Source organism: Corylus avellana, chromosome 1 (assembly GCF_965113065.1).
Source record: "Corylus avellana chromosome 1, dhCorAvel1.hap1.2, whole genome shotgun sequence".
In the NCBI taxonomy this organism is placed as follows: Eukaryota; Viridiplantae; Streptophyta; class Magnoliopsida; order Fagales; family Betulaceae; genus Corylus; species Corylus avellana.
The window spans coordinates 17,821,681-17,893,769 of NC_142490.1; the positions used below are offsets into that span (position 1 = coordinate 17,821,681).

Consider the following 72,089-nt stretch of genomic DNA (forward strand, 5'->3'; position numbering starts at 1 on the left):
ATGTGTCCAATGCATTCTTGCATGGGTACATGAAAGAAGAGGTATTTATGGAACAACCTAAGGGTTTTGAAGATTGTGCTCATCCTGACTATGTTTGTAAGCTTCATAAGTCTTTGTATGGTTTAAAGCAAGCTCCTCGGGCTTGGTTTCTTCGTCTCTCTCAAGCCTTGTTGGAGTTGGGTGTTTTAGGATCTAGTGTGGATACTTCTCTATTTTTCTTTCACAGAGACTCAATTAGTCTTTTTGTATTGGTATACGTCAATGATATCATTATTACCAGTAATAATTTTGCTGTCATCTCAGGATTGATCACTCGCATGCAAGCTGAATTTGCTTTGAATGATTTAGGTGATCTCTCATTTTTCTTGGGCATTCATGCTCACCGTGATTCCCAGGGACTACATCTTCACCAAGGTAAATATGTGACAAACTTTCTTCATAGGGTTAAGATGGTTGGAGCCAAGCCATCTTCCACTACTTGTGTCACGCCCCCGATTAAGGTGAATAGGGGAAACGCGAACTTAAAAGAAAATCACAACAAATAAGGAACAATTATCAGAAATCATTACAATAATACTAAGTAGCAAGTAAAGATAGGAAGTCAAAAAGTTATATAAAATTAGTGTTTTACTATGAACATTTACAAAATCTCGTTTTACACATGAGTTGGGAATCCAAACAAACATTTCAAGCCCTGTCAGGAGGCATAATCAAAAGTGACCACTATAGGGGGTTATAGCCTCCCCATACGTCAAGTGTTCTCCTATATATACATAACAAAAATTGTGCAGTCTACAAAAAAAACAAAAGTCTCCACAACAATGGCTTGATCTTTGCAACCCATTGGAATCCCAAGCTCTCACACTCCTACGGTTTCGCAAAGCAGTAGATCCAGGTATCCCAAGCATAGGGCCATATAATAGGGTCCTCAAGAATGAGAACCCCTACGGGCAGCCCCATCCGCAAAACTATTATATACAACGGCAACTGAAAAAAATATAAAAGGGAAAATGGGTGAGTTCGACAACTCAGTAAGTAGCCACAACACCAAGATGCTATAAAACATGCTATGCAGAATTTATGCTATAATCTCAATTATGCACAATAATAAAATAATTGACAATTAATACAAGAATGGCAAGTAACTTCTGAGATATGCAAGCACTTCCTTTTACTTTCTTTCAAAACTACTGTTTTACCCTTTTGACCCGACGCCACAATTTTTACCATGAGCAGCGCATGTTGGCTTGTCCCGAAGGACCTGTATGCTCATCCTGTCGTCACAGGGGGGAGCTACCAGGTTGGGAACTTCCCTAGGTGAAGGCCACCTAGCCGGTAGCACACACCTTTTCATAACCATCCCTTGGTGTGTTTGCCATGCTACCCTATGCGGTACTGATCGTCACTATAATCGTGTCTCGGGTTAAACATTTAAAACCATGAATGCACATATAACATTTCAATGATCTGTAAACTCATCTGTATGCACATATAACATTTTATATAATCTGTAAATTCATCTGTGCCATGAATTTTGAGAGCAATTTTCATTCATAATTGCAGTTATGCATAAATCATGAAATATGGTAACTGTAACATGAAAATTCTTAAACAATGACATATGAATAAATAAAACTTGTCATTAAAATATGGAAGGAAATGCAATTGAAAATCATGTGAATGATTTATAAAATCCCCAACATTTTTCTAAAAGATTTATAATAAAATCTGTTGGGGTTTTTGGTGTTGTGTCCCCTTACTTAGATTTGACGCTGGGTTGGGTCGAGACGTCATTTCACCTAAATAAATTGTAAAGATGAACTTAGAAGAGTATTTAAAGTTTTAGTCAAAGTTTAATTAAAATATTCATATATATATATATGTGTGTGTGTGTGTGTGTGGGTGTACGGTCCCCCATGTGTAATTGCACGTACAGGTATGTATATATATATACATATAATTATCATGATATCCAATTTTTCCTCCCAATTATGCTGTACACGTGTGTGTGTGTGTGTATATATATATATATACACAAAAATCACAAATGAAACAACGCATTTAGAAACACGCACAGAACAATACTGCAATGGGAGTTTCTCAAGGTAGTATATACAACTACCAACTAAAAGCAAAGAAAATAATGAATACTTGCACGGAAACATGCCATAACAAACAGCCATGCTAAGTTTTCAAGAGTCATAAAAGCAACAGTTTGATTCATACTCCTTAAAACATTCCTATAATAATATGCAAGCAAACAAATGGTCAGACTAAACAACGAAATATTCAAAGTCAAGTTTTCCATCATTTCCTAGACTATCAACAACCAAACAGGTAATAGAAACTCGACATGAAAATGGAAAGTATACGGTCATACTGAAAGAAACATAACGAATGTATTCAAAGTAGTGTTCCATTTCCTGTCCTATTAGAGCATCCAAACAATGGGTCAACTTTCCATAGTTTCCTAACTATCTCGTCAACCAAACCAGAACCGGAAACTCAGCAACGAATCAAAAGTCACAGGAACTACTCTACTTACAGAATTTAAAAGAGAGAAAGGATTACCGTAGTTGAGGGGAGAGAAGGCTTGAGGCAGTTCTAATTGGCTTAGAAGAGGATGTGAGAAAATGAGGAGAGGTTGGAGTTTATTTATACTGGTACTCGGTACTAGCATGTGGCTTCAAGGACACGTTGGTTTATAGGAAAAAGGGTGCGTGGCTTTCATTGGTTTACAGGAACATTGCATGGATTACATGTGCCAAAATGAAGGACATGTTGTTTTATAGGAAAAAGAGTACGTGGCTTTCATTGGTTTACAGGAAAATTGCATGGAGTACATGTGCCAAAATAAAGGACACGTTGTTTTATAGGAAAAAGGGTACGTGGCATTCATTGGTTTACAGGAAAATTGCATGGAGTACATGTGCCAAAATAAAGGACACGTTGAAGGACAGGTTTTCTTTTTTTTTTTTTCTTTTTTTTTTAAAGAAAAATAAAATAAATGAAGTTTAAATATTTTTGGATAAAACCCACAGCAGCTAAAAAAAAACATCTCTTCCTATATTTTAGGAGATCTACTAGTTATCTAATTTGAATAAAATCTTACCTAAAATTGTGGTGGATAGATATGAATATATGTACCTCAATAAATAATTAATATTAATATATATAAAGATGCATTATAACTCTATTTTAAATTTATAAAATCTACAGGGTGTCACAACTTGTGTCTCTGGTGGGAAGTTATCTAAGTTTGATGGTGAGCCTCTTTCAAATCCTATTGAATACCATCATATTGTTGGAGCCCTTCAATATTGCACATTGACACGTCCCGATATTTCTTATAGTGTTAAGCAACTATGCCAATTTCTTCACTCCCCTACATCTGTTCATATGACGGCTGCAAAAAGGGTTCTTCAATATATGAAAGGTACTTTATCCTCTGGGCTCCACTACACTTCAGGTTCTTTGAAATTAAATGGTTATTGTGATTCTGATTGGGCTGGTAGTCCTGGTGATAGGAAATCTACCACAGGTTATGCCATTCATTTAGGACCTTTTCTCATTTCTTGGGCGGCCAAGAAGCAACCTATAGTTGCTAGGTCGAGTACTGAAGCGGAGTATCGTTCCATGGCTCTCACTCTGGCTGAGTTGTATTGGATTCGCATGTTATAAAAAGATATTCACATCACTATTTTCACAGCCCCTTGTCTATGGGTTGATAATATTGGGGCTCTTTCTCTCTCATCTAATCCGGTGTTTCATGCTCGAACCAAGCACATTGAGATCAATTACCATTTTATTCGCAAGAAAGTGTTTAACAAGGATTTGGTTGCCCATTACATTTCTACTTCTAATCAACCATCTGATATCTTCACAAAAGGCCTCACATCTGCTAGATTTCTGTTATTACGGGACAAGCTTATGGTTTGTTCCCTCCCCATTCGCTTGAAGGGGGATGTTAACCAAGATATTGAAGATCATGCCTTGATGCAGCAAAATCATACAAAGGTTTTGCCATGACAGCTTGCACGTGATTTGTGTGGACAGCAAGAATTCTATATTTAAGGAATTCTATATTAAGGAAGCTTTATGTTTGCTTTATAATTATTGACAACAAAATCATCAAGCAAGAATGGAAAGCGTCCATCATGCACAACAAGTCTGGAGAACGTTTCCATATATTGAAGATTTATTTCCATTTGTTAATAGTTGAATAGCTGTAGAGTTTTACCTTGTACTCTCATAACTTTCCTTTCTTTTCTTTATATTCAATAACTGTAAATCATAGGATATAGTTTACCATTTATGTCACTCTGTACAACATTATAAAATGTGAATAAACTCTCTGTTTTGGAATTAAGCCTTCCAAAACAATTCTCAACTCTTGTACTTTTTCTCATACTGCTACAAAAAGACTTCTTGGGATTACTTTTCAGAATTTGGGATAGCATCCCAAAGCTAATTACACCAAAGCTCTACAGTTGATCGGTGTGCTGAAGTCGAACTCTTTTAGATATGATAAAGACTATGCTACTCTTCCTATGCATTTGTTTGTACGTTATGTTATAGAAACAACAACAACATACATACTCAATAATGTTCCTTCTTAATCTTAATCCCAATATTCCCTAAAGGACTGTGGGCAAGGGAAAAACCTTGTATGAGATACGTCCACAATTATGGTGATCATCTACATTTATGCTTAATGGGAAGAATGATAAGGAGTTTAACATTAAGATATGATTGTTTGTTGGGCACAAAAATGTGGAGTAAGGATTAGTTGTTCAAAGCTTCCTGGGAAAAGGAATAAGTGAACATCTATAAGTTCAAGAGTAGATTTGTTGCAAGGTAAAATGACAAGTCCTATAAACCTGACATTTATAAAAACATAAGGATCGTGTTCTACCCACAATACAACAATTACAGCAAATAAGTAAGCTTTGAAAGCAGAAATTAAGACAATCATATCACAAATGTAAGAAAATAATTTTGTTACGAAGTGAAAAACTCAAAGAAACACGAGTCTGAGGCAGCTAACTCCAAAAAAAAAAAAAAAAAAAAAAAAAAAAAAAAAGGGCCACTCTGAGGCAATGTACAACCTAATGTATGAACTAGAGTAAAATTGACCCTCTCATTGATGATGCTCGAGGGGCGTTGAACTATCTAAATAAATGGCATGTCTGTCATGTGAGGGGTACTTATTGGCAATAAAGTAGCCCATCGATTAGCGAAGGAAGCGATTTCTCTTGGTGATGATCATGTTCTCTTGGAGGAGGCTTTCCAATACATCTTTGATATTGCTTCTTTCGAGCGCCCTACTTAAAGAGTTTTATATGTATATAATTCAATGCCTTAAAAAAGAAAAAAAAGAAAAGAAAAGACCCGATCCATATCAGAATCTCATTGGGCCAACCAAGTTTGCCCAACCCATCTTCATCAGCGGAGTAGTTTCGAAATTGCCACCCTTTAAGCAACTTTAATACATTACATATCTGGAGTTTTCTTTTTCTTTTTGTTTTGTTTGATTCCACGGCTTCTTGTAGTGAAGCGTCCTCCTACTTCAGTCAATAAAGTGACAGTTAGTGTGTGTGGTCTATATTTACTTCTCCACTTCATTCATATCAAGGTGCAAAACTTAGAAACAAAAAAAAAAAAAAAAAAAAAAACAGTCTTTATGGTAAACTACTCGGTTAGAGGAAAAGTTTATGAAAACGTAAGAAAAAATAGCTTGTGTGTGAAAAACAAAGCTAATAAGTGTGTACTATGTTCAAGTGTACACGGTAATCATGCAATGTTGAAATTATTGAAGGATGATGGGTGAGCTGAAATGGGTATGTTTTATCATCTGGGATTGTTTCAGAAAGAGTTGGGCAGATTAGAAACAATCTTAAAAGTATCAACACTGTCTTTTTTTTTTTTTTTTTAATTAGTTTGTGGTCTTCCGGTGTGTAATTTTTGCACGGTTATGTCGACCGGACACAAATCATGTTTGCTGCAATGTTCAACTGTTTTTCCTTTTGCACGGAGCCTGAGATTATTACTGATTTAATCTTCACATTTCAAGGATATGTGTTCGGAAATTATCATGTTCAGTTTAATTTATACCCAACTTTATGCTACCCAAATACTATTTTAAGGATTCTCTTAATTTGTGACTGATAATATGAATATCCATAATCATCCCAATTTGTTAAGGTCCGGAACAACTCCTAATAAATTTTAATCAAGAAGATATTTTCTCTCTTAAATATGCGTGTGTGTTGCTAATGTATATCCAAATTGTTCTTTCAATATTTTGCCCAATTATGTCCGTAATTTGCTGTTACCTTGGCCTGGGCATTCATCCATTTCTAATTTTTTTTTTTCGGAGTTTGTCACCATGTCCACCATTCCTTGGAAAATGACAGATGAATTGAAGCCAAAATACTTTTCATGATATTTAGAATCTGTTTGGGTTTGTGATTGAAAATATAATGTGCTTGCAATTTGAAAAAGTGATTTTCAAAAACGCAGTTACGCGTTTGACAACAATTGCAATTTGGCCTTTAAAATCGCATTTTAACCTTTAAAATTTTGTGTCCAGCACCTCCTTGCCTGCTGTTTGAAAATGCAGATTTTTTGCATTTTCAAATTGCAATTTTTTAAAAACACAATTCCAAATAATTCATTTTTTATGATTTGGTTTAAAATCACACTTTTTATCTACGAAATCGCAATCTCAAACACATCGTTAATGAGAATGAGAAACGTACTGATGTTTATATCTGGATTCTACATCTTTATCACTAAACTAAAGTTTACTGCATCATTATAGTTGTTGAGCTTGATTTTTTCCATTCCGCGTCTTCAAATTCGTGATTGGTTTAACTTGCATGGCTCAATCAATTAACACTGCAGGGCTCTTCATCCCCATTTGGTAGAAAATTTTCGTACAAATCCTTGGTTCCTGTCCTCTTCACTTCCTAAACCGTTTCTTCAACTTAGTGACAGACCACAGTAGTTTGTTTTCCGAAAAAGCTTAGCTTCTCTCTCTTCAAGAACAAAAAGCAGATCCATATCAGCAGAAGCTGCTAAGCAGAGTTGGGACTTCAGCAGATTTTTGAAAACTTTATATTTTTTCATTGGACCCCCATCTCCTGCTAAGGTTAGACATGGTGTCTATTATAAATGTGATAGCATCTAACATGGAAAGCTTATCTTGCCCTCACTAACAAGAATTAAATATTTTGGAATTGTGAAGTTCTTTGAATTTCTGATTGAGAAACTATCCAGTCCATCACCTAGTAAACCAGAAAAGGCCATGGATACTTCCGGTATTATCCTGGTAGCTATAGCTGGAGCTACTGGTGGTGTGGGTAGAAGAGTAGTTGACATCTTACGGAAGAAAGTATTTCAGTCCGAGTATTGGTATATTTCTGCTTTTACCCTCCTAATGTATTTGTAATGCATGCTTACCTGAAAGAGCTGCAAGCCAGTGTAGCATTATTCAAGAAAACAATTTTCCACATTCTCTTAAAACTTTTTGTGTACAATACTGCCTATTAACTTGTTCGATGTATATACTCACTCTCATATGAAAAATTCTCAGGTCAGAAATGAAGAGAAGGCAAGAAGGATGTTGGGCGGGCCCAGATATTGATTTGGTGAGCTAGCTACCATTTAAATTCATACTTTGATGAAATTGTTGCATTAAATTTCTCTTTCCAACTGATTAATTTTATGCATTTGTCAAAATTATTGTGTTGAAATGTTATATTTGGGTGAATTCCTGAATAGAGTAATATGATCGACAACTATAGTTTTCTAGCTGCCATTTATTGATAATCAGGTCAACTCATGATGGGTCTGGAGGATGTATGTTTTCTGTGCAAGTATGGTGGGAATGGACTTCCAAATTTTGGGTTTATTTCCACTTCTCTGTTAGTAAAATTATTCATGTCCATCCATATTATGTACTTCGATGTAAAATTTCTTCTGGAGTTTTTGAATTCATATCTGGTCCCGATATACTTAGATATCTAATGGAGCTACTTTTCCTTTGACTGAAAAAAAAAATGATCTTTTTAGAATTTTGATATTTGATACTCTCAAGTATTTCAGTAGAGCTTCATAATCTAATATCTTACCAAGATGTTTCTAGTATATTGCTTAACACGAAATTGCAATGACAATTAGAACCTTTCGGCCTTATTGTATGTAATGAGCATTTTATATGAAAACTTGATTGTGTTTTCTTTCTTTACTTTGCATGCTTCCAACAGTGCCCTTTTCTGCAATATCTCAGATTGTTGGAGACATTACGAAGGAGAGCACTCTGGTCCCTGAGTATTTCAAAGGAGTGAGGAAAGTTATTAATGCCTGTCATTGTTGGGCCAAAGGAAGGAGACACTCCTGACAGGGCAAAATACAGCCAAGTATGTTTTTGAAAGCGTTTAAGATTGTGAAAACTCATAGTTTCACATATAGATGTGGAAGAGTTCAATTAGAGTGTCAACCCATTGTCATCCCATATGGTGGGCCTATTAATAATGAAAGTTGTATACATGCCATAATATTTTCCATAGGTTGTTCATTAACACGATACAAAATATTTTGGTGCAGGGAATCAAGTTCTTTGAACTGGAGGTGTGTTTTATTTTTCCTCAAATTGGAAGTTCATTTCCCCTTTACTTTGCAAATTATACAAACATGTGGCACTGGATAACTATGAGACCTTATTTAATTGATGAGAGCAGATAAAAGGTTATTCTCCTGAAATGGTGAAATACATGGGGATGAAAAATTTAATCAATGCTGTAAAAGGGAGTGTCGGACTTCGAAAGGGAAAACTACTATTTGGATTTGAAGGTACGTCACTTTTTAGGTGAAAATATGTGATCTAGAACCAAGATTTTGCATTTCACTGAGTCCTTAAGCATGCGGTTAAGAGTAAAATAAAACTGAAGAAAGGTACATTGCAAAGCAATCAAGTCCATGTGCAGTATGCCAGCAAGAAGCACAATGAGAACAAAATTTCATGAAATTATAGATGTCATAAAACGTGGATATTAAAATTTGATTTATAACATGGTCTTTTTGTGCACAACGTTTATAAATCTATCATGTTTGTTTTGTACTCTACAAGAGATCAAGAGATTTGGTATTAGTCAATAACAATTCATCCAAGATTATCGATACTCTGTTACATAAGGGGGAAAATGTGTTGACTGGGTGGGTTAGGTAGCCCAATAGACCAATTAATACAGGTCATCATTGCTTTGAAACTTAACCAAATGTTGAATGTCATTGCTCATTATCTGTTAATGATACACAAATATGTCTGTCGTTTAGATTTTTTTCCTTCTTCTATGTTGCAGATAATAATTTGAGAGAGCTTGCTTGGAGTGCTCTAGATGATGTTGTAATGGGATGAGTTAGTGAAAGCACATTTCAGATTGACTTAATGGGCAACGAAGTTGGTGGACCAACTGGGGTCTTCAAAGGTTTGTTCTTGTTAGAAACTTCCAACTTTCTGTCTGTGTTTTATTTTCTTGGAGGCAATTCCTTAAGGACAATGGCGAGTAGCTTTCAATCTCCAAATGCTTTGATTTATTCATTTCTTTAGCCATTTTTGGTGTATTTTCTCCAGGTGTTGTTTCCACTGCAAACAATGGTGGCTTTACTAGTATCAGAACAAAGGTAAAATGCAATGATTTATCTTGACTTCTTCATAAGCCTGTGTCATATACCCTTTTCTGATCCTTGTTCTGGACTCCTTTCAATGTGTATATGCTGCTAAATGGTCTTCCATGCCATCTCAAATGACCCTAATTCATATTTCTATATGAAGTGTTGGTGGCATTTGTCCAGATGATCAAGATGTGACATTTTTTGTAATTTTAACTGATTTTATTGATGCTCCTGATTCTTTAGGAAACGGAATGCAATGATTTCATCTATGGGATGTTCAAACATGTCTTCATTTGATTTATTACGTGTAACAACCTTCAATCCACCGCTGAAATGAATTTTTTTATGTTTCTCTGGACTGCTTAGTTCATATAGTTCTGTTATTCACGTGGCTCTGTGGATCTGCTTTCCTTGGAAGTATTTAAGCTTCAATTGCTTCTTCTTGTTTTATTCTTCTGTTACCCCAGCTATCTTGTATTGCAAGTCTTGTTGCTTTTGTACATAGAGGCTTGTGTCTTTCCTATGATTCATCCGTACTTAATGTCCCTTTTGTCACCATATGAAATAGAAAAGAAGTTTCTAGTCTATGCTGGCATATTTCTCTGTACTTTTAATCTTTATGCATATGAACCTTTATCGTCCGATTTGTGTGAATTTATTTAGCAACTTGCTGATTGACATCAGTTCATTGTGTACCAGTTTTAAACACCGACCCCTCCACTCCCCCCTCCCTTTTTCCTATGGCTCTGGGCCAGACTATAAGATAAACATCACTTAATTGCCAAATTTCTACTTTGAGTGAAGTCTTCATGGATGAGGGAACATTTATTATTAATAAAGGTTGCTCCTTTAGTAAACTAGAAATGAAGTTAACTATAATGTTTATTTTCCAAAACATATTTCTACTTTATTACAAGAGGACTGTTATTAGTAAGCAAAAAAGGTGACATTCAATCTTGGTGGTCTTTGATCATTTTTATTTACAGCTTAGCTGGATGTTTTTAAGGTTGATTAGAAGTCTTCATTTAGGGTACAGACAAACCAAAGTGCATTATGCAGGTCAAGCTGCATTCTAAGTTTCACCTGCATTTTTTTTTCTTCCAGAACGCTTGCAATATAATAGTTGCAGAAGCACTCTGATACTTTCTTGTTGCTTGTGAAAAAAATCTGCCCTTTTGCTTTCACTGTTGTAAGTTGGAACAAAAATATTGTTGATTTTCATTTATCAAAAAAAAATATTGTTGATTTTCAATGAAGTTTAATCTCAATATTGAAAAAAAAAAAGAAAAAAAAAAAAAAAAAGAAAACTGTGCCCAACTTTCCTGCATTTTCTACCCCATTGGATATCCTTCAATTTCTTGTTTCTCCTCTCTTTTCTTGGTTTGTGTTCTGGCCTTTGGAATGAGTTAATTTGTAAATACACTTTCTTATATGAAGGAAAGAAAACTCATGAATTTGGTTTTCAGAATTTCTCAGTCGCAGAGGATGTTTCTGCATATGAGGGCTTGGACCTTCGCCCTAAAGGTGATGGTCGCAGGTATAAACTTATCATTTGCACTAGCCGCAATTGGGACACTGTTGGTTATGCAGCAAGCTTCGACACCATAGCAGACCAATGGCAGTCGGAGAGTGACATTATAAACCCCTTGATCAAATAGTTGCATTTAATAATCACAATTCACAAGCTGATGTGCCCTTTCCCACCCAGATACGCTTGCCATTTTCTTCTTTGAGGCCTATATTTCGAGTGCGAACTGTATCAGATGCCCCACCTTTTGACCCAACCAGTGTTATATCATTGCAGGCATGTTTCTGGTTAATCACTGTTTGTCTATTTTGTGCTGCATGGTTATCTACCTTGTTTCTGACCGACATATCCAAATTACTGCAGCTCATGTTCAGCAAGTTTGAGTATGATGGGAAATTGAATCCAACTTTTGTGGAAGGTGCATTTCAGCTTCCACTATCAAGCATTCGGACGTATATAAAGGATACAATTCTTTCCATTTGGGTATCTTTTTTTTATTAAAACTGTTATTATTATATATACACACTTTAATCTAATTGGTCTGCTAGGTGCATTTTCTACCTTAGATAATTCTTTTGTTTGTCTTCTGTAGGTTTGTACATGTGAGTTCAGCAGGAGTTACACGACCTGAAAGGCCTGGACTTGATCTGAGTAAACAACCTCCTGCTGTCCGCTTAAACAAGGAATTGGGTTTTATTCTCACATTCAAGTTGAAGGTTTAAAACTAAAACCTGCAAGCTGTTTAAAAAGGATATAATTATTTGAGTTGCAGCTCACTGGATTAATGCACTTATGGAGAACCATGCTGCTGCTAAGAAATTGCCAGCAGACTTTTAAAAGTTGGATTATTGATTGAACTACCTGAAATTATGGTACATGGGCTGAAGGGTTGAGCCTTTTTATAGTTTTACCCAATTGACTTGTAGTCATACAATATAAAGAAGATAGAAATATTAATTTCTTTATTTAAGTTTAGTAAATATTCTTACTCAAATGTGCATCTACCAAAAAAAAAAAGATTGGGAATTTATCACTTTTATGAACACATTCATAGACAATCAAGACTGAATACATCACTAAAACAATGGAGGTTGACATCTGCTGCACTAATTGACAAGATTGCACTTTTAATCATTTACATGAAAGATGGTTAGGCTGATGCATGTTGAAACAGTATATGCTTTTATCAAGTGAGTGAATCAAATTTGCGATCATATAGGTCATTGACAATTAAAATTTTCTATGTCATTGACTTGTTCTTCAAAAACTGAAGTGATAGGATAAACTAGTGGATCAATGCATTGCAAGAAAGGCTTGAGACATTCATTGTCATTCTGTACTACTAGAGTTGACAATATGCTTCCTAGAAAGTGAATTGAACATGTCTAGATGGGAAAGAAAGTAATATCTAAGATAGCATTCTCAGTTATGTATAGTTTCTATGATGCAAATCAGTATAAAAATGTGTCTTAGAGAAGCACCACTATAAGTAAAATAAGAAAATTACATCTAACCAACAATAAATATACTAACTCAAACTTGGTACAAATATTGACGAATCAAACTGAAATGGAAAAGAAACACAATTTAGATATACATAGAAAGTTGTCTTAAACCACCTTATGCCAGTTCTGTGATGTTTGACTATAATTGGTTAGTTACATAAATAAATAAGTTTGTGAATAAAGAGTAAATGAAATAAATAAAATGCAAGAGAAGATGTTAAATTCAAATTAGTTTGATGTCGTGTCTTCTCCTAGTACGTACCTTAAGCTATACTTTTTCTTTCTTTACCTGTAAGCCATAGATCCAAAGTGTAAAAGCTACATGTTTGCTCTTCATTTTCTTACGTTGCCAATTCTGCAATAGGGGGAGGATGAATTACGTGAAAGTGGAATGCCATATGCAATCGTTAGGCCATGTGCTTAACAGAGGAGCCTGCAGAAGCAGAACTCATTTTTGACCAGGGAGACAATATAACAGTACGACATTTTAAATTACACCTCAGTTTTTACTAATTAATGTTAGATATATCCAACATGAGGGTTCTATAAGCTGAACTTGCTCTTGAACTGAGTTTTTGGACTGTTTGTTAGGCCTCCAAGGCTCCAATTTCTTATGACAATAATTTTTGCCTATGTAATAAATATAGGGTAAGATCTCAAGGGAAGAGGTTGCTCGTATATGTGTTGCTGCTTTGGAAAGCACATATGCTTGTGATAAGACGTTTGAGGTAATACTCCTGCTTCCCTTTTTTTGGCATATTATCAACTTTCTAGTGATAGACATCTTAGTTTGTATTGTTTGAGGTGATTCTGAATAAAGCATTAGCATGTAGCATATTGATAAAGATCAAATTTTACTAAGGATGCTTGCAGTTTTTTATGCAATCCAACTCAAAGAACCACATTTTAATACATAAATAAAATCTGAATTTTTAACTTATATGAACTTTTTGTAAAAATCTGAGCTTTTTACAAATTAATAGGAGTGCTTGTTTGTAAGCCCCTTTAGAGATAGGGGAGTGCTGCTTCTGATTCTATTTTATCAGTACTTTGCGCAACCTATATAATCGCAATTGCTGATTCCAACATTGATGTTGGAGAACAGGTTGCAAATTCTTTTACATGATATGGATTTCAAGCTCAAAGGGTCTTGTTATCCATCCTTTGATAATCTTCCTTCTGTCCTTTAATCATTTGAATGACTCGCGGCGAATTTCATCGTCCTAACATAAATGATAAAATCTTTTGGAGGGTGCACTATTGCACTCTGTTGGAAAATTGAGGAACGGTTGCCAAAAATGTTTAAAAATAGTGTGCAGATCATTTTGTCAACACAAAAAGTTGGAAATCCTTTTGCAATTAGATGATCACTTTAGATTTTTCCACTACGAGTAGATAAGGCAAGTGCTAACTATTTACCATGGAACTTCTTCCTGAGTTGATTAAAAGCTTGACTGACTATAACATGAACTGAAAGTGGGAGAATATGTAAACTTGTCATCCTTCCTTATTACTCTTTAGCTTATCAAATTTTACTGTTGAACATATAGGTGTCCAAGATATGCTTTTGGACATATCCCCTTTCTTATTGGAGTTTTGGACATTATCAAGTTATCGTGTCCTTTTGTGTCTTCTGCAGGTTAAAAGTGTGATTCCATTTAGTGAGCCTTTCACAGTAGACCCCTAAAACCCGCCTCCAGAGAAGGACTACGATGTATACTTCAAAAACTTTAAAGAGGGCATTACAGGAAAAGAAATCCTGGAACAAAGTCCTGTTCCATTCTGATGCTGAAGCAAGGTGATTATATATTTATTTATTATGTAGAGTCTCGGAACAAAATCTTAGTAAGGATTTGACAAGAAAACCTTTGTGCTTGTTCCAATGTTAATTGACCCAGTAAAGCAGATTGAGGAACTCTTTTACTAACTACGGTTGATCAATGCAGATGTATACATCCCTTGGGAGAAAGCGGAGGAGAGGTTTCTGAAGAAACATATATATAAGCATGGAAAGGAAATATAATGTTCTTGAGCTTTGCATTCAATTGATGTCTATGTATAGATGAATCAAAAAAGAGGATTGTTGAAAATAACAACTCACATAAAAAAGGTTAACGATTGTACATTTTCTTTTCATGTTTGTATACTTATGTTTATTGAGAAAAATAAATGGAAGTGAACATGTTTACAACTCATTGTTTTACTAGCAATATTAGGACACTTTCTGTAATATATATATATATATATATATATATATATATATATTAAGACATATTCTTGTAGAGCGGCAATTATTTACTTGACCTGTGAACTTGGCGTGAATTTAACATGAAATTAGCGGGTTAAAGTTCATGGGTCTAACATATTTAATTAAATAAGTCGGGTTAGATTTGTTTTATATAAGTTTATATATATGTTTCAATACGACCTAAATTTGACACGCAAGATATAGTGCTAACAATTTTTTACACGACTTTCAAATTAATGGGTTAAGATTGAGGGGTTTGACATGTTTATCTAAATGGATCAGGTTAGAGTTTACGTATGTAATTTTATTTCCATGCTTTAATATGACTTGAAGCTGGTGTGCGAAGATGAATTATCAGCCCTACATTAGTGTTATGTTCCTAGGCCTTCTGATATCCTTGGACCATGTCTGCAATTTAATTTCAGAGCCAGTTTTTGGCGTCTCTTTCTCCGGTTTAACCCTAAAAGCCAGCATGGCGACTCAGTTTCCAATGAATTAGGAACCAATCTAAAAAACCTATAAACAACTCCTAACAACACCTAGAAGGGGGTTGAATAGGTGTATGCAAATAATACACGAAATTAAAATATTAAACAATTAATCAATTATTCTAGGGGTTAAATAGGTGTATGCAAATAATACGCTAAATTAAAATATTAAACAATTAATCAATCAGTCGCCAAAATATGTAAATCAGTGACACAGATATTTTGGTTACGAAAAGGAAACCATTTAGAGAACTCTCTAAAATGTAAAACTTTTCCGGGGTAGCTAAACCCTGGAAATCACTAAATCAGTAAAAGAATAAAGATTACAAGAAGTCCACACTTACAAAAACCTTTGCAATTAACACTCTCTTGCATACAATCCTTCTATGTAACATCCCACCCCAATGACACACAATATTGTCCGCTTTTGGCTCCCCTCGAACCAGACTTCCCAGGAGGTCACCCATCCTGGTACTACTTCAGCAAAAGCACGCTTAACTAACATCCCACCCCAATGACACACAATATTGTCCGCTTTTGGCTCCCCTCGAACCAGACTTCCCAGGAGGTCACCCATCCTGGTACTACTTCAGCAGAAGCACGCTTAACTGCGGAGTTCTGATAGGATCATGACCATCACGGCTTTAAAACGCGTTGTTGTCATTAAGGGTGTAGTATACATTTAAACACATCCCCATCTCCATACCCAGGCGATGTGGGACGTCACATTCTACATGATCTCCCTTCACTGAAACTCCGATTGACTTTACTTCAACAATCACCAAGTATGATCAAACGAAAACTTTAAGAGAGAGACTAAACGCTCTATATCAAGGACTCTCCTAGCACAAAACTGCGAACTCTTGATGCAGAATTCGTGCATATACCTCTCTGTATAGTTTCATATATATAGCCTATAGACCCCTAGTCTAATTACAATACAAACTCTGTTGAGAATAGACTTAGCAGCTACAGGGCGTTCGGACGGGTAGTAAGTTTGTTCGGACAAGAACTCATTTCTACGTAAAATTTACTTAAAAACACTAGGCGTCTGGATGGCGAGAATGAGTGTCCGGATGGAGCTAGGTTAAAATCGCTAACTTTAGTTCTTTGGCACGGCACTTCTGGACGACTTGCACACGAGGTTTAGGGGTGCAAAGGCGGTTACGGTTAGCGGTTAGTGGCAATAACCGCTAACCATAACCGCCCTAGCGGTTAGTAAATTTCACTAACCGCAACCGCCTAGCGGTTAGCGGTTAGCGGTTAGTGGCCGGTTAGCAGTTAGTGAAATAGATAACCGCCCGCTAACCGCTTTTTTAAAATTGGGCTTTTTTTTTGGGCTTTTTGGGCTTTTTTTTACCCTCATTTTTTTTTCTTGTATTTTTAATATCTTCTTGGGCCCAATTGCTATAAATATTTGAATTGTCATTGGATCATATGATTAAGTGTTGATCTTATAAACTTACAAACAAACAAAAATACTTCAATTGTAGTTATAAGTAACACATTGTTTAATCCAATGTCAATTACTTAATTTGATATTATATGAATCACATTGTCATTGTCATTGTACATGAATAATTGATTAAGTATTGGAATTGTAATTGGATCATATAGTTAAATATTTATCTTATACATTTATATTATTCAATATGCATATAATATAACTATAAGCAATTATATATATATATATATATATATATATATATAAAATTCAAAATTGTTCAAAATTGTTAATTTTCTTTTTTTTTTGTTTCTTTCAAAAAATGGTTAAATTTCTTTTTCTAAAAAATGTTCAAAAAATACATTAATACTTCAATTGTGATTATAAGTAACACATTGTTGAATCTAATGTCAATTACTTAATTTGATATTATATAATCATATAGTCTCATTAAATTATATCATATGATTCATATGATTAATTATTTAAATTCTTATCATATTTACTTATAATCTTTTTTCTTTGAATTGAACTTAATATCTAATGGTAAATGGCAATGTTCAAACTCCTAAATCCTAAATTCTTAAAGTATCTAATAATGCTTTAATAAAATTGTAGACTTGTAGTTATAAGTAACATATTGTTTAATTCAATTGAATCAATTGTGATTATCATTGTACATGAATCATATGATTAACTTGTAGACTTATGACTTATGAGTTATGTCATATTATATATGTATTATTTATTATTATATAATCATATGATTTAATGATCAAGTCATCATGTGATATAATCATATCAATTATAGTGATAATATATAAATTACTAAAATTATAATGATAATACATTAGTACTTAAATTATGTTTATAAGTAACACATTGGTCATTGTTTAATCCAATGTCAATTACTTAATTTGATATTATACGAATCATATCATCATTGTACATTAATAATATGATTCACTTGAAGTCTTGAATAAAGTATTTGAATTGTCATTGAATCATATGATTAACTATTGATATTATACATTTATATTATTCATATACATATGTAGACTTATAGGTTTATAACATACATTGGAAATAAGTCTCTAGATATTTAATTGTTGTATTAGTATGAATTAGTATACTTATGAGTTATGTCATATTATATATGTATAATTTGTTATTACATAATCAAATGATTTAATAATCAATCTCATGTGATATAATCATATAAATTATAGTGATAATATATTAATACTCAAATTGTGATTTAATTATTTTTAAAAAAAATTGTGATTTAATGATCAAGTGATTATGTTATATGTATAAATATTTTTATAATTATAATTATAAAAATATATTATATAAAAAGGCGGTTACCGGTTAGCGGTTACGGTTAGTAGACCTAATAACCGCTAACCGCTAGGCAGTTAGGCGGTTAGCGGTTAATGCGGTTAGACGGTTAGGCGGTTAGGCGGTTATAGCGGTTAGCGGTTAGCGGGCGGTTAAAAACCGCCCGCCTTTGCACCCCTAACGAGGTTGCAGACAAGGCTCTTGGGTTTTTCTTGTTCAACCATCTCGTCCAGATGGTCTACAAACGGAGTTGTAGACGAAGCTCTTTGAAAATCAATTTCAACTGTTTGCTCATTCACGCACTACACACTTAAACCGAACATGTTAATCACAAGTATTTTGTTCACTCGAATCCAACCAAGACAAAAATAAAACTAACGCTATTGTTACAGTTGCATTGTCAAAGAGTTTCCTTTATGGAACAAATTGTATGGTTGTAGTTGATGTTTTTCCTTTAATATTTTTTCTCAATATAGAGAAGAAATATACGGCTTGAGTAACTCATGTTTTTGAGTAGCTCTTTGTCATTTCTAAACCATATTTGTTATTTTTCTTAGATATTATTTGCTTAACATACTGGTCTAGGTTTCTTTTTCGGCCACATAAACGTACGTTTTTTTAGCAAAAGATGTTGATGGGGCAAGTGATCAAAATTTGAAGTGTAAGTAAAACAAATTAAGAGGAAGGCAAATTGTTAAAAGTAGTCAAGCGTTTTTGAACAAGGAAGACTGTGGAAAGTAGGGGTGTCAATACGGTTACGGTTAGCGGTTAATGGTTATTGTCAAAAACCGCTAACCGTAACCGCCTTAGCGATTATTAGATTTCACTAACCGCAACTGCTAACCGCTAAGCGGTTAGCGATTAGCTACTAACCGCCGGTTAGCGGTTAGTGAAATAGGTAACCGCCCGCTAATCGCTTTTTCAAATTTGGGCCTTTTTTGGGCTTTTTTTTTTTTTTTTTTTTGGGCTTTTTGGGCTTCTTTGTGATTTTTTATTTATTTATTTTTTTTTATCACTATAGCATTTTTTACCCTCATTTGTTTTTTGTATTTTTAATGTCTTCTTGGGCCCAATTGCTATAAAAAGAGCCTATATTGAAAAATCAAAAATATTTGACCCCAAATTTACATTTACTTGTACTTAAAAAAAAATTCCTTAAATATTAAATCATAACCGGTTAACTTTAAAAAAAAAAAAAAAAAAAAAAAAAAAAAAAACTACATATAAAAAAAAAAAATTCAACACAACATATAAAAAAACTATCTTAGATCTAAGAATCTAAGATAATGTGATATATGTTTTCTAAGTATAAAATATCTAATAAATAATAATGCTTTGATTTAATTTAATTACTAATATATATATATATATATATATATATCTTGATGATTTAGCAACAGGTGATGAGATGAGCAAAAAGGAGAAAAGTAAAAATAATATCCAAGATCTCACGATCTGACCAATAAAGTGCATATAAAAGTTGGAAATATACATATATATATATATATATATATATATATATATATATATAAGGAATTAATTGAGGAAAGTGGTAGAACGACCCCGTTTTAGGGAAAATTTTTGCCGGGATCCATCGATTATATTTCGCGCTAGATATTTCGCACAAAACTTGAGTTTCTCTCGCTCACCTCCCTCATCACTCTCACTCTAGATATTTCGCACCAAACTTGTGTTTCCCTCGCTCACCTCCCTCATCACTCTGACTGTCTATCTCACTCTCACTCTTGATCTCTCTCCCTCAAAAACACCCCCCTCTCACTCGATCTCTCTCCTGCTGCTCACCTCTCTCTCACTCCGGCGCCCAGTGACCCGCACGGTTGGCCAATCCACCGGCCATCTTCTCCAGTCGAAACCGGCCGGCCATCCCCCTCTCCATCTCCCCGATCGATCGACGTATCCTCTCTCTACGGCGCCCAGATAGTGCTCTCTCTCTCCGGCCGGCGATTATTCCGCCATTACTGTTCCTGCACTAGTGAGTCTCTCTCTGTCTCTGTCTCTGTTTTTCTTTGTCTCTGCTGTCTCTTTAAGTTGTCGATTTGGGATTGTAATAGTCTGATTTTTGATGTATTATGATTTTTAGGAGAATTAGGGATTTTAAATTCAGCAAAATTCTTGATTCAGTTTTGGGGTTTGTTTGAGTTTCTGGGTTAATAAACATTAAACCCATTAAGATATTTCAGTTGCAAAGCAGTCAAGGCACTTGAAAACTTGATTTTTGAAGATTGACAAATTGGGGTTGTGTTGAGCTCTAAATTGAATCGCTCTAAATTGAATCATTATATATTTTCCTTTTAAATCCAAATGATGCCTTTGATTTTCCCCTTCATGCTTTGGTATTACCGTTTTTGTTCTTTACATTTTCAAGAGTATATCTCCCCCAATTATTAGGCTTTCTTTTAAAGATGTCATTGTTAATAACCAAAGCTTATTATGTTGCCCGACCTGACAAGCATTTGCAGATTTTAATCTTGCAACCTTTCCCATGGTAGCTTTTTAGAGCTTATATGAAACCATGGAGAAGATAATTTATGTGAAGCTGATGTCATTCTGATGATAAATTTTAGTTGTCTTTCTGCTGTGTTGTTTGATTTCTCATGGTTCCTGACTTATTTGTAAAGAGGTACTTCAGTTCTCCAGATTTTGTATTATGGCATCCCATTTTTTTTTTCTGGAATGTTTCAATTCTGTATTCTTAATCCAGTTTTGCTTAGACTTGATACACTGATATTCTGTATTTGGAATATACTTCACTTCCATCTATCTGATGTTGTCTTCACATTCTTTAATCGCAGTAGAGGAAGAGACGAAGGTATTGATTGTTGCCACAATTGCGTGGGGACTGCTCAAATGCTCTCGGGCTATAATGATGTCACTGATATTCCTCATTGCCATGAAACCTGGTTTCATCCATGCTGTATATAGTATGTTTTCTCAGCTCATTCTTAATTTTTTTTTTTTAATAAGTAATCAGTTTATATTATTCATGAAATTGAATTATAGCATAATGCCTTTTGTTTGTCAATCTTAACTGCATAAAAGTGGATTGATATGGCATGTGTTTGTGGTTGTGGCAGTTTGCTGATATGTGTTATGTTCGATCTGTTTTTCAGTGATATTCTTTCTGATATATCTTTTGAGCCACAACAGCAGCAGAAATATACATCAGTCTTTGATTCTTTTATGTGAGGCTCACTTTGCACTATTGTACATTCTTCAGATTGATTTGGTTTCTAATAGTTTGGAGCGAAAAGGCTCTTTTAGTATGGAAGTTCTATCGCAGTTAGTATGGCACTTGGGTTTTTCAAACGCATTCTTATTTGGCATAGCCAGAAGATCATGTTTATTGCTTTGTTCTATGCATCTTTATCCCCAATTAGTGCACTTGGTTTTCTGTATCTACTTGGCCTTGTCATCTGTTCAACTTTACCTAAACATTCTCGGGTCCCATCCAAATTATTCTTAGTTTACACTGGATTTCTAGTGACAGCTGAATATCTCTTTCAGATGTGGGGTGAACAGGGAGGGATGTTTCCTGGACAGAAACACTCCAATCTATCCCTTTTTTTAGGTTTCTCTGTATTTAAGCAGGGCTTTTGGGGAATAGAATCAGGCTTGAGGGGAAAAGTTCTGGTGATTGCTGCATGTACTTTTTTTGCCCCAGTTGTGTTGTAGCATCTTTCGATCTTTACTGAGACATTGAACTTCACTATGAAATATGTTGACAAGTTATACTCATTAAGTTAATTCTAGGTGTTGGGTTTCTTTTTTTATTTTATTTTATTTATTTTTTATAATAATTTTATGTCTTGTGCATTCCATCTAATGTCTGCATCATTGATGATTATGATTTGCTTTGTGAACTTTGTAAAAGCTTCTGGCAATGTGCACTCAATTGTTGGTGATTGGAGTTTCAAGAAAACCCACTGGTACTGTGATCGATTGCACTCCAAGTGCGATCGATCGCAAAATGTCGAAAACCTACTAGTATTGCGATCGATCGCACTTGGAGTGTGATCGATCGCAAAATGTCGAAAACCTACTGGTACTGCGATCGATCGCACCCCAAGTGCGATCGATTGCAGATTTTTTTTTTTTTTTTATATAATTTTTTAGGACCATTAGGGTCCACTTTGTGGACGCTAATGGTTAACTATCAGCGTCCACTTTGGTTTGGACGCTGATAGTTAATTTTTTTTTTAATTTTTTTAGGACCATTAGGGTCCACTTTGTGGACGCTAATGATTAACCATCAGCGTCCACTTTTAGTGGACGCTAATGGTTGACTATCAGCGTCAACTATGTCTTCCGTTTAAATTATCTTTAGGGTCAAAACATTGAGACTTTTAGGGTTGATAAAGTGAACGCTAAAAGTGATCATTAAGGTCGACTTTAAGTGGACGCTGATAGTTAATTTTTTTTAAAAATTTTTTAGGACCATTAGGGTCCACTTTGTAGACGCTAATGGTTAACTATCAGCGTCCACTTTGGTTTGGACGCTGATAGTTAATTTTTTTTTAAATTTTTTTTAGAACCATTAGGGTCCACTTTGTGGACGCTAATGGTTAACTATTAGCGTCCACTTTAGTGGACGCTAATGGTTGACTATCAGCGTCGATTATGGCTTCCGTTTACATCATTTTTAGGGTCAAAATATTTCGACTTTTAGGGTCGATAAAGTGGACGCTAAAACTAATCATTAGGGTCGACTTTAAGTGGACGCTGATAATCATTCATTTGATCATTAGGGTCGGACTATTAGCGTCGACACCTTTAGGGTAGAAAAGTCGACGGTGTTGTCATTAGGGTCGACTTTAGCACTTTTAGGGTCGACTAGAAGTCGCCCCTAAATAGCTAAATTCTTGTAGTGCATTCCAGGCCACTTTTGCTTTTGCAACCTCCATATCCTTCCCATTCCATAAAAACATATTAAATTTCTGCTCAATAGCCTTTATAACCTTCTTAGGCAGAATAAAAATGTTTGTCCAATAAACTTGCAAACTATATAACACAGAAGAAAGAAGCTGAAGCATTATATTTTTCCCAGAAAACATTCAACATGTACAATATATATTTGCAGCAAAAGCATATAGTATAAGTACTTTAATTAATCTCTTCGCCTTCTTCTTTGTCAGGAATTGATGGAAGGATAGTGCACGAGACTAGAGAGAATGTACGGGCAACAGGTAAAGGAAAACATAAAATAAACAGGATAGAGTTGTTTGGTTATAACCAAACAGAAAATAGAGCACAAGCGTAACGTCATAGAAACTAAAATAAACAGGATAGATTTGTTTGGTTATACAACAGTACTGCACCAAACAGCAAATACCGCACAAGTATAATACGATCATCCACGTCCAAGCGCCATTGCACGACTTAATTGGGTCCGAGTGTTATCGCGTTCATGCATCCTAGTTTTCACGCTTTCCAACAAATCCTTTAACTCTCGATTCTTTACTTCCAAAACCTCCATCAACTGCGCAGCCGTAAGCGCTGGTACATGACATACAGTGATAAAGATACGACATTAAAGTCCAACCAAATATACAACATAAAAACTAAAATAAACAATATATATATATATATATTTGTTTGGTTATAAAACAGTGCACCAAACAGCAAATACAGCACAAGTATAATTCAATCTTCCAAGCCTAATCCTCATCATCAGTGGTTCGTACCCATTGCATTTCCAGCCAATGCACGACACAAATCAACCAGTGTTAGTGAGTTCACCCATCTTAGTTTGCATGCTTTCGCACGAAGTATTTAACCTTAGCTCAATTTGTTCCAAACGCTCCCTCAACTGCTCAGGCGTAGCCGCTGGTATAGTCAATAACAAATTAATGTTAGGGTCATTTCTTTAAACTGACACCATATATATATCATAACAATTTATGAACCAGATAATGATACATGCAAACACGCACATGCACACATGGATTGCAAGTTGATTAGAATATGGCAAATAGACGATATATATATATATATATATATATATATATATATATATATATATGACATTATTTGGTGCCAGCGCGCCTTTTGGGTATTACTGCTCACTTGTCTTACCAATAGCTAACATAAGTATAATTAATTAGTCTCAATCACGAATGGCACCAGAGAATGCATGCTCAACAACCCCCAAATTAATGACATAACTTGATATATATACAATGTTTCAATTGAAGAAATTCATGAGCCTAACTCATCTCATAAAACCGGTTCAATAAGTGAGGGTTGTCCTGCCCATTCCTTATAAATATGTCTAAGATCTTGTTCACAAGCAATGTGAGATTATTCCTCAACACCCTCCCTCACGTGCAGGCCAGTATTTTTCCTGGTCCTTGTCACGGGATAAGTAGTGTGAGCCGCATTCGTCATGTGACAAGTTCTGATACAATAAAGAAATTCATGGGCTTAACTCATCTCATAAAACCGGTTCAATAAGAGAGGGTTGTCTATTCCTTATAAATATGCTCAAGATCTTGTTCACAAGCAATGTAAGATTATTCATTAACATCAATATAACAAATATATAGCTGATGATAGAAAGGAAAAAACCTATTGTATGGTGTCGATTTCTGCCCCTTGGTCGTTGGTGAAGATGCGGAGGTTCACCCATTTAAAAACTTATAAGGAAAAAACCTGAACACATTAACATAAAAGAAAAATCCAAGTATAAAAATTTAGAAAGATTATTTGAGCTAGTACTTAAGTTTAAATTGAGAAAATAAATACATGTGAAATTTTGATATACCATATTTAAAACTTATAAAGAAGTTCGATGTGAGCCTTCATTTTTTTAAAAAAATTTATTCTAATATCTAGTTTTTCTATTTTTCTTCCTAGTTTTCGTTATCGTTAATTATTAAAATTCGTGTACAATGAAAAATGTAAAAGAAAAAAATATTGTGATGTTGTGGAGAGAATTGAATTTTTTTTTTTTTTTTTTGGCATCTTCCAAATAACAAAAGAAGATGGCATACTACGTACGACCGAACTAGGTTTCAGGTGAAATACTACTGAAATATATATACAAAAATTAAGAACATATAGTAAAGTTATTTTTGCTTTTGACTATTTTCTAGTTCTCTTTATACTTTTTGGCTGTTAAAAGACAAAAATGTTTCTTTGCATTCTAGTGTTCATTTTGAGTACATATCTGCTGAGTTGATATGATCCATCCACCCTTAATTAAGAAAAAAAAAAAATAAATAAAACACTAATGGTGGATAGATATAGCATGTATATCAACTCAATAGAAATGTACGCGAAATAGACTCAGAATGCAAAGAAAAAAAATAAAATTTCTATCTAAGGATTTGATCATGTGGTAGATAAACTGTTGAAACGCTTGACCTGCATGCAGTAGATAAACTGTTGTCTATCAAACATAATCCTTGGACAAATTTCAACATGCAATTTTACTTCCAAAAAATATGTTGGCCAGGGACGTTGAATCTTCCATATCTAGTTCCCTGAATAAAATATATGACTTTAACCCAAAAATCCACATCTTTTTTTTTTTTTTTGGTTCACAATTTCCAAAAGGAATTTGATTAGCAATGCTATTTATCATAAATCAAAGCAATTTCAAGAAATTAACTCAAATTCTCATAGCTCTCCAGCAATAGTAGTTAAAATAACTATCGAAAAAGTACAAATTTTTACTTTAACTACTAGTTTTTCTTCACACATTTTAACAAAATCTCTATTTTTATTTCTTTTTTATTGTAAGGAGAGAGAGGGTGAAAGAAGGGAGAAAGAAAAGAATAAAAAAATAGTTAAAGGTGCTGCAGTAAACTTTCATTTGAAAGTTTACTGTCCAAATTTTTGAAAAATTTTTACTTTTGTTGGAGCATTATTATAGCACATAATAGCTAAATATAACATAAATTATTTATTTAAATGGTTTCTTGGAGATACTATGATATATTATAATGAGGAATACTATGTGCTCTTCTAATGTTCTCTTAATATCCACCTAGGACCAGAAGGATATGATGTGAACACTAGGAGATCACCCAACATTTTTCTATTATAATTTGTGTACTTAATGGTAATGATGGACACAATATTACGAAGACATGACAAGAGTATATATTAAGTAGACAAACAAATACCTGTATACAAAAGATAATCACTCAAGAATGGTGTGGTAAATTCCCCCTCAACAAATCAATCCAGCCTGAAGGAGTGCAATGCAGTTTATGTAAGGCCTTGAGGATATTTATAACGAAAACCTAAGACCCCATCATTATCACAAAGTCAATGGCAATGAGCTGGGTTAATTTTCTATTTCAATTTTTTTTCTTATGATGGAGACTTTAATATTCAAACTTCCGCTCATGCCAGATAATATTACTGTGATCGACAAGGGGTTTCGAGGAATTGTTGTGCCATCAGGGTGTGTCACTATGGCGTAGATGTTTGTGGACAAGGGATTTCAAAAATAAAAATATATATTTCCCCAACTTGGCCACGTGCTGTTTGTGACAACGTAGTCTCAAGGGATGCTATATGCTGAAGAAAAACAAACAAATAAATAATAAATAAGGACAAGAATACATGTTTTAAATTAATCAATATTATATATATATATATATATATATATATATATATATATATATAGAACTCTTAAGACATTTCACCAACTATATTTTATATTCTAATAATTAGTTTAAAATTAAATTATTATGATTTTATTATATGAGTGCTTATTGTTGAAGCAAAATTTTTGACAAAGGGATTTAAATGGATAAAAATATTTAAAGGCATAAAAATAATAACAATTAAGAAAAAACAATGGTATTTTGCAATTAACTGAAAACATTTAGGTAAGCCACATTTCCCAAACACAACCAAGTATTTAAAAATATTTTACATTTAAATAAATAAACCTTAAAATCAAACTGAGACAATGCATAAATATATAGTTTCTTATTTTTTTTTAATTGTTGCCGCACGGTAATCAAGCTGATCAGAGTCAAGTAATAAATGGTTAAGCTCGATTTGTTTAATTGTTTTTCAAATACTTGCCGAACTTCAGCGTATTACAGAACTAGATAATTTGTCCAAGCTCTGTTTATTTATTTTTCGAACTAACCAAGGCTTATAATTCGAGAGCTACTCAATTAATTTATTCATTCTATTTATAATGTAAATGTCGTGATTGTTTGCAAATTCATAATAATTATTAGTTATTTAATTATTGCAAAGATTTATTATTTGTGTAATTAGATAAATTAACTTAAATGTTAAATAATCTAATATCAAGTTTATATGTTTGTATTGTAGTATGTATATATACTAATTACACACACATATATATAGATATACGTAAACTCATTCATATACACACAAATAGACATATATCTATATCAAGCTTCACAATAATAATAATAATTCAAGCTATATTTATTATATTACGAAAATAATTTATTTTTATCTTTTAAATAATTAATATGTTCTCGTTACAAAGTTAAACATAATATTACAAAAATAAGAAAAATGAATTTATAAGAATTTATACGAGTCGAGTTGAGTTTATACGAGGTTAGCTCGTTTAATAAATAAGTCTAAATATTTGTTCAAACTCTATTTATTTAATAAATGAATTGATTATGAGTTGAGCTTATCTAAGTGGAGCCCTAGCTTGATTGCGAGGGGCTCATTTGTTACAGCTGTAATTGTCAAACTTTGACCGAGAGACATGGACTGATCTTGTTTTGTGGTCTATACATGGAGTCCATTAAAAAAATTAATTTGATAAAGTTTTAAAGAGTGTTTTTGAGATTTTTTTTTCTTCTTTTTTAAAAATTGGTTCGAATTTTGAAATTAATTTTTTACTTTATTTTTGAAAAATGTGTTAGTAGTGAGATTACACCTAAAATTCTGATGGGCTAATTGATATATTAGAAGAAAAAAATTTCTCATCGAGAAGTGAATAGAGTTTTACAAAATTTTATCATAAGAGATATGCTACTTAACATTTTCTAAGTGTTTCTATTAACATTCTCAACTGACATAGCATGCTCAATTTATTTTTTATTTTTTATTCTTTTAAAAAAAAAAGAAACAATCAATGATAAATTAAGCATGCCCCGTCAACTGAAATTACTAGGAGAATACTAAATAGCATATTTCTTACGAAAAATTAATTCTCTGTCCTAAAATAAAAATTTGTCAATTTTTTTCTATATTTTTGATGACAAGGAATTAATATCCTCCAATTTATTGTCCATCTGGCCTTTGAGTCAAATCAGTCCCCATTGCAAAAGTAAGAACATTTTGACAATAGAAATGCTACACACACTCTAATATTCTCATTTTCACACTCATTTGCGTAACTTTTAAAATCAACATTGGATTAAGATGTATTATTATTATTAGATTTTGATTTAATAATGATTTTAAATTTTACATTAGAGAATTTGTGAATGAGAGTGGGAGTGTGTATCTTCACGCTTTTAACAAATTTTTAATTTTTTGAACATTATAACAAAATAAATTTGCCCAAAAAAATGTCACATGTTTCTGACAACGTAATCTCAAGGGCTACTATGCTGAATGTTGGGAATTGCGCCCCCACTTTTAACCCCAGACTATAAGAAAAGGACCTAGCCCATGCGAGTCCATCAACAATCGAGAGCAATCACTTACAATCACCACTTTCAAGCCCCGAGCCCCGGCCACGATCAAGGCTAGGTGACCGTTTCCTTAACGAGGAACCCTTTTGCGATTGGGGTTGGGATCGAGTTGTTCACTCCGATCGCTTCATTCAATTTGTTTGACAGGATCCTTTCAAGATCTCGTCATCAATGGGGTAGACCTTGTAAAAGATACGCTAATGAATGTGAGCTCCTATTCGGCACTGTCAAGGTATAGAAGGAGAATCTCCAATTATCCCACTAATAGGAGGGGATCCGGATCCATTGAAACGATTAACTGATTGTTTATATTACTTGAGTAATTCTAGAAAATCTACTTGTATCTTACTAAAAATGAAGTCTATTAAAATCACTATTTGATCAATTACAAGCCCAATGGTGATTTTAATAGCCACATCATTTTTCGTAAGACACAAGTAGACCACCTAAAATTGCTCACATTACTCGGACAAAACTAAAGTCACATCAATTACTACAACTGATCAGAAGTGGTATGAGACCTCTTCACATTCAGCTTTGCCAAAGCCCCTCCCTAACTTAAAGGTCTAGATAAACCAGGGATTACCCAGCATGCATTCAATGCTCAACGACTATAGTCTATATAAAAAACTCGGAGCCTTGGTATGTAGCATCTTTTAGCAATTTGACATTTAAAACCATATACTGTTATATATTATCCATTTTTATGGTGATAACTAAGTTATTTTCGGCTCATTCCGAAAAGATCTTTATCTTATATATACCTCTTTTTTATGACTCGATGAGCAGAGGTCCACATAAACCTAGCCGAAAATTTTCTTGATATGTTTATAAAGTCAATTTTAAAGTAAAGATTTATTTCAAGTTCGCCGTTGCATTGATTTATTAGGGATATTTCATTAGCGTCTCGTGGTTAATTGAGAAATTTTTTTTGTAACATTATTTCGGTTGTTAAACTAATCTTAAAATATTAGTGCAACACATGCATTAACAAATTAAACAATTTTTGTTTCTTCAAAAAAAAAAAAATTAAACAATTTTAGAAAGAGCAAATCTAGCCCGACATGCATATGGCTTGATCATAAGTGTCCCAAGCTCACAGAAAGCATATTCCTGGCGTATTATGCAGAGGAACTTCTTGTAATCTTATTCTAGTAATATTAAATTACAACTGGGTAGAATATTATGTCAGCTGGTCAGTTTACAAAAATGAGTAGACCCAAGAGACCGGCTTCTAGTGTGAGTGCTGTCTCATTCTTTGTTGTCCATATGTAAGTAGAGGTGTAAAAGTGAAGCTGTTAACTGTATTATCAGAAATAATTGGAACTGGATGTTAAATCACCACTTGCTCTAAAAGTTTTTCATGTGTGGGTTCAAACTCTCTTATAATAGGTGAGGCCCAACATATGAAATATATAATTTAAAAGAGGATAAATGATAAAGCTTAAACTGATAGGAAGAGGTAAATTTAATCATTTAATAAACACTTTAACACCCCTCTCACGTGGGAAACGGATCCTCTCCATTTCAAGTAAAATGGAGAGTATCTATCTAGTGCAATTAGGAGGGCATACTTATTCAAAATATTTTGCCCAAAAAATAAATGGACAATATTGCCCTCTAAAATGCACTAAATAGATCATCTCCATTTCACTTGAAATTAAGAGGATCCTTTTTCTCTCACGTATGGGCTCAAACTCCCTTCTTAATAGGTGATGCCCAACATGTAAAATATTTAATTTAAATGAGGGGTGATTTGATGAAGTCAAGAATAGAACCCGTGAACTTTGACTCTGATACTATGTTAAATCACCACATATCCTAAAAGCTTAAGCTGATAAGAAGAAATAAAGTTAACCATTTAATCATTAATTGAATATTGGATAATCCCCAAATCCAATGATAAATTTAAAGGTCACATCATAGAGGAATATGATTCTTATATATATAGCATTACTCTTTTATTACTCAAATCAACTTTTAATGAGAAAGTAGTCTTCCTTGAAATAAATAGGTCCTTCAATTCATATAAACTTGAATCAACCATTCCTAATAATGAATTATGTAAATTATGATGTCTCTCATCTCTTAAACACAACAAAACACTAGCGCGCAGTTAATCATTGCCTGGTTAATGGTTTAACAGTTACCTGACGAACAAGACCAACATTTAAAAATTATTACTTTTGTCTACGTCTATTTATTATTTCTTTAGGGAATAAATGTAGAGATTCATAGTACTCATATATATAAAACTTTAAAATAACATAATTCTAAATGAGGGGAGAATTACTCCTGTTTTAAATCTCTCTTTGTCAATGTTCAAATTTTATGCTTTCTGATCCAAACTATAAAATATCAAACAAAACTATAATTGTTCTTACAACATACGACACCTTCCTCTAATGTTCTTCTAATATTAAATTACAAATGGGTACAATATGTCAGCTGGTCGATCAGTTTTGCTGTCACCTTCTTGTAATGTTCTTCTAGTATTAAATTACAAATGGGTACACTATGTCAGCTGGTCAGTTTACAAAAATGAGTAGGCCTCAGAGGGCTTCTAGTAGTACTGGACAATATAAGGATCAAGAAGTATTCACTGCCTTGAAATCATATACATATCATTAGACGAGCCTGTCCAATTAAGATGAGAATTTTATAGATGAACCTAGCTAGCTAGTTTGAAAGGTAGAGAAAAATGCATGAAATCTTATGCATTCATTTACTGGAAAGGACAATATGAATAACTAGCTAGGACAGGAGATCTAGATAACAAATTAACAAAATCTAAAAAACTTTTTCTGATGTCTATCCATTGTTTCTTTAGAGAATAAATGTAAAGATTCATACCGATCATTATTTAATGATAATATTCTTTCGACACTTTTAATGTTTAAGAGTATAATTGAAAAAGTAATAGAAGGTCACAGGTGGGAAGTGAAGTTTTCCCAAAATTAGACTATGTGATAGTTTTATTATGATTATTTTTTTATTGCTAACTTTGGAGTTTATATATATATATATATATATCACACAAAATTAAGAAACTGTTTAATTATATATATCGAGGGCACGTTAGTGCGTCTTTCTTCCTCTTCTTTTACTCCTATATATATATATTTCCCAGGATCTTTTGTTGTGTTAATTTGACTAATCTTTTAGCAGGCTCCAAGTACAACTATGAGAGACAGAGAGAGAGAGGTGAGGTAATTAAGGGGAGACAAAAGAAGCTTCTGTGCTGTACTTTGTTATAAGATGTAGAAAATTGTTTAGGCAAAAGTTGTCAGACCATGGGTGAGGGGTGACAGAATCCAAAGTGCTTGAATTGAGCTGCAAATGATTTACAATTGCATGGAAGAATGTGCCTTGAATCACTTGCCATATTTTGACATACTCATAATTCTATCATATACGTACATTACTGATTTCTCGATAAACAAAACTCGAATGCATAAACTCCTATATATATATACCGACCGCCACCGTTGTTGTAAATTTATTTGGGTTGCAGACATTATTTGGGTTGTTAAACTAATCTTAAAAGATTAGCGCATCACATGCATTAATAATACATTACTAAATTTCAGAAATAAAAGGTGCTAATGCGACATATGCATGCATGGATTGATCATATATAAGCGACTCAATTGCTCACACAAAAGTAAAATATTGCTGGCGTATTATGGAGAGCAACTTCTTGTAATGTTCTTCTAGTATTAAATTACAACTGGATACAATATGTCAGCTGGTCAGTTTACAAAAATGAGTAGACCTCAGAGGGCTTCTAGTATGTGATGATTACACTGCCTTGAAAATCATATACATATATCATAAATGGGTTTGGTTTAGGATTTATGGATTAACTTAATGTGGGTGAGTGCCCTCTAATTGTTTGCAGTACTCCACATGCAGTCACATAGACATGTGATACATGTCCATCTGCAGGCACATAGATGCTATAGCATGTCAATTTTTTTAATTTTTTTTTTTTAATTATTGCACTAAATTAATCACATTGGGACAATTTTACTCAAATCAACTTTTAATGAGAATGTAGTCTTCCTTGAAATAAATATATAGGTCCGTCATACAAACTTGATTCATTCCTAGTAATGAATTATATATATATATAAATTATGATGTCTGACATCTCTTAAACACAACAAAACACTTTTGTCTGATTAAAGGTTTAACATTTACCTGAACAAGACCAATATATAAAAATTAATACTTTTCTCTACGTCTATTTATTATTTCTTTAGGGAATAAACGTAGAGATTCAACTTAAGGACACTCATTATTTAATGATATTTTTTTGAAGTTGGTTTCCAGTAATGTTCTTATACGACAGTTTTAATTGTATAATTGGTTGAAAAAGATAACTTTGAAAAGAAATTAGATTGTTTAAAAATTTGTCCAGTGGTAAGTACTCCTTGAGGAATATTCTAATCCTTTGAATTTCTTTAAAAGTTCATAATATTAAATCTTTACTATTAATAATTTCACTTTTGAAAATTCTAAAACGACTCCAATTATCACCTACTCACACGTCTAGGAGTTTTACAGAAAATAACTAGAAAGCAGATCTAACTAAGCAGTTAAAAGGTCAACCAAATACTGATATGAAATATGCAATCAAGAACACAGAAATTTGGTTACGAAGAGGAAACCATTTAGAGAACTCTCTAAATGTAAAACCTCTCCGGGGCAGCCAAACCCAGGAAATCAATTCACTATATAGAAGAATAAGGAATACAAGAAGAATAACAAAACCTTTGACTCTTCCTTGCACACGACAAGTGACCCACTTGACTTCTACCTCAGTAGCCCTTTCCAGAACATCTGGCACGATTCTTCTAAAAGATTTCCTTTCACCGGAACTCCGATTGGCTTCACGTATTTTCTCTTCAACAATAATCTAAAACAAATTCTCTCTCTCTAAGCACCCAGATATTTGCTCAATAAAATACGTACTTGTAAATGTAGTAAAATCGTGTTTAAATAGAAAATAACCCTAATAAGTCAGCCAGGTCTGGACCCTGCAGATCTGAGGTCTGGACAGGCCTCATAAAATGCACTTTCGGGAATTGGGGTCCGGACCCGGGGAATTGAGGTCCGGACCCTGCTTGAAAAATCAAGTTTCTGGAAATGGGGTCCGGACCCGGCTTCTGGAGGTCCGGACCCGGACTGTCCAGTCTTCATCAACAACTCCGATCGATAAGCGTTTGTGGTCCGATTGAGCTGAAATTTTGCAGGGACGTTCATAACACATGAATCTACATTATGAACGGTGGAGATTGGATTCTGAGCATTCTATATCAGTGTTTGAGCCGTGAACAGTAGCATCTGCATTTTGGAACTGAATTAAGCCAACACAAGAACTAACAAACTCCCCCTTTGGCAATTCAGTGACAAAACCAAAATGTCGAGCCAATCCCATCATCTCCCCATATTTACTCCCCCTTTTTGTCACAGAATGACAAAAGGTCTTCATGTTTCCTGAAACACTTCACAAAATACATCAAGGCATATGTGGAACAAGAAGACATAAATAAAACTCATGAAAAAAAATGATGCGTGATTATAAAGAAACATCAACAAAACTCCCCCTCAATGTATGACTCAATTAACAACAGGAAACTGGAAATGCAAAGCATGTTTCTCCCCCTTTAAAAGTTAAATGAACACACATGATAACACATCAAAGACTCATGTATTGCACAATGAATATCCAAAAGCTTTCCTTTTTTTTTTTTCTTTTTTTTTTCTTTTCTTTTTCTTTTTTTTTAAAAAAAAAAACAAAACACCAAAGAAAACTTGTATAGATAAGCAATAGATCATGCATGCTCGTATGAATATCTGAACAATTCGGAGTGATCAACAAGCTACACTTACACCGTAAATGTACCATATGCATGACACAACCTTGGTCTGTGAATTCAGTCAAGTAGGCAATAATCAGAAATCTCATGTGATGGTGTAGTGTGTGAGTACTCCCATTAACTAAGATTTCATCAATGAAAGGTAAATCTAGGCAGACATTTTGTAAAGGAAGACCAACAGTCTGATTCAAACCACAGTAAAACCTTATAATGTTAGGACCTAGATTCCCTCATCCGATACACTCTCCCTGAGACTGATCATTTTCTTTTACCATGTCCTTTAGTAATCATCTATTTCCGCAATGATTTGATCACTGATTCTTTCTTTAGGGACAGACAGAAGCAAAATGAAATCATCTGAGCTTATTTTATGCCCTTTTTTTTTTTTTTTTTTTTTTTTTGTTGGAAAATGGTGGAATTTTTTTGGAGCTAGGTTCAACTAACGAGTTGGTCAAGTGGCAAGATTCTACACTGCCTATCTTCCAAACAAAATGTTTTCTCCAAATTTCCAAACATATAACAAAAATCTAAACCTAATGGGGCAAAAAGTGCACAATTTCGAACATGAGAAAAACTGACTCTTACTCCTTTAACAGTCTTCAGAAAAACAAGGTATATCAGAAACATATGGAGCAATAGATGTAAATTGCAGAAATATTGACCCCACTCATATGTAAAATATTCATTTGAGCACAAGACATGAGAAACTGAGTATCTAACAATTAAAACAATCTAAAAGAATAAAAAATAATCAAAGAAAATAAAAACAAAGCAAACAAAAATTAAGAAAAAAATGCCCTAGAACAGCTATAGACAAATATCAATATGCTCAATTTCTAGGCATGGTCTATGTGCCCACCTAATCTAGGTGAGTCCATTACCACTCCCCCTCAATGGGTGAATGGTATTAATCTTCTTGACCCAAACTTTCTTCACATCAGGGACAACTGTGTAACTCTTATCCAAGACATCTAACCGTGTTACTACGTCTCTCATCATGTTGAATAATTTCTCATAACTATTTCTAGAATGGAAATATTCTCTTTTAGGCTCATGACTGTTAAGCTGAAAACACTTAGGACGAATATGTCCAATCTTACCACAGTTATGACACGTAGGAATAAACCTTTGAGAAGGTTGGTTCCTTAACATGTGCATACTTCTCGACTTAGAACTAGACATATAGGAATCAGTTAGAGTTCCCTTACCTTTTCCATCTTTGGAAATTTGAGGAGAAATTACCTTCTTTTCAGCCAAGCTATCTTCTTTGTTCACTGGTTTCACAAAAATCATCTTTGAAGAAGAAGCAACATTAGTAGATAAAATAGCAGATTTATCAAAACCCAATCCAGTTCTATCAAACGAATGTTTCTGATTATGTAGCATTTGATTTAGCTTTTCACTAGAGAATTTTGTTAAATGATTCTTTGATTCATTCAGTTCATTCTCTAAGGATTTCACTTTGGCAATTAGCATTTGATTTTCAGACATCAAAGTATTATGAGTAGCAAGAGAATCAGTTAAGGTGACAGAAAGTTGATCATTTTCAAGATTAACCTCATTGAGTTTCTTCAATTGCTGCTTATTCAGCTTTTTCAGTTTAGTGTATTCCACAAAGAGATTATTATAAGCATTTTGCAAATCATCTTCTTCTTCCGAATCATTATCGGACACACCTTGTTTGTCTTGAGAATTACACTCACTATTCTCATGCTCACTCTCATAACTAACTCCAAATGCTAAGTAATTAACTCCTTGTTCAGCATCGTCCTTGTCTGACTCATCACTTTGAGTCACATTAAATGCCTTGCCATTTGACTTTCTCAAGTTAGCACAGTCAACACGAATGTGTCCATGTCCTCCACATTCGTGACACTTGATACCTTTAGGTGACTTTCCTTTCTCAACATTCTCATTTCTAGATTTCTCAGAAAATTGTGAATTGCTATTTCTAAGATTTCCTTTCTTGGCTCTAAAGAATTTCCTAAACTTCTTAGCAAACATAGCAATTTCTTCCTCATTTCCAGAATCCTCATCAGATGAACCACAAGAGTCAACCTTAACATTTTTTGCCTTAAGAGCAATATTTTTGGTGTTCTTGTGTTTAGGAAGAATTAGCTCAAAGGTCTGAAGGGAACCTACAAGTTCTTCTACTCTCATAGTATCTAAGTCCTTGCTCTGTTGTATAGCAGCAATTTGGGGAATAAACCTCTCAGGCAAAGATCTTAAGATTTTTTTCACCACTTTAGCATCATCCATTTTCTTTCCCAAATTAATGGTAGAGTTTCTAATGGCACTAAGCTTTGAATAGAATTCATCAAAAGTTTCATCTTCCTGCATTCTAATCTCCTCAAATTGAGAAACCAACATTTGAATTTTTGAAGTTCTAACAACCTTAGTTCCTTCATGTGTGATTTCTAAAGTTTCCCAGGCTTCCTTAGCTATTTCACATCTAGAAATTCTAGAAAATTCCTCATTTGAAACAGAGATGTAAATAGCATTTATAGCTTTGTCATTCGCAGTAGCATTATTCTTTTCCTCTGTTGTCCATTCAGCTATTGCTTTTTCTGGACGTGTCCATCCAGATTCAACAATATGCCAAACATTAATGGATTTAAAATATGCTCTCATACGAATTTTCCAAAGCGTATAATTTGTTCCGTCAAAGACGGGAAGAGAATTAGGAGCAACAGTATGAGACATTTGATATGGAGTCTCGGATCACACTCAGGAAATAAATCCTTCACAGAGTGAACCCGCTCTGATACCAATTGAAAATTCTAAAACGACTCCAATTATCACCTACTCACACGTCTAGGAGTTTTACAGAAAATAACTAGAAAGCAGATCTAACTAAGCAGTTAAAAGGTCAACCAAATACTGATATGAAATATGCAATCAAGAACACAGAAATTTGGTTACGAAGAGGAAACCATTTAGAGAACTCTCTAAATGTAAAACCTCTCCGGGGCAGTCAAACCCAGGAAATCAATTCACTATATAGAAGAATAAGGAATACAAGAAGAATAACAAAACCTTTGACTCTTCCTTGCACACGACAAGTGACCCACTTGACTTCTACCTCAGTAGCCCTTTCCAGAACATCTGGCACGATTCTTCTAAAAGATTTCCTTTCACCGGAACTACGATTGGCTTCACGTATTTTCTCTTCAACAATAATCTAAAACAAATTCTCTCTCTCTAAGCACCCAGATATTTGCTCAATAAAATACGTACTTGTAAATGTAGCAAAATCGTGTTTAAATAGAAAATAACCCTAATAAGTCAGCCAGGTCCGGACCCTGCAGATCTGAGGTCCGGACAGGCCTCATAAAATGCACTTTCGGGAACTGGGGTCCGGACCCGGGGAATTGAGGTCCGGACCCTACTTGAAAAATCAAGTTTCTAGAAATGGGGTCCGGACCCGGATTCTGGAGGTCCGGACCCGGACTGTCCAGTCTTCATCAACAACTCCGATCGATGGGCGTTTGTGGTCCGATTGAGCTGAAATTTTGCAGGGACGTTCATAACACATGAATCTACATTATGAACGGTGGAGATTGGATTCTGAGCATTCTATATCAGTATTTGAGCCGTGAACAGTAGTATCTGCATTTTGGAACTGAATTAAGCCAACACAAGAACTAACAACTTTGATTAGACATTTTGGGATCTACACGATGAATTTTTCAAGAGAGAACTCACTAGATTCTAGACAAAAGACCTTATTACACCAAAGTTTTGAATTTAAGAATGCAGAGTCATGATGATGTTACGTTATATATGGGCATTTATATTTGTTTTTGAAACATATTATATTCATATAAAACTTTAAAATAACATAATTCTAAATGTGGGAAGAACTACTGCTGTTTTAAATCTCTCTTTGTCAAAGTTCGAAGTCTATGCTTTATGATGCAAGCTACAAAATGTCAAACAGAACTATAATTGTTTTAACAGCTAGCGTATGGCACCAAACGGAAACAATGAAATCGAATTGGTTAATACTTTAAAACTGAATTGAAAAAGAACACATGCCATATGCCTTTATATAGGCTAATTTTGAGTCTTCTCCAATAAAAATACTTGGATAAAAAGCAAAAAAAATACAAAAATACAAAAATACAAAAATAGTCCCGAGACATGGGAACAAGGCAAAATACTTGTAGACAAAGCGAAAAGATGTTATTTTCAAACTAATCCTCAAAACTTAAGCCCAACTCTAGTCATGCTTGTGCTGATCTTCTCTCTCAGGAGATTCTAGCACCATCAATTCGGTATTATACCGACAACTCATATGCTAATTCTTCAGGATCAGGCTCTGTGGGTTGAAAAGAATTCGTCATCAAATTCAAATCATCTTTGCCTCAATCTTTCATATGTCCAGTCAATTTCTTCTATCATATATTTCTCAACACCAAAACAACTTTGTTGAGGTTCAATAATGCTGCTCTGCTCACTTGCACAACTCTTAGAACATGCCTTGCGGGGTGCGATTTTGAATGCCATAAAAGAATTTGGCTTCCCTCACTGAATACCAATTAGTTTTTAGATGAGATGGTCAAAAGTTAGATCCCATAAATGGTATCAGAGCAAGGGTCATGGGTTTGAATCGTGGGAGCGTTATGTTGAGGAAGGGATTGTTGAGGTTCAATAATGCCGTTCTGCTCACTTAGATGGCTCTTAAAACATGCCTTGCGGGGTGCGATTTTGAATTCCATAAAAGAGTTTGGCTTCCCTCACTGAACACCAATTGGTTTATAGATGAGATGGTTAAAGGCCCGATCTAACAAACATGATACCAGAAGAGAAACAACTTGCAACCCATCACAACATGACTCTAAATAGTAGATTTGAAGTTTGTCACACCGGTTTGAGATAAATTAGTCTTTATATGCTCTTGATTTATTGTCTTAAATTCACTATGAATAAAAATTCTCAAAAAATGAACAATTCTTTCTAGACTAGAACATAATCAAATTGTCCTCCAACCCGCCAAAACTAACTTCAAGATTTTATTTATGAAAATTTGACTACAAAAAATTCAAGCCCTATGAAATCAACGTAAATAATTTTCTCAAGAACCTAGTGAGATATTTCACTCTTTGGACTTTCATCAAACACACAGTGGACATCATTCTCTTCAACAATTTCTATGGTATTAACCAAAAAATTTACCTCCTCCAATATATTCTCTTCCTCAAGATAGATGCCGTAAATCTGTGCTAAGTTTGAATGTACTGAAGAATCTCTCTTGAAAAATCCAACTCTCCTCCATATGAGATAGAGTTGGCAGATGGGCTTGAGGCTTGATAACAATAGTCAAGGCGATGAGAGTGCTAGAAATTTCTGGATGCTCAAATCTAAAGCCTAAGTCTCCATGCTTCATCCCGACCATGGTGTTTCCAAACTAGAATATGATTGGAATACAGGTTCTTGGAACTGGAACTTGAATTATGATTGTCAATACACTACAAAAAAAAAACCATATATAGTGACTCTTGGAATATGACGTTTTAAGCTAAAAAAAATGTCATTATTGATGTAGTGACGTTTGCATAGTGACACTTACCAAAAGATTCTAAACATAGTGACTGGACTCAATAGTAGTGACATTTGTGCAGTTAAAACGAAATTAGAATGTGACATTTAGAGCCACACGTCACCTTTTGGAAGGTGATGCTTGAACAGTTCGGGTCACCCTTCAGAGGGTGACACTTATATATATATATATATATATATATATCGTATGCATGAATTTTGTACCACCAAGGGCAGGGTTAACACTGCAACTTGTGTTTGAAAGTATATGTTATATATGTAGGGGTGATCACACCATAATTAGTATGGTCATCCCCACACCTAATCATCTCTATAGAAGGTGATAATTTTCATAGAGGTATAAGAGAACAAATACAACTCTTGATGAAGAGTTGTATTAGACTACTATATAAAGAGAAAGACAGTACGTAATTATTCATTCCAAGCATTTTTATACAATATCTATTTTTCTCTCTTCTCTTCTCTTTAGTCCTCTATAGGATTTTTATCCTCACGGGACAAAATCCTTCTACGAAGATCATCATTATATTTTCCTACAATGGTATCAGAGCCCAACGAACAATGGACAACAAAGAGAAACAACAAATTGAAGAAAAATCTGTAGAAGAATCTACACAATATGAAGATTATCAAACTTTCATATGACAGATTATCCATATGACAGATTATCCAAACAATCAATAGACAAGTAGTGGGATTGGCATCGACAATAGCTTTCTACAATCTCCAACAAATGGTTGGCAATCCAAACGTGAAACTCCTTACTGTTACATTGGGGGGTTTTCAATATTCAAACAGTGTTGAAGTTTTGAAGAGACGTTATTTATTGGAGAAAAATTATTGGAATACTTATCTGGAATCTCCACCAACAAAAACTGAGAAACAATTTCTCTACAAGAGGGAAGCGACAACACCACCAGGTTTTTAGCATGTTGAAGAATCATCCCTAAAGAGCAAGGAAATTTTGCCAATTTGAGAGAAAGACAAAGAATCTGTCCTAGAAAACTCAAAAAGATCAGGTTTTTCTTCCCCTTTTTCAACTGTAATGGCATCAATTTTAGAATGTGGAAACGGAAAATTTCTTTTGTACTAATGCATGAGAAAATATTATACACTCTTAATTCTGTAAAACTAGAATTAGATGGTGTAAATGATGCAGAGGTTGTCAAAAAACAAGAAAAATGGCAAGAAGATAACCGTATGGCAAGAGCTACCCTTCTACACAACATGAAGGATAATATCATTCCTCTTTTTGAAGAACATGAAACAACAAAAGGTATGATGGAAGCTTGATGTAGACTACAATGTCTTAGAGTATATGAGGAAGACTCGAATGGATGATTGTATGAAGACGCCCCGAAAGATGGTGACACGTTCCTAGACTCGCGTGGCAACGGAGGTTGTCCCTGGAATTGCGATCGATCGCACCTTGACTGCGATCGAGCGTAGTGCACCTGATATGGAGAAGGTCGTCTCTGGAACTACGATCGATCCACCCCTACATCAGCGATCGAGCACATGATCAAGCACAGAAGTCCTTGGAAGTGCGACCGAGCGCATGGTCGAGCGCACAAGTCCCTGGTAGTGCGATCGATTGCACTATACCTGCGATCGAGCGCACTCGGGGTAATCTATGTTAATTTTTCGCTATTTTTTGCTTTTAATTGACTTTGTTTACTTGTTTTATTAGGATTAGGGTTTTGGGAGCCTTACTTCAGTCCTTTATTAGTATTAGGAGTCTTGGGGCTATAAATATATGATTATAGCCTCTTGAAAAGACAGTTTATGTTATTTGATCAGTTTTCTCTAAATAAGAATTACTCAGAGGAGTTTTCTTCATATTTTGCCTTAAAACCTTAGATAGACTCTATAGTTTTTAGAAGAATTCTCAAATCCTTGATAGACTCAAGATCTAAGAATTATTTATCTTCCCACTTAGTTAGGCTGCATCAGTTGGTATCAAAGCTCAGTCACTTTCCATAGCTCCAAACACAAGAGGAAGGAAGGGCAACCGCTTTGCAAGCTTGCACGACGTGTATGAACGTGATGATTCAATTCATGAAGAACAAGAGACACTGGGAAGACGTGAGGAAGGGCAGGTTGCGGTTATGAGGGATCAGATTGAAGACCTCACCACCCAACTGGCCGACGCACGCCTCCATGACTAGAGTCGACTGCGACCCCCACCACATGTGTTGGAGGAGGAAGACGAAGGTGACGACAGGTATGGATGTGCAAGCCCTTTTGCGGAGCGCCACACGCTGGGCCGTTGACCCCCTGCACAAGCTTATGCTAATCGGTGGGAGAGCGAATTCAAACTTGAGATTCCAGAATTCCAAGGGGGTCTTCAACCCAAGAAATTCCTGGATTGGGTGGTGGCAATTGAAGATTCTCGACTTCAAAGGGGTACTGAAAGATCGACGAGTTTCTTCGGTCGCAACCAAGATCCGAGGAAAGGCTGCGGCATGGTGGCAGCAATTGAAGCAAGCTAAGGCGAGAAAAGGCAAGAGAAAGCTCAACAATTGGGATAAATTGTTGAGGAAGATGCGACCCGCCTTTTTGCCCAACAATTATCTCCGAACCATGTATCAACGGCTGCACAATTGGAGTCAAGGTTCAAAGTCCGTGGATGAGTACACGGAAGAGTTCTACAAGTTATTGACACCAGTTGATTTGTCCGAATTGGATAAACAATTAGTGTCCCGATATATTGGGGGTTTGCGGCCACAAATCCAAGATACATTTACCCTCTTTGACTCCACCAAGGTGTCGGAGGCCCACCAAAGGGCGTTGTTAATCAAGAAGGCGTCGGCACAAAGGACTTTAAACACATTTGGGCGTGGCGGTGGTGGAAGCTACAACCGATCAAGGGTCCGTTCACAGATTGGGAAACCATTCCTCAATTGACCGGTCCAAGTAAAAATCCCACAATCGTGGGGCAACCAAGCCGACGCGGGGCTACAACTGGTCCCAAGTGTTTTTGATGTGGGGAGTCGAGTCACCGGATGGCAGATTGTCGGAAGGGGGAGAAGTATGGTAAGGGCCTATTCGTGGATTCGGGAAAAGCCTTCAATGAGCAAGGCTATGGAGAGGATCAAGAAGCAAATTTCGACAACTTCGGTGGAGTCGACGAAGAATTTACTACTAGGGATGACACTCCTCTATTGATGGTTAGGAGGATATGTTATACACCTCGAAAGGTAGTGGGGGATGACGAGCAGCGCCACAATCTTTTCCACACAATTTGCACGGTTGGAGGTAAGGGATGCAAACTTGTTATTGATGGGGGCAGCTGTGAGAATGTCATGGCTGAAGAAGCGGTTTAGAAGTTGGGCCTTGAGACGAAGAAGCACCCTACACCATATCGCTTGGAGTGGCTCAAAAAGGCCAACGAGGTAATTGTATCTAAACGTTTCCTTGTGAATTTTTCCATTGGGAAGAGGTATAAGGATAAGGTGTGGTGTGACGTGGTGGTGATGGATGCATGCCACATACTACTCGGGAGGCCATGGCAATATAATAGAAATGTGCATCATGACGGAAGGAGGAACACCTACAATTTTTTGGTGGACAATGTGAAGCTTACTCTCCTACATGGTCTAGGAGAAGGGCCCAAACCTTCAATAAGGATGAGTCAAACGCTGTTGACCAGACATGAGTTCATTGAGGAGATGCTAGAATCGGATTGTGGGTATCTACTAATGGGTAAAGAGGGCAATAAAATAGAAGAGGTTTCGGAAGAAGCCAAGGGGTTAGTAGAAGAATTTGCAGACGTATTTCCGGTGGAATTACCCTATGAGCTACCCGATTTTCGTGACATACAACACCAAATTGATTTGGTGTCGGGATCGAGTCTACCTAACCAACCACACTACCGCATGAGCCTTAAAGAGCATGAAGAGTTGAGGCGACAAGTGGAGGGGTTATTGGCCAAAGGGCATATTCGAGAGAGTTTGAGTCCATGTGCGGTACTGACTTTACTCACTCCTAAGAAGGATGGTTCATGGAGGATGTGTGTGGATAGTAGAGCCATCAACATGATCACTATGAGGTATCGGTTTTCTATTCCCCGGTTGGATGATTTGTTGGACCAATTGAGCGGGGCAGTGATATTCACCAAGCTGGATCTAAGGAGTGGATATCATCGAATTCGGGTGTGGCCAAGTGATGAGTGAAAAACAGTGTTTAACACGCGGGAGTGGCTCTTTGAATGGTTGGTGATGCCATTCGGATTATCTAATGCACCTAGCACATTCATGAGAGTGATGAACCAAGTCTTTTTGCCTTTTATTGGGAGGTTCGTAATAGCATACTTTGATGATGTACTTATGTACAGCCCCGCTAGAGAGACACATATTCAACATGTGAGGGAAGTACTTCAATTGCTCCAAAAAGAGAAGCTCTACGCATCGCCGGCCAAGTGCTCATTATGACAGATTTGGTACTTTTTCTTGGCTATGTGGTGTCTAAAGACGGGTTGGCGGTGGACGAATCGAAAGTGGCGGCCGTTCGGGATTGGCCCATTCCTACTACATTACATGAGGTGAGAAGTTTCCATGGATTGGTTTCATTTTATAGGCGTTTCATTCATGATTTTAGCACCACCATGGCGCCTATCACGAAGTGCATGAAGGCAGGAAAATTCTCTTGGAGTGAGGCGGCTACTGAAGCATTTGAGTTGATTAAACTTAAGTTGACATCGGCCTCATTGTTTGTCCTTCCGTATTTTGAATTGTCATTCGAGTTGAATTGTGACACTTCCAAAGTCGGCATTGGAGCGGTATTGAGTCAAGGGGGAAGACTGATGGCATTCTTTAGTGAAAAGTTGAGTGGCTCAAGGCTCAACTATAGCACCTATGATGTGGAGTTTTAAGCATTGGTGCAATCATTGAGGCATTGGAGCTCTTACCTAGCCTACAATGATTTTATCTTGTACTCAAATCATGAGGTGTTGAAGCACCTCAATAGTCAAGATAAACTATCCTCCCGGCATGCAAAGTGGGCTGCATATGTGCAATAATTCTCCTTCACCATCAAACACAAGTCGGGAACCTTGAACAAAGTGTCCAACACCCTTAGCTGGAAGTCGACGCTCTTGACCACCATGGAGAATAAGGTAATTGGTTTTGACATTTTAAAGGATTCTTTATCAACTGACTCTCTTTTTGGCCCTATTACTGATGATGTGTCTTCGGGAGTTTGGAGTGATTTTGGGCTACATAATGGGTTCCTCTTCAAGGGCACTCAGCTGTGCATTCCCGACAGCAGTCTCCTGTTGAGGATTATTCAAGAGCGCCATAATGAAGGGCACATGGGGCGTGACAAGACTTTCCAGCTAGTGGTGGAGAAGTTTTATTGGCCAAGCATAAGGAAGGAGGTGGAGAAATTGGTACGCTGTTGTAGGGTGTGCCAAGTATCAAAAGGAGTGGCTACAAATGCCGATTTATATATGCCGCTACCTATTCCGGAGGGCCCATGGACTAATGTGAGCATGGACTTTGTGTTGGGTTTACCTCGGACCCAAAAAGGTAATGATTCCATCTTTGTGGTAGTTGATCAATTTTCTAAGATGATTCATTTTGTTGCATGCAAAAAGACTGCCGATGCCGTGAACGTGGTACAATTGTATTATCGTGAGGTCTACCGCCTCCACGGCTTACCATTGTCCATAGTTTTAGACTGCGATACGCGATTCCTTAGCCACTTTTGGCGGTGCTTATGGCAATTATCTCACACAAGGCTTGATTTTAGTAGAGCTTACCACCCACAAGCAGACGGGCAAACGAAGGTTGATAATCAGTCAATGGGGACGTTGCTTACGAGATTGGTGAGTGAGCACCTCAAGTCATGGGACCAGCAGTTGTACCAAGCTGAGTTTGCTTGCAATTGGTCCGTCAACCGAAGCACCGGCTTTAGTTCGCTCACCATCATCTATGGGAGTAATCCGTGAGCACCACTGGATTAAGCACCTCTCCCGATTTAAAAAGGATACACACCAAGGTGGAGGATCTTATTGCTCAAATACAAGAGGGTCACAAGTTAACCATCAAGAACCTACAAGAATCAACGGCGAAGTACAAGGCGGATGCGGACAAGAAGCGGCGTGCTTTGGAATTTGACGAAGGTGAATTTGTGTGGGCAGTTCTAACTAAAGATAGATTTCCTATTGGTGAGTACAATAAGCTAGCGGCTTGCAAGATTGGTCTGGTAGAGATTATGAAGAAGATCAACCACAATGCTTATCAGTTGAAATTGCCCAGCCACATCAAGACGTCAGATGTTTTCAATGTCAAGCATCTTGTGCTGTTTATGGAAGACTCGTCGGAGGAGGATGCGAATTCGAGGGCAAATTCTGTTCAACTTGGGGAAGATGATGTAGACTACAATGCCTGGGAGTATATGAGGAAGACCCAAATGGATGATTATGTGAAGAAACCGGCCCCGAAAGATGGTGACACGTTCCCAGACTCAGGCGGCAACGGAGGTAGTCCCTGGAACTGCGATCGAGCACAGTGCACCTGATATGGAGAAGGTCGTCTCTGGAACTGTGATTGATCCACCCCTGCATCAGTGATTGAGCACATGATCAAGCGCAGAAGTCCTTGGAAGTGCAACCGAGTCTGCGACCGAGCGCACGGTCGAGCACACAAGTCCTTGGTAGGGCGATCGATCGCACTATACCTGTGATCAAGTGCACTCGGGGTAATCTATGTTAATTTTTCGCTATTATTTGCTTTAAACCGACTTTGTTTAGTTTTACTAGGATTAGGGTTTTGGGAGCCTTATTTCCGTCCTTTACTAGTATTAGAAGTCTTGGAGCTATAAATATATGATTATAGCCTCTTGAAAAGACAGTTTATGTTATTTGATTAGTTTTCTCTAAATAAGAATTACTCAGAGGAGTTTTCTTCATATTTTGCATTGAAACCTTAGATAGACTCTATAGTTTTGAGAAGAATTCTTAAATCATTGATAGACTCAAGATCTAAGAATTATTTATCCTTCTTCTTGTATTGTTTTATTCGCTTCCCACTTAGTTAGGCTGCATCAAAGCTTTAGATCAAAAGTATGGACCTAGATCTGACACACACATACAATTGTTATCAAACAAGTATAACAATGCTCATATGGAAGAAAATGATTATGTAGGTGAGTATGTTAATCAAATGGAACTTGTTGCAAATGAATTATCAAATGCAGGTCACCCAGTGTTAGACAAAATGCAAGTCACAACCATACTTAATAGTCTTCCTCTATCATGGGAATACGTGGTAACATCTTTGACACACAGTGATAAAAATATTTTAATGACATCTCTTCCAGTATTACTGGTGTTAGAAGAAGAAAGAATGAAAAGAAGACGAATAGAAGGGTCAGCTACAAATCTACTGATGGCACGTGCAACTGCACAAAATTCGCATGCACCCACATTCCATGGAAAACCGAAGAAATTCAAAAGAAGTATGACTTGGGATACTGATTATTTTTGCTAAGTCTTAACATATTCTTTTAAGCTCCTGGATCATCTCAAGTTTGATCATGAATACAGAGCTAGCAATCTTCCCATAATCAATGCAAGTGTTCTCATGCCTGTTATACATATGTTTATTTGTTGAATCAACATTTGCATCCATTATGTAAAAAATAACTCATTTGTTCTATAATTTTAGTTGCTGGAATTATACAAGAATCAACCATGGACAATGACGAGGATTTCGGCAGTTTGTTACCGAGGCACTTGGGCTTCCTTCAGGAGGTTTAGCCTCTCGGACCAAAGTTAGTTATTGTTCAAAAATTCTGTACCAAAAACATCTCATTTGCTCAATTTATATTTTGCTTTTCCTTTTGTTATTATATGATTGTTTCTTTATTGCCTGAGCGGTTTATACCTCATTGTAGCAATTGGGCTGACACTGAGCTACCTAGCTAGCGTGATGACTTGTGCAAATTATCTTAAGTTGTCGGCTTACTCTTCGAAATTAACTGTGGGATTTCTAGCTTTCATTTTCATTGGAATTCCTATGGAATACCATTCTAGAAATTTCTCGCATACATTTTCATTGGCATTGCTAAGAATAGATAAAAATTCTTTTTCCTTATTTTTTGTGCTGTATTTGTTCCTAGATTGGATGAAAGAGAAGCTCCTATATGCTATAACAAAAGGACAAGGATCATTTCACCTATCATAGCTTCTAATATCTATGACCTACTCGTTCACAAATTGTGAAATTGTAATTATTAGAGTAGGTGATGTTGCCAATTGTTGAAGATGAGCCGACTATCGTGGAACATAAGGAAGCTCATGTCTTTGCTAACCATATTTGGGGGTTGTAAATAGCCGGTAGTTACTGGTGGTTGATTTACTTCATGTTACTGAGAGGGATTTCGGATAGATGGTTTTCCACTTCCTATATTTCATGTAAAAAGCCTTATCTTTATCTTAACATAGTTCCTCTTTGACTTGTTGCAATGAAAAATAGTTTATTCAGCACGTGGAACATACGCTATGCTATTGAATAAACGTGTTTGTGTAAGAATTGAGTTTTAATGTTAAATATCACATTACATATGAAATTGAGTTTTAATGTTAAATATCATTACAAACTATATATACTATTATCGAACACGTGCCTCCCCAACAAGTTATACTTAAAAAAGCCAATGCACAACAAAACAGTAACTTCTGTTTGATAATGAAAATACACGTTAGTCCATTTTCTTTGTTCTCCATGGTTAACTCAAACAAGGTTATTTCCGTCTTTTGGATATCTTTCTTCTTAATAATATATCCCCCATGGCCTGGGTGTGGCCGCCCAGCCACCCCCATGGGGGCCCTTTTTTCTTTTTTTTTAATTAATGACAATTTTTTTTTAATTAATTTTTTAAGGGTTTTTTTTTTTTCCTTTTTTCAAGCAAAACGACGTCGTTTTGGGATGCCTTTCGTGAAATTGATTTTTTTTTTCCTAAAAGGGCATTTTAGTAACTTAACCTTGCCAAAGCGACGTCGTATTGAATTTTTCATCCTATTTGACCGTAATGACTAATGGAGTGCCAAATTGCAATTGGTTGATAGTTTGGGGTTGTCACTTTTTAAACATTAGGAGGCTAAAATGAAAATAACTGATAGTTTGGAAGACTAAATTAGATTTTTTCCCTTTTTTTAATCGTTAGTGGTGTTTTAAAACAAGGACACTAATCGGTTTTATTTATATATTTTGCATTGGTAGGGGACTGAACGTCCACATTTCCATCTAGACATTACTTGGGTTGTTATACAAATCTTAAAATATTAGTGCATCACATACATTAAGAATAAATTACAAAATTTTGGAATAAAAAAACGCCCAATTAAGCGACATGCATATACGTTACGTAATGTTCTTCTCTTCTAGTATTGATTAGAAAAGCAATATGTCTGTTTCAAAAAAAGAAAAGCAATATGTCCGTTGGTCAGTTTACATAAAAGAGTAGACCTCAGAGGGGTTCTAGAGTGGTGGACAAGATAACGATCAAGAAGGATTCACTGCCTTGAAATCATTAGACGAGTCGGTCCAATTAAGATAAGGATTTTATAGATATGAACATAATGAACATAGTGTGAGAGGTAGAGAAAAAAGTAATAAAAATTATGCATTGGTTTACGGGAAAGGACAATATGGATTACTAGCTAGGACCGGAGATCCAGATGATAAATTAACAAAATCTAAAATATCACTATTATAATATTTGCATTGCAGACAATTAAAAAGACAAAACCAAGAGCCCTAGAAGTGGGCTTCTGGTTGAAAAACTTTTGTCTATGTCTATATATCCAGACTATCCATCTTTTCTTCAGAGAATAAATGTAAATTAAGATTCATACTCATTATTTAATGACAATATTCTTTTGACAGTTTTAATTATATTGTCGGTTAAGAAGAATAATTTTGAAAAGAACGTAGATTCTTTTATAAATTTATCTAGTGGGAACTTTAGGAATAAATGCATTATCAAAGCATTCAGCGGAAATGCTAGCTATACGATTACCTTATAACATGGCACCGGAAATGCTATATATAGTTTTTTAAAAAACTTTAACTACTTTGTATAAATAATTGTACACTAGTGTGTCACGTCAATACTCTTATATTCGCAATATTTCACAACCTATCAACTATATGTCTTATATATTCCTCTAGGCTTACTATTCTTACCATGTTTACTAGTCGACTGATGAATTCACGGCTCACTAAGTAAGCAAACTAGTGCTAGTGTGTGACATTTGAACACACTACAAACAATTGACCCGTAATAAAATCTCGGCGCTTGTTTTGCGGCGTATAAAAGCACCTTTTAGTGAGGTGTCGGGATGTCTTATATATTCCTCTAGGCTTACTATTCTTACCATGTTTACTAGTCGACTGATGAATTCACGGCTCACTAAGTAAGCAAACTAGTGCTAGTGTGTGACATTTGAACACACTACAAACAATTGACCCGTAATAAAATCTCGGCGCTTGTTTTGCGGCGTATAAAAGCACCTTTTAGTGAGGTGTCGGGAAAATGTCGTTTGGGCGCAAAAGATCACAAGCGCAAGGATAGTTTTTTTTTAATGGGTGCTTATTTTCATAATTTAAGTTCAATTTTAATTATGTCTTTATATATATATATATATATATGTATATATGAAAATTTATAAAGAAAACTGCACTTATCACCCGTAATCTTTCATCACTTTTGCAATCATACTCTTAAAGTACTTTAAAATTTGTCAATTTGGAGTCACTAGTATCTTTCAATTTTTTGCATTAATGTCAACTCTCCCGTCCAAACTCACAGTTAAATCAAATGGTTGATGAGTGAAATGTTTATAAAATTACAAAAATACCTTAATTTAATAATTAAAATTTTAAGGCAAAAAAAAAAAAAATACTCAAGTCTGAGGTGTGGTATTTTTGGGATTTCACATATTCAGTTAGGATTTAACAGTGAATCTAGACGAAATAGTTGACATTGCAAAAAATTAAAAGATTGTGACTCTAAATTGATACTTTTTAAAACTTAAGGATATGATTGCAAAAATGATGAAAGATAAGTGGTGGTAAGTGAAATTTTCCAAAAGTTAAACTATGTGATAGTTTTATTATGATTGTTTTTTGGAGAAAATATATTTTACCCCCTAAAGTATTCACACATTTGCGTTTTGGCGCCTAATCTTTAAAAATTGACGAAAGACCCCCACAATGTATCTGACGGATTTTTTGGACGAATGTTATTTTTTATCAACATCAGATACGTACATTGTGGGGGTCTTTCGTCGATTTTTAAATATTGTGGATACTTTAGGAGGTCCTTATATATAGTTTAATTATATATGATCACTTGTAAAATTTCTGTGCAAAAGTAAGAAACTGTTTTATTCCGAAAAAACGAAAATGAAATGTAAAATTTGTATATAAAAGTCGATTTGGCTAAAATGATTTGTTAAGCGCTGCATTTCTATATAGACAAGAGAGACCACCAAACAAAAGGAGAAAGAATGACGCACAGAAAAGAAGAAGAAAGTTTTCATTTGTTGCATGCGCCTTAGCTATTTTATGATCTTCCTGTTTCTTTAGTATCTAAATAGTCTGATTTTTCACCTATATATATATATATATAGGAGTTCATGTCTGCTGCTTCAAAATTTCCTGGGATAAGAAGATTTTCATACAATTTTATTTGATATTTGTCTAACATTAGTGACGACTTTTAAGCAAATATTCATCAGTCACATCTAATTAACACTCTGCATTATTTTCATAAGGGTAAACATAACATTCCGATGACTCACAGAGTAGGCATAAGAATGGATTTGAACTTCAGGCTCATGGAGGCATGGTAAAAATTTGTGCTCGCAAAAGACATCAAAGATTGACATCATAGAGGGTACGTACGTACGTTATTTCGTCTTCTTCCTCTTCTTTTACTCCTAAAAGAAAATATATATATATATATATATATATATATATATATATATATATATATATTTCCCAGGATCTTTCGTTGTTTTAATTTGACTAATCTTTTAGCAGGCTACAACTATGTGAGAGAGAGAGAGGTGAGGCAATCAATGGGAGACAAAGAAGCTAAGCTTCTGTGCTGTACTTTGTTATAAGATGTAGGGAATTGTTTAGGCAAAAGTTGTCAAATGCCATGGGTGAGGGGAAACAGAATCCGAAGTGCTTGGATTGAGCTGCAAATGATTTACATTTGCATGGAAGAATGTGCCTTGAATCACTTGCCATATTTTGACATACTCATAACTCTATCATGTACATGACTGACTAATTTCTCAATAAACAAAAACTCGAATGCATGAACTCCTATATACCAACTGGCTTGCAGATATTATTTGGGTTGGTAAACTAATCTTAAAATATTATTAGTGCATCACATGCATTAATAATACATTACTAAATTTTAGAAATAACAAAATGCTAATGCGACATGCATGCATTGATTGACCATATATAAGTGACTCAAGCTCACAAAAGCATATTGCTGGCGTATTATGGAGAGCAACTTCTTCTGGGAACAAGGTAATGACCTTCTTGGGTTGATATGTTGGTATAAAAACTAGGTAATGACATGTGCGGAACGAACCATGTATGTGAGTCATCGTTATTTTAATATTGTCTTAAAGAATGATGCACATATTTTAATGGGATTTATATCCCATTAGAATTATATTTTTCATTTATATTATTTCTATTTTTGTCATATAATAGTCTATATAAACCTAAGAGTGTTCAATAAAATATATGAGAAGTTTAATATTTAACTTTAATAGTTGTTTTGGGAGGTTTATGGTTGCTCGAACTATCCTAAAATTAGGAGGCTTGGGGTTCTTCAAATTATCCTACCAAAATTTATCATTCTCATTGATTATTCATCCCTCGTTACGGAGGCCCGTAACAGTTGTGGGTGACTTTTGGGGCAACGGTCATACTGTGCATCAACAATTTTGAACCCTAGTCTCTTTCTCAAGATTAATCCGAATAAAGCTCACCCCTTTCTTCTTTTTTGGCAGCTATTTCAAAGGGTTTGCATTTGATTTAATAGGAGCAAAGTGGTGCATGGTTAACCCTCCTGAAGTCGGTCCTACTTGTATTTTCCTAAAAATAAACCAGGTCAAACCTAATGCACCATGGTTAGCTAGATCTCCTTCAAGGTGAATAAATCCACGGAAACAAATTTGAGATCCAACAAAAATTCAGAGAAATCAGTCTAAAACAATCAATATTTACAGAACATTTTCTTGTTTCCTCAAAACAAAAGTACTTAATTGACCAACCAAAAAGTTATATTTAGGGGAAACTTCACTTTAAACCCTTGAACTACCACGCGATTTAACATACCTTCCTCGAATTTTGAAACCTTTTAATTTGGATTCTTGAACTTTTAATTACTGTCAATTTGAACCCTCCATCAGATTTTAAACGTTAAAAGTGAAACAATGACGTTAATACCCCTGACTTTTTTATAAAATTTCAAATTTACCCTTAATTTCAATATATATATATATATATTATAAAAAAAAAAAAAAAAAAAATCACAAGGTGACCCACTGTTGGGCCACCTTGTGACCCTTTTTGTCAAAATTAGTTTTTCCATTTAATTTTTTTTTAATAAAAAGAAATTGAAGGGTAATTTTGTATTTTTAGGGGTTTTAACGGCAAAAATTAATGGAGATGGATAAATTGATTACAATTGAAAGTTCAAAGGTCTAAATTGAAAGGTTTCAAAGTTCGAGGGGGGTATGTCAAATCGAGTGGTAGTTTAGGGATCTAAAGTTATAAAGTGTCGACCAAAACTAATCTACCATTCAAATAGTTTAGAATAACTAGGGATTCCTAAATCCTAATTAATTAAGATTATCCAATAATCTCCAAACCATATAATTAAGCCGGATAACTTGATCCACATCAGAATCTCGTTGGGCCAATCAAGTTAGCCTCAATGCCCAACCCATCTTCTAGGCCTCACCAATGTGCACGTAGCCACGTACCCAAACCAAATTTTTTCTAATTACCCCATTTTCCAAATTGCTCGCTTTAAGCAACTTTACCCATATGTAACTGTTGTGACAAATGCAAATCCAATGTCACCAGAGAAGTAGAAAGGTGCAAAATAGAAAAATAAACACAACCACACAAGACACCAAGATTTAAGTGGTTCGGCTTAACAAGCCTACATCCACTGGCGGAAACGATCCATGAGAAATTCACTAACAAAAGAGTGGAGTACAAAGAGTAGAACAAACAAAACCACTCAAACCCAAAAGCCCCAATACACCCCAATCTCACTCAAAAGAGAATTAGATACAAAAGAGGAAAATATTTTCTAAATTCTCTAAGCATTTCAGCACTCCAAAAGTGAGATCAAAATGAAGAAAAATGGTGTATCTCTTTTTCTCTACAGCACAAGTCTCTCTCCTTTTCACGGCAACTTCAGTTTTTCTTTCTCTCTATTTTCTCAACAAAAGTTTCTGTCTCTACTCCTTCTTGATGCCGAATGGCTTCAATAATAAAACAAAGCCAGCCTTTCTCAAAGCTTCTAGAAGAAGCTCAATAGATGGAGAAACCAAATGCACGTGTGAGAGAGAAAGAACAAGTCAACAATATGGGATGCCATACTGCTGTGGGGCCCACGGTAAGGTTGATGAAAACAAGTCACCAATTCTGACAAATCTCCACCTTGACTTCAATTTCATCAAGTCTTCAACTCAAATCTCTTCAAGACGTCTCCTCCAACACCCCTAAGGGTAATTACAAACGACAAACACCAATCAAGCCCAAGCAATGCTTGAACTTGAGGATCGGAAGTGGTTTAGTTAACATGTCTGCTGGATTTTCCGCTGTAGGAATTTTCTTCACTATGATATCACCTTGTGTCACGACCTCCCGAAGAAAATGATATCTGACATCAATGTGTTTGGTCCTCTCATGATACATTTGATTTTTGGTCAAATGTATTGCGTTCTGGCTATCACAAAATACAACAGTCTCATCTTGCTGCAAACCCAGATCACTGACCAAACCTCTGAGCCAAATTGCTTCTTACACTGCTTCTGCTGCTGCCATATACTCTGCCTCCGTAGTGGACAAAGCAACCGTCAACTGTAAAGTCGCTTTCCAACTAATGGCACACCCCGAGAGAGTGAAAACAAAACCTGTCAGAGATCTTCTTTTATCCAAATCACCAGCATAATCTGAATCAACATAACCAGTGACACTGGAACTGATACCACTGCCTCTATCATAGACTAAACCAATATTTGTAGTGCCCCGTAAATAACGGAGTATCCATTTCACTGCTTGCCAGTGAACTTTGCCCGGATTCGCCATGTAGCGACTAACAACACTGACTGCCTGTGAAATATCTGGACGAGTGCACACCATAGCATACATGATGCTTCCAACTGCACTGGAGTAAGGAACACGCGACATGAACTGCTCCTCCTCCTCACTCTGTGGCGCTGACACTGCTGAAAGTCTAAAATGAGCTGCAAGTGGAGTACTCATTGGTTTAGAATTATGCATACCAAAGCGTTCAAGTACTTTCTCAATATACTTTTTCTGTGACAAGTACAACTTTCCCGCTTTTCTATCCCTGTGAATCTCCATACCAAGGATTTTCTTCGCAGCACCTAAATCCTTCATTTCAAATTCATCACTCAACATAGATTTCAATCTCTTAATCTCAAACATACTTTTAGCAGCAATAAGCATGTCATCCACATAGAGTAACAAATAAACAAAAGAACTATCAGACAATTGCCTGTAATACACACAGCTGTCATAGCTACTTCTTGTGTAACCATGTCTGATCATAAAGCTGTCAAAGCGCTTATACCACTGTCTTGGAGATTGTTTTAAACCATACAACGACCTCCTCAACTGACAAGCATGTTCTTCTTTACCTTCAGCAATGAACCCTTCTGGCTGATGCATGTAAATGGTTTCCTCAAGCTCACCATGTAGAAATGCAGTTTTCACATCAAGTTGCTTAAGTTCCAAATCATTTAAAGCAACCATGGCAAGCAAAACACAAATAGAACTATGTCTCACAACAGGAGAGAAAACTTCATTGAAGTCCATACCTTCTCTCTGACTATAGCCCTTTGCTACCAAACGTGCCTTGAACCTTGCATCTTCAACACCTGGGATTCCTTCCTTTTTCTTGAAGATCCATATGCAACCAACAGTTTTAGCACCTTTAGGCAATTTCACCAATTCCCATGTTTGGTTCTTATGAAGAGACTCAATCTCCTCATTCATGGCAACAACCCATTGAGCAGACTCACTACTTGTGCCAGCTTCTGAGTAAGTAGAAGGCTCCTGAACTACAGTGTCCTCTGCCACAGTAAGTGCATATGCTACCAAATCTGCATAGCCATATCTCTGAGGTGGCCTAATCTGCCTCCTTTGTCTACCAGCCGCAATACTGGTCTCTTGCTCTTCTTGTGAATCATCATCATCCGAACTGGAATCATGAACATTTGTAACAGGCCGATCTTGAGTGTTATCTCGCACCCTCTATGAAGCCTCCACCTGAAGCTCCACCTCCTTGCTAGAACCCTGCTCATTTCCTGCAGAAATAATAGACTTCTTTCTCGGGTGAAGCATGGAAGATTCATCAAATACAACATCTCTACTAACTATAAACTTAGGTGATTTAGGATCAAAACACCACAATCTATATCCCTTCACCCCATCCACATAGCCTAGAAATATACATTTCTTTGACCTAGGCTCTAGCTTACCATCATTCACATGACAATAAGCAGGACAATCAAAAGTTTTTAAAAATGAATAATCAGCAAAAGTACCAGATTATACCTCATAAGGAGTTTTACAATCAATGGCTGTTGATGGAGAACGGTTGACCAAATAGCAAGCAGTATTGACCGCCTCAGCCCAAAAATCTCTAGACAACCCGGCATTTGAAAGTAAGCAACGCGCTCTCTCCAAGAGAGTCCTGTTCATCCGCTCAGCAACCCCATTTTGCTGTGGAGTATGACTAACTGTACGATGTCTAGCGATGCCTTCATTCTTGCAGAATTTATTAAATTCACCACCACAAAATTCCATGCCGTTGTCTGTTCTGAGTCGCTTGATTTTCTTCCCAGTTTGATTCTCAATTAATGTCTTCCATTGCTTGAAAGTGACAAACACATCACTTTTCTTCTTCAAAAAATACACCCAAACTTTTCTCGAATAATCATCAATAAATGTAACAAAGTATCGAGCACCACCCTTTGATCGAACCTGAGAGGGACCCCATAGATCTGAATGGATATAATCCAATGTACCACTTGTTCTGTGGATGCCTGTACTGAACTTGACTATGCATTGTTTCCTCAACACACAATGCTCACAAAAGTCAAGAGATCTTGTTTTCTGGTCACAAAGCAAACCCCACTTGCTCAGGATTGTCATACCCCTCTCACTCATATGACCCAACCGCATATGCCATAACCGGGTAGTGTCTAAATCTGGATCATCTGAAGAAGACACAGCAGCTGAACCTGTTACCGTACTACCCTGAAGAAAGTAGAGGCCATCAACCTTGTTACCTTTCATTATAACCAATGAGCCTTTGCTAACCCAAATGACTCCACCCTCACCGGAATACTTGTATCCAAGAGAGTCTAAAGTGCCCAATGAAATAAGATTTTTCTTCAAATCTAGTATATGTCGAACATTCATCAAAGTCCTCACAATCCCATCATGCATCCTAATTCTGATTGTACCAATACCAACAATCTTGCAGGCGACATTATTTCCCATCAAGACTGAACCACCATTGACTGAATCATAGGTAGTAAACCAATCCCTTTTAGGGGACATATGAAATGTACAAGCAGTATCAAGGACCCACTTGTCGTTAAAACGATCATTAGAGATGGTAACTGCAAGGACAAGGTCTGAACCTTTAGAATTTCCTTCGACAACACCAGCCACAGAAGAGGAACTTTGCCTGTCACCTTCGTCTTTATTTTTCCACTTCGGACACTCGGATTTATAAGGCCCATACCTTTTACAGTAGTAACACTTTACTTTTTTCTTTGACTTGGACTGTGATCGGCCTCTTGATTTACCTTTACCTGAATCCCTCTCACTAGATCGACCTCTAAAATTAAAAGAATTTTTTGAACAACCCTTAACAAATAAACCCTCTGCCTGATTATCACTACCTTTACTATTCAATCTTGTCCTCAACTCCATAGAATTCAAAGCAGATTTAACATCAGCTAAGGATATAGTATCTCTACCATACAACATTGAATTAACAAAATTATCAAAGACATCTGGTAGTGAACACAACAAAATCAGGGCTTGATCCTCATCATCTACTTTAATATCAATATTTTTTAGATCCAAAATAATTCTATTAAAGTCATCAAGATGATCACAAAGAGGCATACCTTCTTTCATCTTGAGGGTATATAACCGTTGCTTCAAATATAATCGGTTAGTGAGGGATTTCTTCATGTACAAGCTCTCCAGGTTCTTCCAAAGTCCAGCGGCTGTTTCTTCATCAGCAACTTCTCTTAAAACTCCATCTGAAAGAGACAACAAAATTGCACTGTGGGCTTTTTCTTCAAGTTCCTTCGTTTCCTCCGTTGATGATGTTGATGATACCTCGCCATCCAAAATCTTCGCCAAGCCTTGTTGTCGTAACAAAGCTCGCATCTTGATGCGCCAAAGGCTGAAACTATTCTGACCATCAAACTTCTCTACTTCAAATTTTGCAGTAGCCATCCCGCAAAATAAATACCCGAGCTCTGATACCAGTTTGTTGTGACAAATGCAAATCTAATGTCACCAAAGAAGTAGAAAAGTGCAGAATAGAAAAATAAACACAACCACACAAGACATCAAGATTTAAGTGGTTCGGCTTAACAAGCCTACATCCACTGGCGGAGACGATCCATGAGAAATTCACTAACAAAAGAGTGGAGTACAAAGAGTAGAACAAACAAAACCACTCAAACCCAAAAGTCCCAATACACCCCAATCTCACTCAAAAGAGAATTAGATACAAAAGAGAAAAATATTCTCTAAATTCTCTAAGCATTTCAGCACTCCAAAAGTGAGATCAAAATGAAGAAAAATGGTGTATCTCTTTTTCTCTATAGCACAAGTCTCTCTCCTTTTCACGGCAACTTCAGTTTTTCTTTCTCTCTATTTTCTCAACAAAAGTTTCTGCCTCTACTCCTTCTTGATGACCGAATGGCTTCAATAATAAAACAAAGCCAGCCTTTTCTCAAAGCTTCTAGAAGAAGCTCAATAGATGGAGAAACCAAATGCACGTGTGAGAGAGAAAGCACAAGTCAACAATATGGGATGCCATACTGTTGTGGGGCCCACGGTAAAGTTGATGAAAACAAGTCACCAATTCTGACAAATGTATGCATACATTACATATGTGGACTTTTCTTTTTCTTTTCCTTTTTCTTTTTAACGAAAGCTAAAAATGTAGAAATAGAGAAAAAAGAAAAAAGGGAAATGAAGCTGTTCCACGCTTCATTTTTCATTGGTCATTATTTCTCTTTGATTTTTTTTTCCTCTTGGCCATTTGACATCAAGTCTTCTTTATGAATTTTATGAGGAAAAAACTGAATCTATGGTTTGACCGTTTGTCATTAGATTATCTTCATTATTTACTCATGAGTTTTATGAAAAATATTTCATCTTACATTTTCTAGCCGTTTGTCATTAAGTCACCTACATGAGTTTTGATTTTAACGGTTTGTCATTTATTCATAAGCTTTAAGAGAAAATTTTCATCTTGCATTGCTTTTTTACCGTTGGCTATTAATGGTCTTTAGTAAAAGCAATGAGCTCAATTTTTTATAAATTGAGCCCACTTACTAGCATCTAAGACTCACTTCTTTGGCTCCAAAAGAAAAGGATCGTATAGCATTTAAACTCATATTCAATTTTCCCAACAAATTTTCTCTTCATAAGCCATTGAGCTATATTTTGGTCTTCTTTGTCTTTTCTGGTGTGGGTTTTTCCCTCATCTTCTTTGATCAAAAGGTTGTTTATTTGATCTTCGTTACTTGGAAGTGCGTCCTTAACGAAAGTAGACGCTATAGTCTAATCCTGGGAGTTTGTGTGTCAAGAGATCCAATCGCACCAAGTTATACACTCCGGGAGGCACGAAATCAACCTTTTAGGACAACGCTCTTGCGTGATTCTATAGCTTTGTAAGATTTTTCCTTGCTCTATTTTTTATTTATTGTATTCTATTTATCTTATTGTTAATTTTTTGGATTAATATTATTTAGCATCAATAAGAATTTTTGCACCATCCATTTAATTTTACAACACTTTGCACAGAAAACTCCCCATTCTTTGTTCCTACCCACACTAACCGATCACTCTGCTGTCTTGGACAAATAGCAAGGCTGCATATGAGATCAGCCTCCTCCTTTCTTAAAATAGAATAAATCAATTGTGTATCCCACCACTTAGTATCGCTATCAATGAGAGAGCAAACCTGTGCCTCACTATCCAAAATGCTAACCGGAGACTGAATAGCATATATGGCCGGTGAGGGGACCCATCTATCTTGACAAATTTTTACATCTTTCCCATCTCCCTCATGCCACATCATACCCGCTTGCAGCAAATTTTTGGACGTCCAAATGCTTCTCCATGCATATGAGGGTCTTCTTCCAAGATTAGATGCGAGGAAACTTGCATCCGGGTAGTATTTTTCCTTGAATATATGTGCCACTAGAGTATCAGGATTTTGAATAAGTTTCCAACCTTGCTTTGCTAATAAAGTTAAGTTGAAACATTCCAAGTCTTTGAAGCTCATGCCTCCCTGGTCCTTGCCCCTAGCTACCAAACTTCTCCTAACTCATCCATGCCATCATTTTCTCATCATCCTTATGTCTTCACCAAAATCTGGCCATCATAGCATTGATATCCTAACAAAGGGTTTTGGACATTAGAAACACACTCATTGTATAAGTAGGAATAGCCTAAACAATTGCCTTCTAACAGAATTTCTTCCCCTACATGGGAGAAAAACTTCTCTTTCCACTCATTGAGTTTCTCCCAAACTCTCCCCTTTATATCGGAAAAAGCACTAACTTTGGATCTTCCAACTAGGGCAGGCCAAGGCTACCCCTTTTTGGGTTTATATACTTGAACACTATTATTCTTATCACACTTGCTAATCATTTTGCCAATAAATTTTCATCACATATATTATTTAATATTTAGGTTCCAATAAATCTATAGTTGGTGATGAGAAAAAAAACATTTTAAAGAATAATTATAATAATAATAATAATAAGCGAAGAACATATAAGGCAATTAAATCAAAACAAATCAGAAGAGTTTCTTAAAAGTGAAATCCAAGAACATTACAAATCTAGCAAATAGAAGAAACATAAATTACAAATCCGACTTCTTCAAAAAAAAAAAAAAAAAAAAAACAAATCCGACAAACATAAATTAAAAAAAAAAATATATATATATATATAAAGGAATACGGACGTGAATATTAATATCTGCACCCGCATATCCTAAAACAGCTATCTGTATCTGCATTTGCAAATAATATTCGTTTTTACTATCCGCATCTGCATATGCGGATAGCGGATTGCGGATTACGGATAAGTGCGGATTCGCATGCATTTTTACCCCTGAACTAGAAGGACTAGAGTTCTGCTTAAGACCTTACAAATGTGATGTGACTTGAATTTGAGATGATCATCATACATAATATTAAGGGATAAATGCAAAATTAGTCTATGTGGTTGGCTTAAATTACAAATGGCTCACTGTTGTATCAAATAAACTCAAACGTCCATCAAGTATACCAAAAAAAACAATTTAATCTCTAAAGTAAAATTCTGTTAAAACATTTGACTAATTCCATTAGGTGCCACGTCAATACCAATAAAATAATAATACGTGTTACTTTATATATATATATATATATATATATTAAAAAAATAGGACAGATCACCTTGAAGTCTGGCCAATTTCACGAAGCCTATGGAAGGGAAGCTTTGTGATCAGGAATTAGGTACCCTTCTGACACTTCCAGAGTTCATTACATAACATTAATGAAACCAATTAATCTCATAACCGTAAGGCAAATTCACTAAATTAGGCACATTTAAGAGCAAAGAAGTGGAAATATTTTTATGTTTTGAATATGACTGAATGAAAGTATAAAATAATATTTTATGTTTTCACTATTAGATTATTAAAATATAAAATAATATTTGTGATTTTTCGTATGCACCAAATGTTGAGAAATGTCTTAGCAGGAAATATTTTGCGTTGAAACAAATAGAGCCTTAGTATATTTAACTTTCAATTTTTTGTGATGTCCTCCCATCCGTTAAGAGTTGGGATTAAATAAGATGGTCAGATAATAAAATGACTCTTATACCCCTATAACTTTATAAAATTACAAATTACCCTAAATTATAATTTTTTTTTTTTCTCAAAAAAAACTTCAACATAACTTTTTTTTTTTTTTTTTCAAAAAATCGGGTTATTGAGAAAGGTATTTAATTTAATTTAATTGATTTTTTGGTTGATTATTGGAGCATTGTTTAGATTATCTTTATTTTTTGGGTAATTGTATCATAAGTCCCTGAGTCAACCCTCCAAAATTTTTAAACCCCTAAGTTTTTTTTTTTTTTTTTTTTTTTGACTTTTTAATCTCTAGGTCAATCGAAATGACAATAAAATCTCTGCTGTCAAAATTTTTTAACAGTCGTTAGTCTAGGTCAAAACGCACCGTTTCACCTCATTAAAATATTTATTTTTTTAATTTAATTTTAAAATTTAAATCTAAAAATTTTAAAAAAATTTTTTAAAAAAAAATAGAAAAGAAAGGAAGCCACCCCTTTTTGCATGGAGGTGGTTCGACCACCCCTTCTTGCCTGGGGGTGGTTCGGCCACCCTCTAGGGCCAAATCCTCAAAAAAAAAAATTTCAAGGTTTGGCCTTAGGGGGTGGCTCGGCCACCCCCATGGCCTTAGGGGGTGCTTCGGCCACCCCCAAACGGCCGGTTTGAAGGCAAAATGGGGTGGCCGGGCACCCCCTATGGGGTGGTTCGGCCACCCCTATCCTTTCTTTTTTATTTATGATTATTATTATTTTTTTTTTTACTTTTTACTCCCTGTGTCAATCGAAATGACAATAAAATCTCTGCCGTCAAAATTTTTTTTTTAACAGTCGTTAGTCTGGGTCAAAAAGCATCGTTTCATTTCATTAAAATATTTATTTTTTTAATTTAATTTTAAAATTTAAATCTAAAAATTAAAAAAAAAAAAAAAAAAAAAAAAAGAAGAAAGGAAGGGGTGGCCGAACCACCCCATAGGGGGTGCCCGGCCACCCCTTTTTGCCTAGGGGTGGTTCCGCCACCCCCTAGGGCCAAACCCTCAAAAAACAAAAAAAAAAAAAAAAATTGAGGGTTTGGCCTTAGGGGGTAGCCGAACCACCCCCAGGGCCCAAGGGGGTGGTTTGGCTACCCCTATCCTTTATTTTCTATTTCTTATTTTTTTATTTTTTTTTTGGATTTAAATTTTAAAATTAAATTAAAAAAAATTAATATTTTAATGAGGTGAAACGATGCGTTTTGACCCAGACTAATGGCTGTTAAAAAATTTTGACGCCAGGAATTTTATTATCATTTCGATTGACCCACGGAATAAAAAGTCAAAAAAAAAAAAACTTAGGGATTTAAAAATTTTGGAAGGTAGACTCAGGGACTTATTATTATACAATTTCCCTTATCTTTTATATGGATTAGGATAGGCAGGATTCTTTAATGAAGGTGACGAAAGAGGCTTGGAATATTTAATTAATTAAGAAGCAGTTTGTAAAGAAATTCTGCTGCTTATTCCATAGAATAGATAGAGGATTGAGCTTGAGGAGGCCCTCTCGATCCGTTCCAAAAATAGCCTGGTTACAGCACTTTCTATTTCTCTACTATCACAACGAATTTGTCGTATCTCACCTTCGATCTTCATATGGATGCTGATTTGCAGTCTTCAAGCGAGTTTGATTCGTTATGTCCAATTGATAGAAATTGAATTCAAATTGCTTCATTTTGCTACAACTTTTTAGTTTGGTTGTTAGAATTATGAGTTGGTCGATCAAACTCACAATTCCGGTCTGCAACTATATATGGTGGTATGAAACATATTTGGCTTAGATACAGGCTGGCAATTGCCAAGAGTGTGAAGAAATTCATAAATAGAGAGGAAATAAATAAAATAGAAGTATAAATAGAGAATGGAGACACGTACTATTAGACAACTCAACATACTATCAGATTTGGCTTTTATGACCAAACTGTTGGGTGGTTTTGTGCCTATCTCAACTCCAAAAGCTAGCTCAAGAGGTAAAAATTTTCCCCACACTTATAAAGTAACTACCAACCCCTTCCACAACCGATGTGGGATAACCCTAACAATCTCCCCCTCACACATCGGGCCCTAGGTCGAAGCAGCGACAATCCGTTTCTCCCGTGAACTGTTGGGCTGAGAGTTGTTGGTAAACCTGGGCTTTGATACCAGTGTTATGTGGTCTAGGGCTTCTCTCAATCCCAAAGCAAGCTCAAGAGGTGAGGCTTTCACTTACACTTATAAAGTAACCACCAACCCTTTCCACAACCGATGTGGGATAACCTTAACAATCTCCCCCTCACACATTGGGCCTTGGGTCGGAGCAGCGACAACCCGTTTCTCCCGTGGACTGTTAGGCTGAGACTTGTTGGTAAACCTGGGCTCTGATACAAGTGTTGGGTGGTCTTGAGCCTCTCTCAACCCCAAAAGTTAGCTTAAGAGGTGAGGCTTTCCCTTACACTTATAAATTGACTACCAGCCTCTTCCACGGCCGATGTGCGATAACCCCAACAATCTCCCCCTCACATGTAACACCCCACCTCAATGACACACAATATTGTCCGCTTTTGGCTCCCCCAAACCAAACTTCTCAGGAGGTCATCCATCCTGGTACTACTCCAGCAGAAACATGCTTAACTGCGGAGTTCTGATGGGATCATGACCATCACGGATTTAAAATGTGTTGTTGTCATTAAGGGTGTAGTATACATTTAAGCACATTCCCATCTCCATACCCAGGCGATGTGGGACGTCACAATCACCCCCTCTTAGGACCCAGCGTCCCCGCTGGCGACCTTCATGGGATTTGCCCATTCTTGGCTTCCGCCCCAGCGAGTGCCCGCTAGCGACCTTCATGGGCATGTGCACGCTCCCCCCATCTCAGGCTGGACAATGGCTCTGATACCATTTGTAACATCCCACCTCAATGACACACAATATTTTCCGTTTTTTGCTCCATTAAACCAGACTTCCCAGGAGGTCACCCATCCTGGTACTACTCCAGCAGAAGCACGTTTAACTGCGGAGTTCTGATGGGATCATGACCATCACGGTTTTAAAATGCGTTGTTGTTATTAAGTATGTAGTATACATTTAAGCACATCCCCATCTCCATACCCAGGCAATGTAGGACGTCACATCACACATCGAGCTCTAGGTCAGAGTAGCGACAACCCGTTTCTCCTGTGGACTGTTAGGCCGAGACTTGTTGGTAAACCTGGCTCTGATACCACTTTGTTGGGAGAAGCAACAATACACAAAACTCCCTCTTTGTGTGATCTACAAGAAACTATAAAATAGAGCAATATATATGTGGAAAATATATATCCACACCATAATCACAAAGACACATGATTTTCTATGTGGAAAAACCTTCCCGGTATGAGAAGGAAAAAACCACGGGATCGTAGTCCACCCAAACAATTCCACTATCAACAATAATGGGAATACATGAGTCTTCTCTAGTCTCAACTGGAGGCATACAATCAGCAACTATCTTCAAGAAATACAATTCCTTGGCACAAATCAACTTCTACAAATGAAGAGAAGGAAGATATGGCAAGAATTCCATATGCCTCAACAGTAGGAGGCTTGATGTATGCAATGGTTTGTATGAGGCCAGACATAGCCCATGCAGTTGGTGTTGCTAGCCAGTTTCTTTCAGATCCAGGAAGAGAACATTGGAATACGGTAAAGTGGATTATGAGATATCTGGGAGGCACTTCCAAGTTGAGTCTTAGCTTTGGGAGTGGCAAACCAATGTTGATTGGTTATACAAATTTTGATATGGAAGGAGATGTGGATACCCATAAGTCTACTTCGGGATATTTGATCACTTTCTCAGGAGGGGCTGTTTCTTGGCAGTCAAGGTTACAAAAATGTATTGCACTTTCTACAACTGAAGTAGAGTTGATTGCAGCAATTGAAGCTTGTAAAGAGTTGCTATTGATGAAAAAGTTTTTGAGGGAGCTTAGTTTCAAGTAACAACAATATGTGTTGTTTTGTGATAATCAGAGTACTATTCACCTTGCTAAGAACTCTTCATTTCATTGGACATCGAAACACAATGACATAAGGTACCATTGGATAAGAGATACTCTTAATGACAAGCTGCTAGCACTTGAGAAAATTCACACCGATGATAATGGCTCTGATATGTTAACGTAGACTCTAGCAAGGGAGAAGCTTGAGACTTGTGGCTCGATCGTTAGGATGGCGAATCCCTCCACCTAGTCGGGAGGGGGGAGATTTGTTGGGTTGGGTTTCCCTCTTAACTGGAGGATGGCCCAAACTTGTGTAGCCCATGTGCGTTTTTATTAAACCCATATGGAAAAGCCCATTTGGAATAGGGTTTACCAAACCTAATATCCTTTGTTATTGCAAATAGAGTATAATAAGAAAAAGAAAAAGAAAAAGATACAAGCAGCCGCCAGAGAAAGAGAGGGAAAGAGCTTCAAAAACCAAAATTTGGAAATTCCGTCCATCCTTGATCTAAAGCTCCGTTTGACAGGCGTTTGTGGTCCGATTGAGCTGAAATTTTGCAAGGATATTTATGAAATGTGACTCTTCATTGTTAACGGTGGAAATTGGATTCTGAGCATTCTATATCAGTTTTTGAGTCCGTAAATAGTAGCCTCTGTTTTTTGTGAGATCTTTCTCTAATTCTTGTAGAAGTTGATTTGTGCCAAGGAATTGTATTTCTTGAAGATAATTGCTGATTGTATGCCTCTTGTTGAAACTAGAGAAGATTCATGTATTCCCGTTATTATTGATAGTGGAATTGTTAGGGTGGACTGCGGTCCCGTGGTTTTTTTCTTCTCACATCGGGAAGGTTTTTCCACATAGAAAATCGTGTGTCTTGTGCTTGTAGTGTTTGGATATATATTTTTCGCATATATATTTCTCTATTTTATAGTTTCGTGAAGATTCACACAAAGAGGGAGTTTTGTGTATTGTTGTTTCTTCCAATGTATTTGGTGGTCTTGGGCCTATCTCAACCCTAAAAGTTAGCTCAAGAGGTGAAGCTTTCCCTCACACTTATAAAGTAACCACCAGCCCCCTTCGACAGCCAATGTGGGATAACCTCAACAATCTCCCCCTCACACATTGGGCCCTAAGTCGGAGCAGGGACAACTCGTTTCTCCCGTAGACTGTTGGGCCGAGACTTGTTGGTAAACCTGGGCTCTGATATCAATGTTAGGTGGTCTTGGGCCTATCTCAACCCCAAAAGCTAGCTCAAGAGGTGAAACTTTCCCTCGAAAAGTGCGTTTGAGAGGTCTAAAAGTGCTTTTAACACTCAAAAAGTTCGTTTGAAGAAAAAAATATTCGTTTGGTAAAAAAATTAAAAGCCCTTTTAAGAGTTCAAAAACCCTAAAAATGACCAAAAAAACACTTTTGGCAAAAACTTAAAAATGAAGCTTTTGCCTAAAAGCTCTTTTGACTTAAAAGCTCTATTTTTCAAACGCAATCTCAAAGAGGCTCTTGTAAAGTGACCACCAGCCCCTTGTACAACCGATGTGAGATAACCCCAACACAAATCTATATGAGGGCCTAAATTTGTCAAACAGAACAACTATAGGAAAGATAGACCTATTTGTTCTCACGGTCGGATAGCTGGCCATACTGTGAAAATGAAATTAAGCATGTTTTACACGTGCAGCCAACTCTAACTAATGTTGAGTTGTCTGATACGTACACTAGCAAAGAAACGGCTACATCTTGCTCTTATTTTTTTAATTATATGTTCAATATAAAATGCTCCTATTTAAAAGAGAATTGAGGTAGGCGAAGATAATGCGAATATGCAGTATATCACGCTATGGTTGTTTGGAAGGCTATTGTTTTTTGCAAAAGTTTAGGTCTTCAACGGGGTTTTTTGGAGGGCGGCGCTCTTGAAATTTTGAACACTTTGCATCAAGACGAATACAGTTGGAGTCGATATGGGCAATCAATTGAAGATAGCAAAGTCATCTTGAGTAGCCTACAAAGCTGGATAGTTGAGCATGTTGGGAGGAAGGCAAACGAAGTGGCCCATCGTCTAGCAAAACTCGCACTTGGCCAATCTTTAGACCAACTATGGATGGAGGATAGTTCCATGTATATTCAGAACATTGTTTCTTTGGTTTGATTTTATAAGGACTCATTTCAAAAAAAAAAAAAAAAAAAAAAAGAATCAAATTTAATTACCTAAAGGTAGGAAATTACAATCAAATCTAAAATCAATTACAATTCGTTAATATATTCTATTATCCCCTCAAACTCATTGTGAACATTTGTGGAATATTGATAAGTTTCATGTCTGACGACTGTGGCGGGTGGAGGTGGTCAGAGATGATGGCTGAAAACTTGTCAATATTGGTGATAGCCGACACTAGTGACTAGAGTTGGTGGCGGTCGACGACGGTGGTTAGAGATGGTAGTGGCCAAGAATGATGATCGAAGATGGGTCTTATCAACAATAGGCCACAAATCGGCAAAAGATGAGCAATATGGACAAAATATTGGACACCTGGCTTTTTCTTTATTTTTTTCAACCAATTTTTTTATTTTTTTTCTAGGTTTTCCTTTTCCTTTATTTATTTATTTATTTATTATTATTATTATTTTGTGAAGAGGCTATTATATAAACAACTAGAAAAAACTGTCCTTTAAAGGATGCTGAAACACAAGGACTAAACGATAATATGTCCTTTGTTCTTTTGAGAAGACAAGCCCGGGCCTGGGCAACTTGACAAGCTCCACAAACGAACAATCAAACAATTTGAGAAAAGATCATCTGCGCGCACCAGAAACTAAAAGTAACTTGTTTAACTAAGTTCCTTGAATCCACCATTGAAGTGTAAAGGTGTTTCACAATCAAATCTTCAGCGTTTGAATCCAAGAATGCCACAGTCTTCTGATGTGGAGTTGTTTTCACATCAAACAATGTCTTCTTTGGCAGAAGCGGGCCATCCACGTGATGGACCACTTTTGTATTCCCTCTAATATTCCTTTCACAATTCTTTTCACCTTCATTAGCACGTCCACAAGAATATCCTCTGCATTAGTTTGGATCTACCCAAAAGAGAATGAGGACGACCTATAATAATCACAGTAGACAATTAAATATACCCAGATTTAATGTATTCAAATCAAGTTAGAGTAAAGGTTGTTTTTTTTTTTTTTGGAATGCTCTGTCAAGAGGAATGATGTCTTTGGCTCTTTTCTTCTCATGTAATTTTGAGGTGAGCCAACAGCTTTTTCAGTGCCGGGCACATTGTTCGCGCGCGTGCCACCCGCATCCTTATCTTTGTTCAACTTGTCACAAAATGTTGAACATCTTAATATAAAGCAAAAAAGAAAAAAGCAGTTCTATGGCGAAAGCCAAAAAGCGAAACGCGCCTTATGATGATTCATTAAACAAAAAAAAAAAAAAAACAACCTCAAAAGTAACAACGATTTTTTTATACAAAAATATATGATTCACTTAAAACAAAAAACCAGAAGTAACAGTGATTCTAGAGCGTTGGTGATTCTTGTATCAAGCTTCCTCTACATACAACTCGAAGTGGTTGAATATTTGATTTTGTGTAGGTTCACGAAGTGTAGGAGAGGTTAAATGATGCAGTATAGCGTATTAGGATTACAAAGACAAACAAAACACAAAGCACAACTCTTCTAAAAATTCAAGATTCTACCGAGGAATTGAGAAAAATAAGAGAAAAACACAAACTTTAAATAATTGTTATTCAAAATTGATAAAATAACATGTCTATAACAAGTATTTATATACACCAAGCTTCTAAACCTAATAGAAATTGTAATTAAGTTGGTTTAACTAAACAGTTGCAACCAGTTCGAACTGTGGGGTCTCACAATTCAAATTGCTAAAAATAATACTCCATTCCAATTGCAGTTCAAACAGGCCTGGATGGCCAAATCTGCCTCTAGTCTTTGCTATCATTAAGTGTAGTTCGAAGTGGAACTTGGGATGGAAGCCTTGTTGGATGGTCTTGAGCTTCTCTCAACCCCAAAAGCTAGTTTAAGAGGTGACGCTTTCATTCACACTTATAAACTGACCATCAGTCTCTTCTACAACTGATGTGAGATAACCCCAACAATCTCTACTGTACCTCACACATCGGGCCTTAGGTCGAAGCAACGATAACTCGCTTCTCCTGTGAACTGTTGGGCCAAGACTTATTGGTAAACCTGGACTCTGATATCAGTGTTGGGTAGTCTTGGGCCTTTCTTAACTCCAAAAACTAGCTTAAGTGGTGAGGTTTTTCCTTACACTTATAAACTAACCACCAGTCCCTTTCACAACTGATGTGGGATAACCCCAACAAGCCTCTGGTATGGTATTGATCTTGTCGACACAATTGAAGTTCGAACTGGCACTTGGGATGGTAGCCTTTGGTCTAGCATTCCAAGTGCAGTTCATAAAGGAAACCTAAACCTTTTGACAAACACAAGGTTTGAATATAATTTTTTCAAGTATACTTCTCTATTAATGGTCATATTTTAAATATAGGAGCAATACTAAAAGATTTCAAAGAAAATTACTAACCTAAATAGCACTCTTAAACCATTTAAGTACTTCACCGATTAGGAATAGGATTGACCCTATTGACTCCTAACTAAGACTCCAGCTCTACTAAGAAGAATCAGAATCAAACTCCTTATTGGAGATCTACTCGATCCTTATTAGACTCTAACACAACTCTCGCAAGACCAAATAATTATGATTACATCATTGAACCGCAACTTGGGACGCTAGTTTCTAGCTCCTCCTACGACTCATTCTTCATGTAGTTTTAACAGGTACTAGACCTAGTTCAAATGCCCACACTCTAGTCTAGTCCAAATGTCTTTAGAAACTCAAATGACGTTCGATCTACATCATTAAAGATTGAAGGCATAGGGACACAAAAACACTCTTCAAGAACACAAAAACAATGGCCTCAGGGTCTTTTGAAAATCTTGGATGTTTTATATAGATCTTGAGAAAACTGAGGTTTAAGATGTAAGAGTTGGTTTGAGAATGTGTAGGAAAATAAAGCTTTTATGTTTAGAAAAAAACTCATATTTTCAGGCTTCCCCTAAGTTTTTTACCAAACCAACATTTTTTTGCCTTAAATAAATTTTTAAGTACTAAACGAATTTTTTAAGTTCATTAAGGCAATTTCAAAGAGGCTTTTAAGTTAGTTTAAGAAAAACACGGCCTGCTGCAGTGTTCAAATCAGTGTAAGTCTCAATCGGAACTTATAGCAATTTAAGATTTATCACCGTACTCTTATTTAATTATTTATTTATTTATTAACTATTTTGCTTACTTGTTTT

General features: G+C 35.7%; 1 pseudogene; it reads left to right on the forward strand.

The window, feature by feature from the left end:
• The first annotated feature begins 6,616 nt into the window (after positions 1-6,616).
• On the forward strand, positions 6,617-42,520 carry LOC148588025 (protein HIGH CHLOROPHYLL FLUORESCENCE PHENOTYPE 173, chloroplastic-like; annotated as a pseudogene).
• Positions 42,521-72,089: the final 29,569 nt, after the last annotated feature.